Source organism: Camarhynchus parvulus, chromosome 11 (genome assembly GCF_901933205.1).
Source record: "Camarhynchus parvulus chromosome 11, STF_HiC, whole genome shotgun sequence".
Lineage (NCBI taxonomy): Eukaryota > Metazoa > Chordata > Aves > Passeriformes > Thraupidae > Camarhynchus > Camarhynchus parvulus.
Window position 1 is genome coordinate 13,977,335 of NC_044581.1, and position 72,089 is coordinate 14,049,423.

General features: G+C 41.0%; 1 protein-coding gene across 1 annotated transcript; it reads right to left on the reverse strand.

Annotated features, from left to right (window-relative positions):
- Positions 1-20,828: 20,828 nt before the first annotated feature.
- LOC115907786 (cytochrome b-c1 complex subunit Rieske, mitochondrial) lies at positions 20,829-23,844 on the reverse strand. The gene is made up of 2 exons (XM_030955911.1): positions 23,604-23,844; positions 20,829-21,613 (listed from the first exon to the last, which is right to left on the reverse strand). The coding sequence occupies exons 1-2, from the start codon at positions 23,812-23,814 to the stop codon at positions 21,003-21,005; spliced, it is 822 nt and encodes a 273-aa protein (XP_030811771.1). The 5' UTR covers positions 23,815-23,844; the 3' UTR covers positions 20,829-21,002.
- Positions 23,845-72,089: the final 48,245 nt, after the last annotated feature.

Consider the following 72,089-nt stretch of genomic DNA (forward strand, 5'->3'; position numbering starts at 1 on the left):
GTGTTTATTTTATGTATGGTTTTTACACTGTTATTAAAATGGAACATGTCAGATAAAGTTGCTTTCATTCTTTATGTCCCAAGTCCCTGCGTAGCTGTTTAAATTTGGTAGCGCTGCTCAATATTGCTGTTGATCAGGTGCTTTGGTGGACAGTAAACCAGTGCAGCCTTCTTTCCCAGGAAAGTTTTGTCCTGCTTTTGATCCCTTGTGTGATTTCTGTGGTGTTTAAGAAGTAGAGTTCATCATTGAACCATGGGAGGTTTTTTTGGGAAGTTTTTTGGAGGAGCTTGCTCATTTTTTATTACTGGTTTGCAAGAATCTGTAGGATTGTAACACATTTCAGGTCTCTAGAACTATAAAGGAAAAATCTGTGGAGTTGCTCAATAAACTCCAACACTTTTGAAGGCATTGGTTGATATATATAGACAGTGATGGGTTAAAGTTTTGGCTTTTTTGTAGAAAACTAGCACTGTGCAGCATTGTTAAAACAGGGGAAAGGGCTGTAGGAACTGCCAGACCCTTAGATCATGGCAGATACTTGTCAACAAGAATCAATGAGTGGGTGTTCTCATGAATCATCATCAGAAATAATCTTATTCGGCATTTTTGCAGATAATAATGAAGTAAATTAAAGTTTGCTGATAATTCAATTTGCACTGGCCCCAAGAGGGAAGGTACATATTGAGGACAGAGGATGCTGCTGGCTGGTCAGGCCAGCTCCCTTGGGCTTCAGCACAGCCCAATTCAACACTACACACCCAGGAAGAGGCAGAATGCTGGGCACACAGTAGGGGTTATATTCTGGAAAACTCTAACTCTGGAATGAGCTAAGGGGAATCTTCAGCTCCAGGAATCTGCCTGTAATGTGTTTAGAATGGTGGAGTGTGGAGCTGGCCCCCAACAGCCAGGATGGGGCAGCTGGGAGGTGCCAGGAGCCCCCCAGGTCTGGGGCCAGGGAGCTGATGGAGCCAGAGCCACCAGTCTGCCTTGCTGCTCCTTGAGGTTCCTCACATCCAAGGGTTGTGCTGCTCCAGGGCTTTCTAATCAGCTCCTGAGCAAATCCAAGAAGTATCTTGTTTTTCTTAGGGACAATCTAGCCCTAAGTTTTTATCAGAGATTAGCAATGGCTAGACTACTACTGCACTGATATTATTTCCAAAGGACTGAAAAGAAATAAAAATATATATTGCAGGAGCAGATGAAAGATGCCTAATGGGTAGAAAGGGCTGATTTCATTTAATCAGATATAGAATAAAGCTGGATTAATACTCTTGCAGTTGAATGTTGGGCACAGACTTCATTGGATTCCCTCCAGGCTTTTTGATTAGAGACTATCCACACTGGCAAATGCTGGGGTACTCTCAAAGGAGCAGTGCAACAGAATTCACATTTGAGGCTTCTGTAGCAAACCTAACTTTTAGCTGCCAATGTGTTAAATGCTTTATCTCATTCAGAGCCAAAATACTGACTGGATGTTACAGATGGTGATGTGCATGTTTTTGGAAAGATGATGAATGCCTCCAGCCCTAGCTACAAATGGCCAGCTAATTAAATAGTGTACAGTGAGTTTTTGATTGTGATAGAGTGGACATTTACAGAATTAGCTTTGGTGGATATTTTTATTCAAGAAACAATAGCCTTTAAGCATAGTGTTTATTCATCAGGGGAAATTTGCCTCTACCTACTGAACAACCACAGAATCTGTGCAGCACGTGAGTTGCCTTCATAATAGCAGTTAAATACTGAAGAGGAATTGTGTGTGATACCATCTGCCTGTGGAAAATGCAGAAATTCACTCTGAAGGTGAAAATCTTGGTGGGCCTCTGCATGTGGTTGCAAACTGGCAGCCCTTGTGCTTTGGCCAGGGAGACTCTGCACTAAGCCAGATCATTCTGCAGGTGATCAAACTTGTGGTAAAAAAGGGATGACTGTTCTTTGAGCAGGTGAAGTATCCAAATAGAAGAGGCAAAGGTCAGAGGAATAATTTCAAAATTTCCTTGCTTAGCAATACATATGTATTTGAAAAAAAAAAATCCATATATCCAACTCATCAGCCAGAGCCATAGGCCACAAGGTTAGAGTATAAACTGTCAATATTAACTGCTGCTAATGGAAATGCAGATTGCGGGAGCAATGAAGCACAAGATGCACAGGCAAGACATGGGACCAAAGGGAGTGACAGCAAAGCAAAGAAGAGATTGGTGTAGGGTCACAGTGCTGGCCAAAATGTGCCAGGGAAACAGGACTTGGATAAATTTACCTTTTTCTAGAAATTTGCTCTGAGGAAAGACCAGCTTTATGATTAGCTTTTTCTCATTGCTGAAACTGTCTGGTTTTGGATCCCTGTTGAGGCTAAACCAGCTGTGCAAATAGCAATGAATCAAAGAGTAACCAAACACCCTGTGCTGCATTAGAGCCAATCTGCAGATCTTCAGCCGTGTGTGTTCTGGTGAGCAACACAAACCTTCTTTCTGAAACACTCATTCTGAGAGAGGGCCCTGGGTTTTCATGTATCATTACAGACACTGAGGGCTTGTTTGCATTTGCTGAAAGAATATTTCATTACTCTGGTTGCTTTTCTTAATGAAAACAAATATTTTAAAACGGTTAATTTATGAGAATAAATAGTATTCAGTAGGTTCCTAAACTCCCCAAGGTAAATAATATAGGCATGGTAAAGGCCAGCTCTGTTATATTAATAATTGATGTTTGGCTTCCTCCTAGCTCAACTGTGATCTATTCATTCTGCTTTGTAAAAGTGCAATTAGAGCTGAATTACAGTAATCAATAGAGCAGTAGCATTTAGAACCAGGGTACTTAAACAGAGGGAAATTTTGCAGATGGGAAGTTTTTTGAGGTATATTGCATAAACTGCCTTCGTTGGATGGAATCTTAAATGATCACAAAGGAGATTAAGTTGTAATTGATGTAGATATTTCCAGAGGTTATCTTTTTAACCAAAACCAACCTCTAACAATCTGATTTAAATGATTTCCCTTCCTTTTACTTCTGTTGTGTCTCCCAGCCCATTCTCTCATGATGTGGCTGCTGCAGCTTTCCTGTGCTTGTCCAAAGAGCTGCACTGTTTGTGGGCAGCTGAGAGGAGAGACGTGATGGGGAGCAGGCTCTGCATTTGGGACAGTGCATGGCAGATGTGGGAGGCTCTACAATGAGCAGCGGTAATGGACAGCCAGAGGAGGAACACAGGAAAGCTCCCCCGTGCTAAAGCCACAGGAAATGCAGTGTTGGGAGGGAGGGGAGGTGGATGAGATGACCTCGACGATTCTGTGAGAAAGTTTTGCTTAATCACCCAAGAGTGTGAACTATTACAGAGAGAAGAGCTGACAGTAACCAACTTTAGAGTAGAAAGGAACCATAGAAGAGGAAAGGCCTTGGAAGTTCTGTGTTTGAGATAATGAAAGCAAGGATGTCTCTGTGCTGAGAGGAGAGGCTGCCACAAGCCTGGGGCACTGCCCTGTAAAGCTTGTGTACAAGCCCACACCAAAATCTTTGAGCATCCCTGTGACTTAGGAAGACTCTGCTTGGGACTTAGGGAGGATTTTGGTATCTCCAATAAAACCTGGATGAGGTTCTCCATGCTTTCTTTTCCTGCTCCCTTTCATGCCCATGTGTTAGCCAGGAACAGCCTTCCAGAGTTCAGGAAACCCTGTCTGGCCCTATTTTCTCTGTGGGGCTGCCAAGCATTGCTTGCTCTGGGTTTGTTTCTGTGTTTTGGGGTTCTGTTGGGTCAAATCATAACCTAATTCAAACGTACACAGTCATCTTCCCCCAGTATTTCATTTGCTCAAGGTTAAGGACTCTCTCTGATGGGATGTGCCAAAATCTGGCTGTTGTCCCCAAGGCTGGGGAGCAGCTGCTTGGGCAGGCACTGGGCACTCCTGTCCCTGCAGGAGCTGCTTGGGCAGGCACTGGGCACTCCTGTCCCTGCAGGAGCTGCTTGGGCAGGCACTGGGCACTCATATGCCTGCAGAGGAGCTGCTTGGGCAGGCACTGGGCACTCCTGTCCCTGCAGGAGCTGCTTGGGCAGGCACTGGGCACTCATATGCCTGCAGAGGAGCTGCTTGGGCAGGCACTGGGCACTCCTGTCCCTGCAGGAGCTGCTTGGGCAGGCACTGGGCACTCCTGTCCCTGAGAGGAGCTGCTTGGGCAGGCACTGGGCACTCCTGTCCCTGCAGAGGAGCTGCTTGGGCAGGCACTGGGCACTCCTGTCCCTGCAGGAGCTGCTTGGGCAGGCACTGGGCACTCCTGTCCCTGAGAGGAGCTGCTTGGGCAGGCACTGGGCACTCCTGTCCCTGCAGAGGAGCCCCCTGAGCTGCAGGGTGTGCTGAGCTGGTCTATGGTGGGACTCACTGTCAATGTGAAAGCAGATACTGGCTGATTATTGTTGTTAATAATCACCATTGTATTCTCCTTCTCTAGGGCATTGTGGTGTTTGAGGTGAAACTAGAGTGCTTTCAGTTCTTTAGGAAATGTGGAATGGCTCAATAAAGTATTCCCTGTTGTGACTTTTGGACTTTATGTAATGTCAATAAAGGGATAAAATGTGTTTAATTAAAAAGGGGCTGATTTTATTGAACAAATATGCCAAATAAAAACCAGAGTAGAAGCACTAACATGTTGGTCTAACTTCTCAAGCACAATTTTCAGTTTTCTATAGAAATCTAAAAATAAAGCATGTGTTAATGTATTTTTTAAAAATTAATTTAATTAATCTTTATTTTTCAGGTGGCAATAGCTTATTAAATGGGCACTACCAAATAGATAGGAGAAAGGTGCTATTTGAATTGATATGGAAGGGGATGCTTTCTTGGCTAGAGCTTTGCACTTTTGAACAAGGAAATTAAATAATTAAAGCTCTGCTGACTGCAATCTATATTCCTGGGAAGCATCTGCTTGTCAGTGTGTAATGCATGCACTGCTCTGCATGTGCATTATGTTTTAATAATGCCTCCATCTTCCTCATAAGGCATGTTGTCTTATAATGCAACCCTCTCCAATAACCCTGTCCTGGCAGCTGTCATGTGATCCTGATGGCTTTTGGTGAATAGACTATCCTGTAATTATTTTCCTCTCCTATTAAGCTTCACATTCTCTGTACGTAGAAATACACCTTTATATGGTAGTATAATGTGTATTGTTTCTTGATTTTATTTTTATAAGCATAATGAAATGATCTCCTTCCACATCCCAGACTAGCATAATGCTTCTGGATTTATTGCTGTACCAATTTATGTTGGCTCATCAGAAAGGTGCTTCCAGTGCATTAGCAAACCCCTGAAGTGCTTCTGGTAATAGGGAAAAGCACCTGGGTAGTTGTAAATATAGGAAAGAAGGTTTTCAGTTTGATAAAACCTAGAGCAGGAAATGCCACTTAGGCTAAGATCACAATGTGTTTAGCCAGGCTGTCCCACTGCCAACCTTCTCCACAGGGTGGCTGTTTGCAGGAGAATTGAGTTTCTCTCTGGCCCTGGGCTGCTGCCCTTGGCAGTGCTTCCCAAATGTAGGCAGCAGTGCCCTCATTTTCTCACTTTGTTTACCCTGCACTGAAACAATTTGTGGTAATGTGAAGAGGTGGGAGCTGCTGGGTATTAATGCTCCCCTGCAAACTGAGAATTGGACACTCAGCTTAAAGACATTTCCAGAGGCTACATCAATTTAGGCTTGGGAAGCCTTTAAGTTTTGTAGCTTAGCTGTGTAGCTGCATGTGCATCTGTCTGGGAGGAGAGGAAGCAAGCAAATCAACAAACAAGTCATTCCTCCCATAAATCTCTTCTGATTGAACCTGAGCACAGCACAGTGTGCTACAGAAGAATGAATAAACTGATGATAATAACAGAACCTGATTACACAGTGATGGGCAATAGCAGCAAATAGGCCTTATCTTGCACTGTGAAATAGAAACTCATGGCCAAACAAATAAGTCTGGATTCCCAGAGAGAGAGTTTTCAGCAATCCATGGGCAATGACCCTCAAAATTATGTATTCAAAAAAAAAGATTATTTTCAGAAGTGCAGCCTAGGCTTGCAGTGCAGCTGAGAAGAAGATATTTGTGTTGCTCAATTGTACATGCAGCCTATCATCAAATGTTCACCCCACTGAGGATGGGTGGTCACAACTGGGTGCTGGTCAGGACCCAGGCACACATCAGCATTTACACTTTCTGCTCCTGCTTGGGCCATCTACTCTTCCTTCTTCCTGTTCATTCAGACAAATAATGACTTTTTAGGAGTGAGATGAGAATTTTAAACCACTGAAAATGGACCAAGGGCTTAACCCTTTGAGCACTTACCTGAATCAGCTCTACTCCCACAGGTGTACTCCACTTGGAGTGCACTCTGCTGTAGTGTGGGGAGATGCAGAAGAAACTGGGTTTGCTTTTTCATGCAATCCCCCACATTTGAATGTGTTTGCACATTCTTCTAGCACTGGGAAGAAGAAATATTTGGTAAATGATATGTAGATATGGCTTTGAACAGCCTGATCTGGTGGAAACTGTCCCTCCCCACAGCAGAGGGGCTGGAACTAGCTGATCTTTAAGGTCCCTTCCAGTCCAAATCATTCTATGGTTTTATGAAATACTTGTTTATTATTGTAAAAGTACAAATATATGTGTCAAAACCCAAGGTAATGTAATTTGTGAGCTCCCTGTATACATTGCTTCAGCTTGAGTCCATGAAGAACTTGGGCAGCTGCTTCACTGCCAATAAAGTTTGGGTTATGTAGACTTGTTAGTTTACTGGGAGTTTGGATTTGGTGAGCTCTACTACTCTTGAGTTTAGAGTCTTAAGCCTTTGCTTCAAATTAAACATGTTTTTAGTTTTTTTCCTGAGAGAGAGGAATTATTATCTGCCACAAGACTGTCACACAGAGAAGTGAAATAAAATGGAGAGTTTAGCTGCTAAAAGGCTGGTGTAGGAGAAAATGGTGACAAATCTTGGGAGGATGATGAGAGTCTGGCTCCCTTCCTCCATGTGCTCCTGACTGGGGGCATTGGACCCTTGTGTCCCCACCTGGCACAAGAGCCTGCAGTGAGATCAGCTGGAAAATTATGGATGCACAAGGAAGGGAAACTTTCCTAGGCCTTATAACTACTAAGAATAAATCCAGCAACCATTTTTTCCTACATGAAAATAATTTCATAAATATAATCGAGTATTACTTTATTTTCTATAGAGGCTTCACTAGAAACTTTTCAGCTACAAAGCTGTGAAGTAACTAATTTTTCTAGATAAAAATATGGTGTCTCCATGACAGTTCAGCTTGGATGCTCCTTCTCCAGATTGTAGTACATGCTGAAAAACTGCCCTAAATAAGATTGTTCTTCACTGGCAGCAGCAGAACTGCAATAATTTATTCTAGCTGAGTATATTTTTCTTGAAAAGATTTTTAAAAAATGAAATAATTTTCAAGAATGTTTTACAACCTTATCAAAAGAAAACATCAAGAGCACTAATTCCAAAATTATGCTTGCATAAATGAGTGTGAAATGTTAGCATTGCAATGGATTTTGTATCCTTTAGAAGTAACATGAAATATTGCCAAGAAATAAAGTAAAATATGCATCCAACTGTATTGTTACAGCAAGAGTAATAATTGCTGATGGCTGTCAAAGGTACCTTTTGGCTCTAAAATCTCAAGTTGAATCTTTCTCCCTGTTAGGAGAATTAGCAAATAGTTGTTGCTGGACTGCCAGCTTATTTTATATTTATATATAACAAAGCTCATCAAAATCTCTGTCTCACTGAAGATTCTGCATTAGTTGCTGCTTGGCAATGCAGGCTTGTCTTTCTAGCCCCAGATTTAGGGTGGTGGTGTTGTTCCCCCAGTGCTGAAGGCTGAAGGGAGCACTTGCAGGGTCCGAGGTGTGTCTGAGTGTCTCAGTGGTGCATGCAGGTAAAACCTCACTAAAGGAAGGTCTTACAACACCATGGCTCAGCCCTGCTGCTTTGGCTGAGTAAAAGGGGCTATGGGAAAGGGACTCAGCTGAATTAGGGGTAAAAACCAAGTTCTACAACCATCGTGTATTCACATTTTGGTGTGTGGTGGTTGCTTGAATTATGTTTGTTATGATTTAAAGCTCTGTAACTGATAAAGACCTGACTTAGAGAAGCCTGTTTTTTGCAATAAAGCAGCTCTCCTTTGCACCTGCCTGGAGCCCTGTGTCATCTGGACCCTCCCCACATCCCAGGGGTGTCTCAGCAGGGCTGTGGAATGCTTCCCTGGGGCTGGGCACCCTGCAGCAGCCAAGGGCACAACGTGCTGAACCTCAAACCAGAGCCAGGCTGCTCTCCCAGTCACTGTACTTTGCACGGTGCAGTCTGGAGCACACCCTGGACATCCACTGAAGGGGAAAAAAGAGGGGAGTGGGCTTGTGAAACCCGGTGTAAAGCAGATCTAGCTTCTGTCCTGAGGTTTTCTGTCTCGTTCTTGTGGAGCTGCATTTTTTGCTTGTTTCTCATTTGTCAGAGCTTATCATTATCCTTCAGATTTCCTGTGTCAGTTTGTTTAGAACTGACTTCTTCCAAAAAAGTCCCCTCTGCCATTCATGCTGTATCACACGGGATACAAAATAGCTATGAAAGATAAATTTTGGGTTGATATGAACACGGAGTTACCAGTTTATTAAATACATCTTATTGTGTGTAACAGTAAATACATAAATTTAAGGCTTTTGAGATGCACACAAATATATGGAGTTAAAAAATTTAAAACATGATAAAATTCTAGGCAAGGACTACATATTTATCACAAAGCAATTAAATATCTTGGTTTGTTTATTCCAAAATTAACTTGGCACATTAATTTAACATGAAAAGAGTGATTTGATGAAATCCTCAGAGAATTACTATCTGCCCTTTGAATAAGTTATCTAAAATGCTATTTTATTATGCAAAGCTATGTAAAATAAATTGCATTCAAGCAGTGGTTCAGAAAGTAGCTTATCGTAGCCTCATGTTCATAAAGAAATGACATAAAAGATCTGGGGATCACTGCTTTTCTTTCAAAACGGGAAAAATTAAGCAGAGACAGTCTTTAATTTGAAAAGAGCTAATTTGACATGGAGATAATTATCTTGGTACTTTGAAATGTGATTAACTCTAATTATAGCCAGAAAAAACCCTCGAGGGAACAGTGAAAGCACAAAGCAGTGTGGAAGCAGCAGTGACCTCACGTGTGGGATTCATGTGATGGAGCAGGTCAGGCTCTGTTCAAGAGGGTACAAATCATCCTGTGCAACCATTTCCTCTCACAGAGATTCCTATTTGCACACACATTCACCCCTCAGCACCAGAGTAACATGGGCAATGTTTACATTAAAGGATGACTTCACTACCTGTGCGGACACAAACACACAAACTACAGCTGGCACATCACCTAATGTAAATCCAGGAGCTGTTTTGTCCATGGATAATCACACTGAACTTCCAGCAAGATCAGGAAATTGATTCCAATAAGGGGATTGCAGGAAAGCAACCCAGCAAGCTGTTTACTGATTTTTAATTTTTTCCCCAATTAATGGAAAGACTGTTCTCCCAATTTAATTTGGTAATTAATTTGAAACGTGAGAACTAGGAGTACTAAATAGATAATATTATTCTGCATGGCTGGAAATAATTTTCAGAGTTTGGCTTCCTTTTAACTGAACCTAAGGAATTGCTCCTCTCACTTCTGTTTCCTGACAGGGAAATCCATAAGGAAATCCTATATCATGCTGGGCTTTGGGTTTATGTTATTTTTAAGCCTTTCCCAGTATTTGCCATAAAAGAGATTTAAACCAGGGATGATTTGCCTCAGCTGAGGGGCAGATGCAAAAGCCCATGCAAAGAAGGGCTAACTAGCATGGATTATTTAGTACTCTCATACTGAAGGCAGGTCCTGATGAGGGAGAGAAGTCAGAAGTCTGGCTGTTGTTACCCACTTACACAAAGCTCAGAGATGTGTGGCTTTCCATTTCAGCAAATGCTTCTATACTCTTGTTTTATGGAAAACAGTAAACAGGTTTATGGGTTTGTAGTTAGTTTGTTATACCAAGCTCTGTATCTTTTCCCAGAGGATCTGGCCATTCTGTTTGTTATGGAATATTGGACAATAAGTGGATTATGATTTGTTGTGTTATTGACAGTTTAGCATTCCTTTCAGATGAGCTTTTGAGCAGGCAATGATGTGCTTTCTGTCACATTTCAGCCTATTATCTCAACATTGCCCACTGCAAATGGTTTCATTCAATAATTGAATACTTTAGTTTATTTTACCAGTATGGTTTATGTTTGGTGAGGGTTGTTTTTGTTGCTGTTGTTTTGGCTAAGGCTTTCTTTGGTTTGCTTCATGTACATAATTTATTGCATGATGTGTTTGCACATCATATGTAGAACGTGGCTTCTAGGCCCCAAGCCACTTGATTAGTTCTGTGCTCTTTTTCATTTTCTTTCTGCATGTAAGGAAAATAAATGACATTTTAGAACTGTAGTTTAGTTGTTTGCATGTGGTAACACCATGTGAAAAGCAAATGGATTCATTAGGTAGAGATTGTTGTCTGAGTTTCCTCCTTAATGTTACATAGTTTTACTGAACTGGGACACATCTCAAAACTGCTCCAGTTTATAGGACTCAGCTGATCATTTCAATCATACAGTCACACAGGGAAAAAATGGTTTGGGTTGGAAGGAACCTCAAAGATTGTCCAGCTCCAACCCCTTCCACGAGCAGGGACACCTTCCACTATCCCAGGGAGCTCCATCCAACCTGGCCTTGGACACTGCCAGGGCTGGGGCAGCCACAGCTGCTGTTCTACCACCCTCACAGGGCAGAACTTCAGTACTGTTTGCCTTATTTTTTTTTTCTTATCAGTTATATAAAAACCATCCTCTCTCATTTAGTTTAACTTTTAATCAAATAAATGCAAAAATCTTGTATTGCAGAAAAGTTGCTGCTGCAGTAACTGGGAATGCATTGCATGCTGTAAAAAGGGTAAAACAAAAGGTCTTTACTCCAACACTGGGGAAAATCTGAATATCTTGGATAGAAGAGGCACTGTCCAAATGAGCCTGGCATCTCTAGTATTAAAGCACAGGAAAGAAACTTGAGCAGCCTAAAAGCCAGCCTGGTACGCTCCTGCCCTTGGGCACAGCTCCTCTGGGCCGGGCAGAGTGCTCTTGAGAGTGCATAACAAATTTAAATTGTCACGTGCTCATAAAGCAATAGCCTTTCACCTTTTATTTTGTTCCACTCTGTGCAACTTTTACCTTCTGATTGATCCCACTGTGACAGCCTAAAGTTTCCCATTAAAGCCCACTGAAGTTTGGTGAAGGACACAAATTGCCCATCCCCACGACATTGCAGAACTGCAGGGAAATGTCTTTTTATTTTAATTACTGCCTAAAGATCCTTAGACAAGCTGATACATAATAATCACATTTGCTGGCTTTCCTGTTTTGTATTTAATATGATATAGGAAAAATTTATTGTAATTTTCAAGGGGGGTCTTAGCCAGAACTGTGGCCTCCCTTGGTGGCTCCTCTCCATCCTGAAATCCACCTGCTCATGCTCACCACCTCTAAAAATCACCCTCATAGCTACTGTTGGGTTCACCTTCTTGTGTTCCATATTATTACTACCTTCTTTTTTATGTCTTTATACTTTTTTCCCAGTTTCTGTCACATATTTGCAAGCACTGAGGTGGTGATCCCAGAGCTGAGTGTGTTGGCAGGGCTTGAGAGCAAATGCACCAGCCATGCACATAAACCATGATGCACCTACAAAAAAGTACTGATCCTCTTAGCTACATCCTCATAATTTATATTCTGTCTGTGAAGGAGGAGGATGTTGTGTTTCCAACCCACCTTTGTTATTTATTCTCTTCAGTAGGTCTAATATTTGCAGAAATGCTCAGATAGAGATAAATCTTTTCTAATTCCTTGGGATTTTATTATAACAGTTTTCATCATGATGAATTCTTTCAGTATTTAAGAAAATCAATTGTCAATTAACTTTTATGGGGAATTATGCATTGTGATTAGTCATCAGTTGGGCATTATGGTGTTATTTGACAACTGTTATGAAAACAGTAATTTGCTTTTATTATCTATCAAATAGCCAACACAAGTTTCAAAAATAGTATAAGCTTTGGAATTATAATTAGAGAATGCTTTATTTGGATTTTTTTTAATTACACAGTGTTACTGGTCAGAACTAATTATTTTATTTGAAGAAAATTTAATATATTATTTACAAAAAGCAGATAGCTTACCTTTTTTTTTATTTATTTCTGTAAATATTTGAAGAATTACAACTGCATTAACAAGATTGAAATAAGTAGATAATCATTCTAAGGTAAATAGGCTTGATTAAATAATGAATTGTTTAAAAAAAAAAGGGTTTTTGTTCAAAACAAAGGATGGATGCCTACGAATCTGAATTACCTGATGAAGTCTTGTTTCCCCTTGATTTGGAGGTTGGTGCTGCACTGCAGGAGTGGTCCAAAGTTTATTTAATCATTTCTGTAAGCAACATCTATAAAACATTGACCCAACTTAGTAAATTCTGTAATGAAATGGTGTGTAGCATTAGCAACAAATGTTTTCAAGTAAATGAGAGCATTATCTTCTTGTCAAAGAGCACAGGAAAAATGAATTGATGCAAACCCAAACAGGTTTATATGCTGCTCTTCCTCCTTAGCTGTTGAGTGCATCCAAGATCATCCTTACCTTGCCCAAAGATATTTATTGACCACAGCATTCATTACTGAATATCCAAGTACCAATAACCTAAAATATATGCCAGTTTTAAAAGTCTATATGTAAGTTTTAAATGTTTTTGCTCGTGAGGGATGTTCTCACTGGCCTTCTCCTGTCTCATTTGGAAGATGGAATGTCTGTTTGCTCTGGAGCTGGCTTGGCTCTAAGGGAGACATTACAGTGGCTCTTCAAACCTCTGGGTGCAGCTTATCGTGGAATTATTGTGGCTTCTGTTCAGTGGAGTATCTTTAGTGTAGGAGGTGTATGTGCAATCAGCCTGCATAAATCTTGCCTCCATAAACCTTTTTACACTGAAAGCTTTTCCACAGTAATAATAATAATAATAACAGCAGCATTACTGGTAACTGCCACCCACTGTGTAAAGGGTACTTCACCCAAAGAGTCCTAAATAAATCTGCAGCAATCTGATGCTTAACCATAGATATTGTAAAATGAAAGGCAGATTACTGGCACTGAGACGATTTCCAGTGCCACTGAGCTCCTTGAGAGAGCTGTGTGGGGTCATGACCGGCCCACCCTGCTTACAGCATCAACCACGAACAAATACTGTTGGAAAGAGAAAAAGAAACATGCAAGACTAGAGTTGTCTTTCATCTGGATTTCCAGTGCCAATTTCCAGCACTCTTCTGCTCCAGGCTTCTCTTGAACCAGAGACTGAGCAGGAAGCTTTGAGTTCAAAATCCACAGATTGACCTTTACTCCATGAAACTTCTGTTGCATTTGTATTTTTATGCCTTCCCCACATTCTGAAGCAATGATAGCATGTGGAATCCACATTTCCTTTCTTCTGCTTTGCTTTTATAGTTTGGTGATTTTTTTTTCTGCATGCTTTTTATCCCTTCTTTTATGACTTCTTCCTTTTATTTATTGTTGATTTGGGAGATCTAAATGGTGCATTGGGAAGACTGAAGACAGCTGAGTGCTACCACTGAATGTCCTTCACCTCATACCAGAACATTCTCCTCTGCTCCCTCAAATGTCTTTAAAAGATCAGTGTTTTGAGCAGTGTTAGGTTCCTGTGCAGTCACAGAGTTTTAAAATGCTTCCCCAGCATCTTCCCACCCACTTACTCTCCTTCTCTGTGAGGGAAGACTCATCCATTTACAATTTACCAGCTGAGAAAGGAGCTGGTGTTAAATACTGTGCTGGCAGAAGGTACAGTCTGCCTCTAACAGATGTCTTTAGATTTCTGTCAATTACTTGCTTTGCTGTAATGTTCTCTTCTGATTTGTACTGCATGAAACAGGAGTTTAAAGGAATTTAAATTCAGGTAGGTCACCAATCAAATGTGTTGGTGCAAGTCTGTCAGGAATCTACAGTTTATAGAACCTGTGCAGAGGTGCCCTTATATAACCTTAATCTGTTTTAAAGTTACCCATGCTGTTCTGCAAGGAATTGTATTCCAAGGATTGCCATTCCTTGCCATCCGTGTCCTTCTGCTGGGGTTAAAAATGGCCATGGGGGAGAGGACAGGACTTAGAGCTGTGTCCTGACAGGAGCTGTGTCATACCTGAATTGCCTTCCTCAGCTGAAAGGAAATCTGACTTGAAACCATCTGAAGGATGTGTACAAGTGTAACTGCTTGGTGGAATGAGCTGGATATATCAAAGATTAGTACATAACTCAAACAGAAGTAAATTGTGCTGCACATGAAGTTTCTGTGGTTACTCTGAAGGGCATTACTGGGGAGTCAGAGATTGGAGATGAGTGAGTGATGAGCTAATATCACTCTAAATAAAATATGAAACAAGAATAATGAAAACACTGAGCTGTATGTTCTCACAGAGTTGGAAGAGTTTTATCAAAAACTACAATTAGTTGTCAAAAACATCCCTAAGCCAAGACTTTCTTGTATCATTTAGACTTCAAAGCAGTGTGTCATTCAGAATACACACTGCAGTGCAACTGGGAGGCAGCTTAGAAGATAATGGGAATAGCACTTTGAGATCCTTAGATGAGAATTAAATGGGTTGCTAAAGATAACTTTCATCAGGGACTTCAGTATTATTTAATTGTTGTAATTTATGTCAAAATAGAAAGGAAGGATAAATGTAGATATTTCCAAAAGAGGCACAGAAACAAGAATTGTTTTGTAACTAAGTCCAAGGAATATAAGATAGAGACCAAATATGTGCAGTGTTTGGCTTTTTTTTTTTTTCCTCTGGTACTGATAAAGCTAATTACAAAAGAAAGTGGAGAAAACTGGTTTTGTATTGTCCAAACAAACCCATTTTAGGTAAAAAGCATTCCATTAAAGCCCACTTGGGTAGAAACAGTGAAAAAGCAACACACAAGAAGCTGCCAAAAATGTTAATAGATTATATCTCACCTGGGAGAAACATACTGCTGATAAGACTGCTGATGAATGAAAGACAGCTAAAAATCACAGAATGAGGCAATTTCTGCTGCCTCTGTGCTTTGTGGAAGGTAAATGGAAGGGAAAATGACTTTAACATCATGAACATGATGGGAAGAATGCAGTCACAGATCCAAGAGATTTTTCATAGGTTGCTGAATCTTCCCTGCCCAAAGGTAGAGACTGTGCCTCTGACCATTCTGTGCTCAGTGGGGCTTTGGAAATTGGGAAATTGTAATTCATTACTGTTCATGGGGCATTTATTTTGCCTCTAAAGATTGAAGCTTCACAGCCCTGTTCAGTTTAGTATCTAAATGAGGCATATTTAATCTACCATTGCACCTGTAGGATGTTTTGTCTCCTCCTGTGTGCTGTGCTTCGATTACAGCAGCTTCATTTCGTGCTGACTTTGAAGATATTTATGCTTCCTTTGTAGAAAAATGCTGGATTAATTAAGACAAACACTATTTCTAGGGGCTCTGGACATCAGGGCTGCCTAATACATAACCACAGGCTAGACCATGACTCCATGGTTTTATTGCAGTTCTTCCAGGTTTTCCTTTACCCACCCAAGTGCTCCATCCCTGGGTGTTTCCCTGGGGTTGTGAGTGCAGCTGACATGAAAAGGGCTCAGTGTGACTGCTCACAGCGCAGAGCCTGTGGAGCCCCTCCTGTCTCAGAGAAGCTGATGGATGTGATGCCTGCTGGCATAAGCAGAAGTGTGTTTGCCTGGGAAATGAAATGAAGGAAAAGGCAGAGAGGAGAAAAAATTTGGAAGACAAATAGTGGTGGAAATGCCAACCTTTACTGACCTCAGTGAAACAGCCCAGAGATGGCAAGAAATTCAGGGTGGAAAAGTTGATGATTTATAGACTGCTTGTAAGAATGGCTCATATCTACTGCTATGAATTCAAAGTAAGGACACATGATCTGTCAAAATACAAAGCTGTCCTCAAAAACAAATGTTTCTGAAAAATGATTGGCACAAGGCAAGGAGAGAAAAATGATCACCAACAACTCTTCTGAGTGTCACTGTGATAAGGCCCAAAAATTATTGGATGAATTCCAACCTTCCAAAAGCTGATATAGAAAACACCCTTGTAAATGTTGAATGATAAATTTTGAACAGCCTGACATATACTTACTTGCATGTACAATAAACATATATAAACATACAGGTAAGTTTTTTCTTTTCTGTTACCATAATGCAAGAATTTCTCTTTCAGATACACAATGTCAGATATGCCTTGGGAGAAAATACCAATGCTTTGTTTAGTTGGAAAAAACACAAATGCTTTGAAGCAGTTATTTTTCTTCCTAGTCTGTATCAAGTACAGTGGCTAGGAAAGAGATCTTTTTATTTTGCACTGTAATCTGAAGCAGAGGTATTAAAAGAACTGAAAATAAGAATAAATTGTGGCTTCTGCTTGTGGAAACATTATAGTCCAAGTAAAGCCATTTAAATCCAAGCATATCCAAGTGTGAAAAGAAAATCATATTGACCTATATATGCAGTCTTTAATCAGACAGTCAAAATTGATGTTATAGAGAAAAAATTCCTGCTAGGTCAGAAGTTTCATGCTACTCTAGGTACTTCAGTGGGAAATCTCAGCCACATCTTGCTGTGTGTGTTAAATTCTGGCTTGCACAATGTCTCAGTGTTCTTTGGACCTTTGGGGTATCTACAATCCCAGACAAACTGCTGGAAAAGCCACTGCAGCCCCTGGTATGTTACTGCTTAATTCAAAATTGCAGTTCAGTTGGATCTGAAAACAGTGGGGAAGCCCAGGTGTAGCCTGGCACAACTTGACAGGCTGTTGTGTAGAGGTGACATCCTGCAGGGGACAGTTCAGGCTGACATCTGAAATGCTTTGTCACACTTGTTGCAAGCCAGATGGAGACCTCCAATTTTGGGTTGGTTTTTTTCAGATAGCAATGTGGCCTAAATGGTGCTGTAGCCAGTCACCAGCTCTGTTTGAGTTATGCACAGGTAGGGTTACAAAATCATTCTCCTCCTTGTCTGACTGACAAAAAGCCCTGCTGCTGTTAACCTGTGAAATAAAACTTTCCTCTTAGATGCTTCTTGCTATTTCCTTAACTTCTACAAAGGTAGGCAAAGAAGGCAAATTTCTGTGCATGCCAAATCTACCCTCTCATGATATATATTCAAGCAGTTTATATTATGGTTTAAGTACTCCTTTTAACCATCAAATCCCCATACATATAAAATTTCCTGGACTTACTAGGAAATGATGCATTTCTCAGAAACTCTTTTAATCATCCTAGGGCTATGCAAACCAATAGAGTTTTTCAAGAAGCTGGCACTTTTTCTTTGTGATGGGAGCTAGAGGCTGGCATTATCTCAGAGGTCTTTTCCAACCTTGCTGATTCTCATTCTGTGTATTGCAATTACTTGTAGATTATATGATGACTCTGAGGAGTATTTGGGGTTCTCTTTCTGTGTTACATGGTGGGAGTGAACCAGCTCAGTCCAACACCACCATTAGATGCTTGCAGAAAGCTGTGCACAGAACATGCATGTTGGTGATTTTTAATGTAGAATTTTTGCTAAAGGTGATTTTTACTGTAGAATTTATTCTAAAGGTAACTCAAATACAGGCTGGTGCTAAGTCCAGAAGCAAGACTCTTTTTTCATTTGTAATGTTTACCTCCTGATCCACCTCTGCCTCCATGAGTGTAACTTCTGCTTGGTGTGGGAGAAGATGAAGTCATTGTACAGCTGCCAATTCTGACTGACTGACAAAAGACATGAGCCATCAGTACTCTGTTATGTTGTTAGAGGTGGAAGTCTTCTTCTGCTAGTTCTGTTACTTATAGGCAGAAAAGACACTCTCCTCCTTTCTCATGTTCCAAGCCCCTGTAAAAGTTGGGTAAAACCAACAAACATATGCATTTCAAATGTGCTTTAATTCCAGATTTGCTCATATTAAATTTCTAATATCATAGAGGGCAAAAGTGCATTTAGTAAACAATGTGGTGCGTTACATTTTGATTATGCATTGCTAGAACAAGGCAATGCCATAATTTATGTCTTGAGGTTATTAAAATGTTATAATGCTAAATAGTTAATGAAGAAAATCTATCACAGCTGTGACACAAAGGGGTTGCCAGTAGTGCTAGGACAAAAAATGCCAAGAGTTCTGTGTCTCTTTGAGCAAACCAAGTTATAATGTGTTGTTTCTCTTGGTGCTGCAGCATGTTGAACAATACAAGGACGACCCTAATGAGTCAGAAAAAAAGCCCAAATAGCTCAGTGACCTACCTCTGAGGCTATAAACTGACACTTTTTAAAAAAGAATTCAGCATAACACATGCATTCAGTGATATTTCCCTCAAATTTTTTCTCTTGCAACTTTCTTACAAGAGGAATGTTCTGTAACCAGTAATTTATTTCCTCCATTAATTTGTTCAGTCCCTCAGCTTCCCCTATTCCTGTATCAAGAATTCCATTCATTTTAACATTATAATTTATCCCCACAGATTTTAATCTTCAAAGTTATTTTAACATTTGATGCATTGACAATGTTATAAACCATCCATTCTTGTTTTCATGGGTATCCCAAATCCTTTTCTGCAGACCTGCTCCCTGGCTATTAGTTTTTATCACAGTACATGCTGACTTTGTAGGGTGTTACTTGTCCAGGTTATTTTTAATTCTAATCCTTTTTGCATCAAAGTTCCCAGCTGTACCCACTTCACCACCACATCACCACATCCAGCTTCACAGAGCTCATTCTCTGCCAGCTGATTAACAAGCAGTGGGCAGTGCTGGACTCACAGGGTCTCACTGAGCTCCTCACAGCAGGACTTGCTGCTCCAACAGGGAATTGCTGGTAGTTCATCCACCAGCACTGCTTTGGGAACAGCAGTTCTCTACAATACTCCAGTTTATACCAGGCTCCTTAATAGACATGAGAATGTCTTGGGAGATGGTGTGAAAATCTTATTTAAAACTGTGGTAGCTACTGCTAATTTTCCCCTGTTTCCAAGGCCTGTTATCTTACTATAGCAACAAATGGGATTGCATTGACTTGATTTGTTCCTGATAAATCCATGGAGACTATGACTTACCACCTTCTAGCATTCTAGCTGCTTACAAATAGGATTACAGCATTATGTATTTTAATAGGCACAAAATATAAATGAAGGCTTTAATAAATTGAAGCATTATTAATTTTAAAAGTGTAATATGAATACAGCTGTTTACCTAAGGGACCACGTTATGTATCACAACTTCTGTCCTTTTACAATTCCTACACAAATTTCCTGAACACAGTGAGCCTTGTTGAAGTGCTCAGGGTCCCCTTTTCCTCCTCTCATTGCCAACACTAGCAACAAATGATGGCAATGGGTGTGGGAATGAGCAAACTGCTCCTGGCTGTGCCACTGCTCCCAGCCCTGGACTGAGGAACACCTCAGTATTAGCAGGGTCTGGGGCTGAGATGGAAGTGGCTCCAAACCAACATTTCTCTTGACATTCACCCAGAGTTTATCAGTTAGGGCTGATAAACTGCCAGTTTAACTGAGTTTTGGACAACTTCTCAGTTACGGCTGATTTGCTAAGTTGCTAGATATGTGGAAAGTAAAAAATCTCCCTTTAAAACACAAACATCTAAGGCTGCGTAATGTTAAACAGAGCTGCTGGTTGACGTTTCTTAGTTATTGCCCTTGTTTCTCATGCCATGGCCCCCTCTAGAACCTGTCAGGTTCTGGGGATGCCTCTGAGTCAGAGGCAGAACTGGGAGTTAATGGAATGTTGCACTGCAGCTCCAAGTGTCCACTGTAACCACCCACCCACCCCTGGCTCCTTGGCAGTCAAGGGCTCCTCTGGGTGGGCTTTTTGGGATCCAAGTCAGAAGCTGTGTCTTTATGCCTTTAACTTCACCTGCCTGAACCTTTCTTTACTTGTCCCTTTGCTTCGGCTACAGGAGCTTTGTGCTGTCTGGATCCATTTGAAGAGAGGGAGAAAGCAATCTTGTCTTTTCTTTCATATGGCACAAAGAAAAAATATACTTTAGAATTAATATCTGCATGCACAAAGGATGTGAGTTGTTCACCAAACAGGCTGCATACAATGGTTTTCAATTTTTATTGACTGCTACTTGCATAGATTGTGACAGTCCCTGAAATGAATGACACCCCTATTTGTCAAAGTGGTGTCAGACAGAACTCTCCCTCACTATATCCACAGAACAGTATATCAGACCACATTGTAATCTCTGCTTAGTAATGTTTAATTCTAACAATCTGGGTTTTTTACTAGTTTATTGTGAGTAAGCTTTTATTATTTGCATCTTGAAAATTCTCTCAGACTTCTCTGTAGTTTCTGAGGATTTTAGTTTCTATTCTGCAACTGAGGGACTACATCAGTGCAGGACAGCAGTACTTCCAGACTAGTGGTAAAGAACGAGAAGGAAATACAAAGTATGGGATTGGTGTCTTTTTGCTTTGTCCTAGAAACAGTAAACTTTGTTTCTCCTCCTGTTCTGCATGCAATGAAACACCAGTTCTGTGCTGTATTGGCAGGACCAATGCAAGCTATAACATCTCTTTGTGGATTTGTAGCTCACTGCCTTGAATCAGCAGCCCTTCAGGAGGGCTTTGTGTTGTGGGTCTGCTCTAGCATCTCCTTGGCTGGACACACTACAAATGTGTACACAAAGAAATACACTTTATTTTAAGTCAGGAAAAAGTGCTCACTCCAAGTTTTTATTGAAATTGAACACAGTATTCAAGCATAGTTCTGGCTGAGAATCTAGACAGCTAATTTCTGGTTTTACAGTATGCTCACTGGTTTTACAGTATGGTGTACATTCCCAGGAGCATGGAAGTGAGCAAGCACTCGTCTCTCAGCCAACCACCACCGTGTCATCCCCAATGAACTGGTAAGTTGGGACCTCGAGGTTTAAGGGAGCGGGGCCTTTCCTGATCCTGCCAGAGGCGTCGTAGTGGGAGCCGTGGCAGGGGCAGTAGTAGCCGCCGAAATCGCCGGAGTTGGCGATGGGGACGCAGCCCAGGTGAGTGCACACCCCCACCAGGATCACCCACTCGGGCTTCTTCACTCTGTCTAGGTCGTGCTGCGGATCCCTCAGCTGGGACAGATCCACTCCAGCCTCCTGACTGATCTCTGCCTGGGTTCTGTGACGCACAAAAAGGGGCTTCCCTCTCCACTTGAAAGCCATGTTCTTGCCTTCTGGAATGTCAGACAGCTTGATCTCAATCTTGGACAAGGCCAGCACGTCAGCAGAGGCACTCAGGCTGGAAATGAACTGGGTGACGACATTCTTGGCAACGTAGGCGGTTGCTACACCTGTGGCTGCAGTCATCAGGTAGGAGAAGCCTTTCCTGGAGTCGCTGCTGCCCTGGGAGGAGGCGTTGGCATCCTGCACGTCCTGGCGGCGGTAGGCAGAGAAGTCAGGGACGGCCACATCGTTGTGGACACAGCGCACGCTGGCAGGGGCTGCACGGGAAAGGACAGCACGTGACACCACTGCAGGTAAAACACACTGCCATGCATTTGAAATGGTACCTTCTTAGTGGTGTTTTTGGAAAAACAGGTAAAAGTTATTCCAAAGTCTGGGTAGGAGTCCTTTAAGCACTTTAATTTTATGTTCTATGAAAGTGGTTTTCAGAGGGAATTTTTGGTACATCAACAGGTGATTTGTGAAACTGGTTTCCCTATTCTTTGAAAAACAAACCTGATCAGAGTGCAGAAAATCTGTGAGTAGTTCTGGGCTTCTGGGGAAAAAAAATGAACTGTTTTTTCAGTAAATTTCAAGAAAAAGCTCCAGTAGGATACCACGACTAGCTCAGAAAAGAGAGGTCTCTTTTCCATCCAAATGTTTCCTTGAAAAGAGCTGCTAAGAAGAAAATCTGATGTAGTGAAGTTTGCACACCTGCAACGTAACACTTTTGTGTTATTTTTTGTCTGAAGTAACTTCTACGCCTGTAATAATATTAAGTATGTGGTTAAGCATTTTTAAAATTAAAAATATCAGGCATCCTTTTTCATATTAAATTGTTATCTTAGCTAAAAGCCACAGTAAATAATTTCAAACCTTCAGTCCCCAAGCTCGCTTTTTAAAAGATTTAGGGATAAAGCTAACAATTATCCAATTTCAAGTGGGATTCCCCCATCAAACCTGTGTGCTCAAGTAACAGGATATTAAGGATAACTAAAAGGCCTCCCATGAGTTTGTCCAGCAAAAGAAATCTTGCTTCCTCCAATAAAAACCTATAAGCCAAAGAAAAGAACATGGCAAGGACAGAACACATTACTTACCAAAGTACAGCCTGTTACTTGAAGAGTATTATTAGGTCTTTATGTTTTCTAGCAGTTGGCACAAAGTTAACAGATGTCTCAAAGTACTTAACCTCTCAGGGATTTATATGCAGTACGATGAGCATGATACCTACATTTGTTTACAAGTAACTCAGCATTGAGAAGGTAATTGCTATAGGATTTTACCTACGAAGAAATTAAACTGAAAATCGGAATTCTGAGATAGTGCTCCATACTAAGTTATTTTGGTATCGACTTAAAACATTTAGTAACATGTGATATGACTAACATCTACAAAATTTGCTATACTCAGTGAAAAGCATGTTTGATGTTAATTAAATGTAGAGCACAGCTAAATATCAGCTATGTCAGTTCCAGATTTGTAGGATTTTCACCTGAACAAACCCTTTACAGCTGAGGGTCAGGTGAAGTACTCAGCTCTAATTGCTACTGAGCATCTTCAGCATGGCACTGCCCTCCCAGAATTAAACGTGTGCGCTCTGCAGCGGCTGAAGCAGCACGGCCCATCAGTGGCAGCTGCCGAGCCCTGTTCGGCAGGGACAGCCCAGCCCCGGGCCACAGGTCGGGTTCTATAGAGCACCTCGGTGTCACTCCCCGGCCGATGCTTTCCCGACCTGGGTAACACAAACGGTGTGCTCTCACTGCACCCCTCTGTTCTCGTGCCTGCAGTTAAAAGTCTCGTGCCTTCCCCAGCGACAGAATTTAGCTGCATTTCCTCAGCGGTAAAACGAAAATCACTGAGCTGTTTCCCTCAGCGGAGATATCCCGACCCGCCTGGACACAATCCCGTGCTGTCCCTGCTCGGGCAGAGGTGACAGATACACTGTGTCCCTCCTGTCCCTGCCTGTTCTGAGTCATTGAAAGGAGGCTGCCATTCAGGTGCCCTTGAGCAAGCTCCGTAGCTGTAAATGCGTGACAATTACAGCGGTGACAACAGAACCAAACATTTCCAAACCCCAACCGGACCGAGCCCCCGCAGTCCGCCCGCCTGCTCTCCTTCCCGGCTCTGCTCCCCCGCCCGCCGGGCCGAACCCAGCTCTCCCCCGCGGGCCGGGCCGGGCGGCGCCCGGGAGCGCTGGCAGTGCCCCCGCTGAGCCCCGGCTGAGCCCGTTCCCCCGGCCCGCCCCCGCTGCCCCCCGGCCCGCACCGTTCAGGCTGGCGCTGGCGACGAGACCCCCGCGGGCGGCGCGGCCGCTCAGGGACTCCCGGCAGAGCAGAGGCCGCTTCAGGTCCAGCGGCACCTTGTGTTCGCGGTGCGCGGCGGCCGGGACGAGCGGGCGGAGCGGGCCGGGCACGGCGTGCGCGGCGGCGGACACGAAGGGCGCCAGGGGCCCGGCACGGGCGGCCACGGACAGCATGGCGGCGTCCCCGCGGCGACCTTCCCCGCCGGCGCGCGCAGCGACGCGGCACGGCGCCGCGGTGACGTCATGCGCCGGCGCGCGGCGGTGACGTAGCCGCGGAGCCCTGAGGGGAGCGGGCGCGGCAAAGGGCTGCGGGGCTGCGGCTCCTTTGCCTCGCCTTGTTCCTTTCTTTTTTTTTTTTTTTTTTTTTTCCCCCTTTCCCTCACCTTTTACCCCTTCCCTTCCCTTTCTCCGCGGTGCAGTTCTCCCTCGGGCTGTTCCCTGGGGCCGTTGGAAAGGGCAGGCTGTGTGCTGCAGGCCCGTCCCGCGGTCCCTGCGGGGTTAAATCAGGGTGGGACAGTTCGGGCCAAGCTCCTGCGCCCCTCCTGCAGGACACGGCTGCTTCTAAACACAGCGGTGTGACCCCAAAACACCTTGGAGGGCTTCACGTGTTTTTTCATTGCTATTCTCAGGAGGTGATTTTTGAGCTGTGTAATAATACTTAGAAGAGATAATACTTCTTTGCTTCTAAGATAATACGTGCTCTTTATTATTCTGTTTCTTGTGCGCTGCATGATTTTTGCCCCTTTTTGTTTCTTCTTTTCGCTTTTCCTTAGCTTACTAATTTAATATTTTTTTCTTCTTTTGGTCTTTGGTAGCTCTGGACCAGTTTCAAGTTGGGAAAAAACTAAATTTTTTTTGCTTGTTGGTTGAGGGATAGATTTTACGTACAGTTTGAGAATGCAAAACGTGTTTGACAACAACCGAATCCTCTGGAGGGGCTGTTCTGGGGTGGGGGTTAATTGCAAGGGGACAGTAAATATTTCACATAAATACATCATATGGATATATCATTCTGGGCTAAAGGAGAGAACAACTCTTCCACTAATGACCAGAGCAAATAAATAAATATCTGTTGAGTTTTTTGTTGTTTTATTTTAGTTACGGATTTTTTTCCTCAAATCTATTTTGCTTTATTATAGCAGTCTTATGCTTGACTTGTTACAGCTTCCAGTGGTAAGATTTAGTTTGGTACCGGTGAACGCTGATGGATGCATACCTGCTCCAGTCAACCCTTTTAACCAGTTCAAGCTCCTGAAAATTCCCCAAAATGCAGGATAAACTTGACACAGAGATGTGTTGGAAGACATTTAGTCTGAACCATCCTCTAGAAATCTCACAACAATTTCCCAGCTACCCAGCCCAGTCCATTCCTGCAAGGCTGTGAAGCTTTAGTGGTTCATACTGGCTCTATGAAGAACTATTCTTTTGAAATTCAGATCTTCCTAATGATATTGCTACTAAATTATTTTATGATTATGCATTAAAACTTCCCCCATCTTTGTAGAATGGTTGTTTAAGGACTGGCCTTATTAAGATTTATTTAAAGAGTTGACTTTTTCATTTTCTTTTTAACTGTTAACTGTACTGAAATATGGTGGTTCTAATTAGGTGGGATGGATCATTCCAGTCCCAGTACTATTGATCTATAATTTATTTCTTTCCCAGCACATTTGTGACATCTAAGCCTCAGCAGATAATGATTTACCCAACTCAGTTCACTGTTCTGTTGGTAACTGTAGTCACTGGTGATGCACTAATTAAAGGACACCATAACAATATTCTGGAGCAAAGGTAATTTGTAGAAACTGGGGGGGCTAACACTCAATAGATAGGTGGGAATAAACAGTATTCAGGTTGAGAGGGTAAAAAACTGGGAAGGCCCTTTTAACAGCACAAGTTTTATAATCATCATTTAGGAGGAAAAGAGCTACGGAAGTATGATATTTTCAATTTTGAACAGATTATGGAATTATGATCGTAGAGTCAGGATGTGCTGAATTGGAAGGGACCCATCGGATCATTGAGTCCTGGCCCTGCACAGGACACCCCGAGAGTCCCACTGTGTGCCTGGGGGGTTCTCCAAGGGCTGGTTGGGCTCAGCCAGGCTTGGAGCTGTGCCAGTGCCCTGAGCAGCTGTTCCAGAGCCCAGCCACCCCCTGGCTGCCCAGCTTTTCCTGCTCTCCAACCCAAACCTCCCCAGGGTCAGCTCCCAGCCATTCCTCAAGTCTTGAGTCACGAGAGTGAAAAGAGCTGGTCCTGCCCTTCTGCTTCTCCCTGTGAGAGCTCCCACCAGAGACCTGATCCCAGCTGAACAGGTGCTGGTACAGCTAAAGGAGATATTTTGTGGTTCACATGAAAGTGAGGATTTAGGCTAATATTTATAAAAGGGTTTTTTAACTGGTGTGGGGTTTGGGGTTTTTTTTTTTTTTTTTGGTGGAGTTTTTTTAAGGATTCTGAGTTTTGGCAATGATGCCAGTTTTGAATTTGCTAACCCAGCTCAGCTATTTGGCAGATATGGCCTCATACTAAATGATACATTATTCTGATTGGGGGGCTGTTCTGAGAGATGTTTGGCAAAGTTTGCTTGCTACTTGTGGAACAAATTTTGACAAAATGAGGTACTGTGATGGAACAGTAGTTATAGGACAAGAAGAAATGGAAAATTGAAAGAGGGGGAATACAGGTTAGATACCAGGGAGAAATTCCGTACTGTGAGAGTGGTGAGACATCAAAACAGTTGTCCAGGGAGGCTGTGGATGCCTCAAGCCTTGAAATGTCCAAGGCCAGGTTGGAAGGAGTTGGAGCAGCCTGGTCTAGTGGGAGGTGTCCCTGACCATGGCAGATGGAGCAAGATGATCTTTAAGGTCCTTTCCAATTCATTAGCATTCGTTCTATGATTATTTGGGAAAGAACAGTTGTAAATTTTTTAAATACTTCAATCTGAATTCAAATTCCAGTGTGGTTAGAACACAAATAAAACATTAAAATATTACAGCAAAAAGGAACTACATTCTGTTATCAGAGTTCAAAAAAAGAATAATTTTAATTTTAAAATGACTAAGCAAATTCTGGTGTGTAGGTGTTTCTTTGAGAACTGTTGTTCAGCTTGTATTACTGAGCATCAATACTGAGCATTTGCCAGCCAAACATGAAAGTAAAATGCCAGCATGTCATTGTGTAACCCATCCAAACAGATCTCTGTGATTGTTTTTGTGCATTCATACAAGCATTAGCCTCATGTAAATTTATGCTGCTTAATGTTTCTGTCCTCCTAAAGTTAAAAGTTCATTTGCATCAATACAAAAGCTGTAAGATGTCAGGGCTGCAGCATTATGAAGTAGATGAAAAGTATTGTAATGCTTTTGGGTATGTGCAGTGCCTTTCTCCATGCAGAGTTCATTCTGTGTTTGTTTTCTTTAGAGATAAACTGCAGATCTTGGATGGCTTTTTGCTAAAATGTTGGTCACCCCAGGCAATTTGATTTCACCAGAAAGTTATCTTTGAGTTCTTTGCCATCTTGCATCATTTTTGTGCCCTGAAAACTCAGTGCTACTAAACTTGAGACTTCAGGGCTTACATTTGCTTCTTGGATCTGAATTGTTGATCATTTTTTTTTATCCCTGAATAAGCTTGTTCAGAAATAAAAAGCCAAGAAAACAAGCAAACCACCAAACTTTACCTGTGGAGCATTGTTAGTGCAGCAGTCATTCTGCATCAAGTGCTTAGATAAGTGCACCCTACTCTGAGAGCAGCTCCAAATGTCTGCAGTGGTTCCTTTGCAGAATTAATGTCCATTACAGTGATTTTGGTCTCGTGCTGTGGCACTGGGGAAGCTGTCATACACATTTGAAGATAGATTTGTGTATGCAATACAGTTTGTTTAAGGTTAATATTATGGAGCCCCTTTAATAGTTTGACTTTCCTTGAAGGTTCTTTCAAGTTGGTCTATCACTTTGAAAAGTCACAGGGTGTGATCTGAAGGAATATATATGAAATGTGAGGAATGAAAATGGACAGTAAAAATGAGGAGAAAAATATCTAGGAGTATTTGATTGGTCAAACATTTCTCTCCTGCTACTCAAATTAGTAGAAATCATGACACCTCAGTGCTACAGTCTAATCTAAATTCAGGTCTTTTTCAGTCAAGGAAGAAGTAAGTTCAAGTATCATGAGGGAAGAAGAGATGTGCTGTCAGCTTTTTACTGCTCTTTCTGTTAATGCAGGGCTGATCAGCAGGTGTTCACAGGCTCAGCAGCCATCTTATTCTAGATCTCTTACAGCCCTGCTCAATAAGGCCAAGATGAAATTGCCTGCAGCAGAAGGGCAATGGAATATCTGTTTCTGACAGACTTGCACTCAACATTTGGTGTATAAAATATTAAAATAAGGGATACATACAATGAAAGCATACTTCTCTACTCTGCACCAAAAAAAAAAAAAATCTCAAAGCAAGCACGTGAAGCCTTCCATTGGGCAGAAAGAATGAGATTTTCTGAGTCAGTTGTAGAGAGGGAAGAAAAAAAATCATTGAAGGAATTTAAATTAAAAGACCAAGCCTAAGATCTAAGATTACTTCAAAGATTTACATAATTGTGGGATGGACAAAAAGAGTCTTATATATGTGAAATTGATAGGAGCTGCTCACACAAATGAGAAATGGCACCAAAAGGTGTCTGACCAAGCAGAAGCCAAAGGCTAGATGAGAAGTGCCTGGGGCAGCATCAAAGGCTGCTCAGCAAGGCAGCAGCTAAAGCCTAAATGAAGTTGCCTGGAGCATCATCAAAATGTCAGTTTGAGGGAGAATATTTTCTCCCTTCCTCTTGTTTTCTCTCTTACCTTTCATGAAAAATCCCTGACATTTCTTGAAGGGCATGTGTTTGACTCCTGTCTGGCTTCCACTATTATATATTTGCTTTTTATGGCACCTGAAGATGGAAACAAAACTTTTTGGCTTCCTGACCATCTTTGACTAAAATCTGAAAGGCTGAACAAAGGAGAATCCTGGCTTATTGTGCTTTGTTTATGTATTTCTTGCAATTAATGCATTTGAAGAACTCCATCTTGTGTCTGGTGCCCAGCTGGCAATGTTTGTGGGGCTGGGAACAAGAAATTCACCCCAGAGCTGTGCACAGGAAGGGATGAGGAGTTAGTGCCACTTCCCAGTGTGCTGAATGTCACTGCCCTGCCTTTGGTTGGTGAAACCCCAGGTGTTGTTTAAAGCTTTAGCTGTACATGCTGTACAGCTCACTCTTCTGAGATTGATAGCAGGTCTCTCACAGTTGCACAGTTAAGCACAAAGCTTACAGAAATAGAATATTTATGATGTTTCAGAGGGCCATAAATTGTTTTTTCAGAATAACCATCTTCCTAGGATTACAAAGCAGAAGCAGGGAGGGGAATAGTAGCACCTGAGCTAAGCTTGCTGCTTGATGCAGGGCCAATCTCACCTGCTACTGTGTGTGCAGATATGCCCCTGTGAAACCTCAGTGAAGTGGCAGAATAAGGAGGTCAACACTTAAGAAGTGACAAAGGAAATCACTTTGTCTCAATTTTATGGTGTACAGTACAGATCTTGACCATTGTTATGCTCTCCTGTAAGCCTTTCTCTGATGCAAGGTTGCTGAACCTTGGCTTCAAACTGCCTTTACACCAGCATAAAGCAGATAATGGCAAAGGAAGAGCTTTTTTGTAATGCTTGGAGCTGTTGGCAATCCAGAGCCACGCCGTTAAGAGCTAATGCAATCTAAGTGTCCTCATGTCATAACTTTGTCCCTTTTCTCTCCCTCACAATTGCTGTGCAGAGGCTTTGCCTGGAGCCTTTTCCCAGCTGGATGCTGCTGTGGAATGGAGCTGGTTCTCCAGGAACCTGTGCCATGTTGCAGTGTGCATTCCTGCATCACTGACCTGCATTGCTGCAGGTCTGTGCTGCTGCAGGGGAAAGCAGCACTTTGAAACCACCCTGCTGACAACCAAGATCTGGGCCTGCTCTCCCACTGCAACTTGAGCTCTGGGTATAATATATATTACCCTTATCTGGTGATAAGGGTAACCTGTGCCTGCACTGAGCTAACTGCCCACTGTCTTCATTACCTAAATCATCTTAGTGCTAGTTTTAAGCACCTGCTTCATCTGTAGGTTGTGGAAACTTCCCTATAATGCAAAAGATTTTTTTAATCATCTAGTGTTTTTTTGTGCGTATGGTACCTTGATTTTCTGTCCTTTACATAGAAAGAATAAATAAAAGCCTTTTCCTCTCTTTTTGTGCTTAGTTATGAGAATAATTTTGCTACTGAGGCTGCTCCTAATGGCTCCCAGTGGAGTTACTCCAAGTTTTTAGATTGGTTATATTTCATATTTTCATACTTTTAGTGACCCTTGGTGCAAAAAGTAGACATATACTAATGAAATCTGCTGAGGCAGACTTACAAAGCATTCTTTACTGAGTGAAAAATCAGAATAAAATATGGAAAGAATTAGAAAACTTTTTTAAAGTTAGGGTGAAACTGAGTATTATGAAATACAAGAATGTTTAAAGATTCACGCCAAATGTTTCTATCACAAATTTCAGCTTTTTCATCACAAGTGATAGGAAAAGAAGGTCCAGCTATGTGTTGGGTGATCAAAGCATAATGGTGCGCTGTGTGTGTTAAATAGGTAGGGGGATACTGGGATTTTAACTTTGAGATTTTCAGCAGATACAGGAAATAGTAATTTTATCATACAGCGCCCCTGCCCATGGAAGTAGATAGTTCTTCCTGAGTCACTGAATGTGTAAATATTTTTCTCAATTTGACCAATTTACTCTTCCAAACAGTTTAGAAAGTATCTCTCTGTGGGTCAGTCTCAGGGATGTCAGATGATAATCTGGGTTGTTGCAAATTGCTGGGGAATGCTTGTTCAGTTAAATAAACAGCTAATCTGAACTGAGCAGTGCAGCCTAGAGCAAATACACTGATTTCAGTTCTTGAAACACATCCCTGTGTATTTAGCAAAGGAAGTCAATGTGAATAAAAATGCAGATTACGCTTCAAAGCTCATTCAGAAATAGCTAATTGCAGAGGGTTTATACTTTTCTTGAGCCAGCTATGTGGATTAGTTTAATGATATTGATGTGGGGTTGTCTGAGAAGAAAGGTGCAAAAAGGGTGATTTTTGCAGTGCTTATGTGAATGCCTGTTTATAATTTTGTCCCCTGCATTGCTGTCAGTGGTAACTCTTTGTGTCTTATTAAGCTATAAATTATTATCATTAAACAATAATATTAGCTAGAATATGGAGGCCTGGTACTGCCTTTCAATTCATTAGCTCATTTTTTTCATATACTGCTGCAGGCTCTTCATTTTTCTTTATTTTTTTCACTTTAGTTATTTCAGTAATGCTGAACAGTGGTGAAGTGTGTCATGGCATTGTGGTGAAGATGCATTTTGTGAAGGAATTTGAAATTTTCCCTTGTTTACTGAGGTCTGAAAAGACAGAAGAAAATACATTATAAAAGGGTCTTGTTTCCAGTGTCCTTCTCGAATTCTGTGTCATGTTTAAAAGAAATATATTGCTGCCTGTCCTTAAAATTAAAGAGCTTAAAGAGGTGCCAGAGGACCAGGTGATCGTTGGCAGGCAGTTTACAGCCCAGAATGGAAGCAGTGTAAGCTCAGAGCTCTCAGTTCCACTAATCCCAGGCAGATTGGTTCCTTTGCCATCATTAGTTTAAGTGGGGCACATACAAAATCTTTACAAAACTAACACAACTTTCTTTACTGTCAAGAATAACATGAAAAGAATGCCATGAAGGTAGTGTAGCAGGCCAAGCAGTAAGTTATTTGTAACCTAAATTTAAAAACAGAATATGTCAGAACTCAGAAGTTGTCTTGTGTTCTGTCTCAGCTCGCTTAATCTGTTGCCAGACACAGCAAAGAAAACTTGGGCCTCTAAAATACTGATTTGTATTTTCAGAATTTCACTCCAGGTACACTATAAAGCAGAAAAGTTTTTAAACGCATGAACGGGGTGATTCTGTTTGGTTCTTTAACACAACAACATAGGCTTCACTGAAATGCCTTTCTCAGGTTTGTCTGTGCAGGAAAATTGACCTCAGTGCTGGAATGCATCCCCAGAGTAAGGTACAGCTCCCAGTGGTCTCTTAGAGTGGATTTGTCTGCCACGCTGGGGACAGTTCTGACACTCAGTCTGCTGCTACAGGTTGACTTCTGTCCACAAGGTCACATCCATGAGGTAAGAACTGTGAGAAAAGAGGAGGTCAGTTCAGCTCTCAGAGCAGACTCCTTTGATAATAAAAGCCACTTTAGCCTGGAGTAATGAATAAATTAGTTATTTAAGAAACAAGACTGCTGGCACAAAGTCAGCGTTGGTTCATAAAGCAATGAGGGCCCATGAGTGACATTTTCTAAGAAAAGGGCTTGCCTGTTATGGCATGAACAGTTAAAACAGGCAGAACATGAGTCTGAGTGCAACAGAAGGGATGCTGAGAAACTGGAATAAAACCATGGATCCTGTAGAACATACTAACCAGGTTGCATAGGAAAATGCTTATGGCACCAAAGGGACTGAAAGGAAAATAAAGCAATGTATTCTGATTACACTGTTGAAATCAGTAAAATCACCCTGGTTCCACAACAGCCTTGTCCTTTGTTCGAAGAAACAAACCCCCATTACTTCATTTCTAAAAGTTTAGTAAAGAAGGAAATAATGGACAGGGGAGAACTTCCAAATCTTAGAATTCCAGGGGTGTGATCTGAAGCAGATCTTGGGGAAATGGAAGTGATGAGAATGTGTTTGTGCTCAGCAGCATATCCCAGGATTAAAAGTGGCTGCATTTCTAGGGTTGATGCTGTTCTTCAAAGTGAAAGATGATTATTGAGAAAAGTTTCTGTGTGGTTTGCGGACTCTTTTCTTGGGTGTCTGACACAAGGCATTTTTTATTTGTTACAATAACTTTTATTTATTTGTAGAAACAGATGAACTGTCTCTATACTGAATTTATTCTCTGGCAGAAGCTTCAGCACAGTGTAGTAGTTACACTATCATGTCCAAATTTACTTTCCCAAACAGAGAATGAATAGACAAAAATAATGTTAGAGTTCAAAGCTATTTTTGCACTTTATATAAAACATAGGGAATACTAGATCACTGATTCACATTTTCAAGGCAGTTCTGGACTGGCTTTTTTCAATACTCTGCTTCATAGCAGAACAGGTTATAAATCATTTTATGGATGTTTATGCGCTCTCCCTTGTGCTCCATGTAATAAATATGCAGGACTGAGAAGCTGAGATTTTTTTCAAGAGATTTTATGTGTGGTTTTTTTCATATTTGTTAAATTAAAGGGTGGGAAATTAAAAAGGATGAATTTACTTGCAGTTCTGTAGGTGATCAATTTATTTGCTGGATTTAGGATCCTGTACTTCTATGAATGTATTAACTCTGAGGGGATGGACAGCTGAATTGGGATTAACTGGAGTTTTAGTATTTTGGAGAGCAGGCTGTGGTCTCTGTTTTCATGTTCATCTCTGTGTAACCTTGGGGATAGTTCTTTCTCTTTTATGTTTACTTCTCTTTTTTCCCCTTCTTTCTAATTTTTTAAAAATTTTAAGTGGGATTTTTGTTTTGTGTATTGAAATAAAAACTGAAGACCTCAACAGGAAAATTTAGCCTTCCATCTCCCTGTGCTTTAATTTCCTAGGAGAACTTCTGCTGGAAAAGTATGACCTGGTATAAATTCATTCTACAGAGCACTCAGGTCTTTAAGATGCTTCTTAGTTTGTTTTTTGGGGTTTTTTTTGGTTAATGCTGATTAATAATTGATCTCTCTTATCTACCATGACTTCCCTTTCCAGGAGGCAAAAAGTGATTTGACATATTACTTTTTAAAAAAGCTTAAATTAATGAACACAGTAAATGTAGGCACACTGGTAAGCAGCATCCTGACCTAAAGAAGCAATTAAAAATAAATCATCCATCTCTAAGAAAGATAAAAATAATACTTGGTAAGAGTTGTTTCCGCAGCTTGAAAGCAAGAATAAATTTCTTAAAGCAAAATGAATGCTATAAGCACTTATTTTTGTGGGTAGAAAGAAGAGCCTAAAAATACTTAATACACCAAAAAAACAAGAGCAAAGGCTGAAGTAGCATAATCCTTTCATCTTCAAAATATGGAAATGGGAAGGAATAGAGAAGGGAAATAGATCTTTAAATATTGAAATTCATTCTCTTAAAGGAATTGCTCTGAACAGCACATTGACAGTGCTGGTGCTGGCAGGAAAATCTGCCTGTGGGAGCACAGAATGAAAACTGCCCAGCTGGGCTGTGGAAATCACTTTTCCTTGACAAGTGCCCATCAGATTTACACAGCAGCATACAAACAGGGTGTGGGCGTCCTGTGCCCTTCCAGCACAGGGGCAGCCAGATCTTGACTCTCATGGCTGAGCTGAAATCTGTATTCCCTTCCTATTGCAGCTGCTGGGTCACCACAGTGCATGATTTTAGGGCCAGACCCAGCTCTCACTGAAGTCTGCTTTTTGCTTTAGTAGCAAGTGAATTGGGGCAGCCATAGTTACATATGATCCCTGTCAAAAATGTATCTGTCTCAGTTACTAGTGATGTCCTTTCGGGTTGTAAAATAATTTGGGGCTGTCGTGGAGCCTATAAATAGCAGATTGCATTGCCATGGCAATTCTTTTTTTATGCCTAAAGGAACGGTGTCAGCCTCAGAGCCACAGCCAGCTTGGAAATGAAGTGGCACCTGAGCTGGTCAGGAGGAAAGGAACAGGCTGTTTGTTGGAAGCACTAAAGGATGGAGTTCAAGGCAGCAGGTCAAGGATGAAATCCTGGCACTGTTGAGTTCAATGAGCTGTGTGGTGACTTAATTGGAGGCAGAATTTCACTTGAGATTTCCCTGAATAAGGGAAATTCTTTGAACATTTGACGTGTGTCCACCCTCTTGTCATCTTTCCCTCATTCTTCTCCCTCCTCTTGGCATTTCAATATTAGAAATTGTTGGATAATTTATCAGTTCCTTTTGAAGCATGAGAAAACCTGGCAGAGGGTCCAGAGTTGAAAGTAACTCATCCTACCGGAGTTTGAGATCCGTGCTAATCATGAGTTTTGAGTAGAGGTGATTTCCCCTTCAAATGGCTGCTCAGAGTCCTCCTGTGGCTGCATGGGCAGGGCAAGCCCACGAGCCTGGGGACAAAGGGCAGCAAGGGCAGAGTCAGCCAGGGCAATCCAGTGACTCCAACGAGCTGTGTGGGAACTCAGCCTCTCTTTGATTGCAATATCACCTCTAAAAATGCCACAGAAACTGAGGTGAGCATGTACTTGATACAAAGACCCCATCCCTTGCAAGGGAGTTCTGACAAGTAGCAGAGAACAATATATGACTTCAGGGAATTATTTTCATTTTCCAGTTCCCCGTGGATTTGCTTGAATGGCTACAGAATTACAGATTGAAGTTTAGTCAAAGACAACTGTCAGTTACATTGTCTCAATATTCATATTGAAGATTTTAAGTGGCTCACAAAATGCTTTTTACATTTTTAAATTACTTCATGAGTATGGATCAATCAGCAAAATATAGCAGTAATGAGTTCCTTTTAATAGCAAAGAGCTTGCTAATTACCATGCTGATTATATGAACCAAGTTTTTAGCCAACAAAAAAGCTCCTGCAGGCAATGTCCTTCCACCTGCTGAGGGGCTGGCAATTCTCATTAAAAAATAAGAGGAAATAATTATTCTTTTTAGTCTGTTTCAAATCTTAGGCAAAAAAAAAGTGTGCTCACTCACTTTCTATGCGTGACATCATCTGAAATTAGTAGATGCTTTCACGGGTATGTGAAAAGAAAAATTTAAAAATAGCTGCCCACAAAACCCATCCTTTTCCAATTCCAAAGGAGGGCCTTCCAGGGCTGAGGATTCATCTGGGGCTGCCTGTGAGCAGGTGTCCCTTTGGGCAGGATGTGGGTTTGGTTCCTGCCAGCACCAGGGATGAATTCTGGGCATGGGGAGCTGCCAGCCCTGCCCAGGCTGCCCAGGGGCTCTGGGGGGTGGCAGCAGCTCAGCCTCGCAGCCCCAGGGCTCCCCACACTCTCACAAGATGAATTCTCTTGGAGGCAGCACTAGCTGGGCTGAAATCAAACTCCAAATGAGCTTTTGAGATGAGCTCTGGGTTCTCGACTATTGCAGAGCCAGGGATGGGCTGTGGGTCATGGAGTTAGGATGGAGTTTGGGAAATCTGTGGGTACGAGGGCAGCTTGGGTAAATTACTTTGTGTCTCATCTGGAATGTTCCTTGTTAATACAGGAAAAATCATGAGGTGCTTAGTGGCTGGGGCTGAGCAAGGTAATCAGGCAGGCTTTAGGCAGAAAGGAGCACAGGAAAGCAAGTCTGAAGGCTTTCTTCTTATTTTTGTCCTGTATTCTAAAATTCCTTATTTTTCAAAGGAAAAAATTAATTCTAGCAGATGCTTAAACCTTTCTTACTTTAATTTGGAAGAAGAGAGAGGGAGCTGTGAAATGTCCCTTGGGACTCCTGCCCGATCTAGACCTGGGAGTCCATGCATCCATGGCACTAATGCAGCCCTGTTACCTCCTGAAATAATTCCTCCCTCTTGGATTTATGGCTACCACAGATTAGATTGTTAATGCTATGCAAATAGTACTAGTCAAAAGGTTCATTTCCACAGTTTATTTCTCTTTCTATGGAACTTCTAATGCAGTGAACCTTATTTTTGAATCAAGGTGGGTTTATTTGGTTGTGGTTTAGATGGAAAAGGTTTATAAAACATAATTCAGATTCTGTAAGCAAGGATGTTGGAGATGGTGCTGAACATTTAGCAATAACAGCTGGCACAAATCCTAATTTCATCTTGGAAAATCACAGGTGACAATGTTACTGAACATTCACCATCTCATTTTAAATCCGGGCGTGTGCTCAGCCTTGCTTCTTGAGGATAATTGTATCAGAAACTGAAATCCTTCCTTGTGCTCCAAGCAGAGTCCAGGGTGTGTACAATTCTTGCTCCTAAAAATATCATATTGATAGCTTAACCTTGGGTGGGAAACAACATGGATTGCTTTTTCCACAGATTTTGTTTTCTTCTGTGGGTGAAGGAAGAAATTCACTTTTAGCTCCTAGAAAAACAGTATTTTTGTCAGTGGTATAATTCTCTCAAACATATATGAAGGTCTTCTACCTTACTTTTCTCCGTAGAAAAATAGATTGTTACCTTTTTCTATTGGAACACTGAAGAAATATTAAATTTTAAAAAGAAAAAAAATAAAGATATGGATATTTCATTTTATTGACACAAAATTGTTTATTTGAATGTCAATCACTGACTATTACTATTCTTTCACAGAGAAGAACATTTAAGACTTATGTTATTGTGCATTTTATTTAATTTATTTTGCCTGCAGGTACTAATTTAATTCATTTTCATTGATTTGAGGAATGCATTTGAGCTGAAATAGTGTGCCTAAAGGCATCAGCAAGTGATAGAATAGGACTGTACTTGTAGTTCAGAAGGAAAAGATAAAAGGAAAAGAAACTTATTTCTGAGGAGAATTAAAAGGGAGGGGAGAAAAGCCCTTTTTAATAATGGTTCATTTTCTTCCTTTTTAGTACAAAGTGATAAAAGGAAATAAATTCATGTTCCAAGCCTCAGACAAAGTGTAAGGTCATTTATGAGGATGTTATCTTCAAGGGTGAGGAAAAGTTTGTCAGAAGTTGTTAGTGTTGAAAGTACGGGAAGTGGATTAAAACATCACTAGGCAAAATCAGATTGTCAAGATGACAGAATAAACCTGTACACCTATTTTCCAATTTTCATCTCCACATGAAAACACAGCATGATCATGAGTTTCAGTGAAAAGAAACAGAATATATTGGTCAGCAGCCTGGTAGGAGGGGAATCATGGTTTTAGAAAGCAGATAAAACAGAAACATATCCCTAAATTAGTGTTCTTTGTAGCAAGAACTGGTTTTTGAACAACATATGTGCAATATTTACTCAGGAAAACCTCTTTTCCAAAGACATGTGTCTGCCCTGGGAATTGGAGGAGAGTTTCAAGGCTGTTGTGCTGGTTCTGCTGGGGAAATTCAGTGAAGAAAGGGGGCCAGGGAGCAGCCTGGAAGGGAGAGGCTTCCATGAACAAACTGAGGCTTCCGTGAACAAACTGAGGCTTCCATGAACAAAGTGTCCCTTTGCTTTTGGGGACTCGAGGAACAGGCTGTGAAGGAGAGAGGTGCAGGTATCCCTGTGGATCTGCAGAAAGGGATGAGCTGGGATTGAGGGGGAGATGGGAACAGGGGCCACGCTTGTAGTGCAGGGTGAGAACTGATGTGTGGGTGTGATCAGGAGCAAGGATGCTGGAAGGGATCAGCACAACTGCTTTGGAGGAGCTGAAATGGGGAATCCCTCACCAGAATTGTCCCAAGTGCTGCTAGGAACAGAATGGTATTGCCACTGCAATGTTTGTATCAACTATTTCATCCAAAGGGGGATGGAACCTTCAGCTCCGTGTGGAGCTTTATCCCTCTGGTTAAGGGCAGTTTGGCTATTTCAGATTTATTATGAAAAAGTGGAATGATTTTGCTCCTGTTGCTCTCTTGTTTCTTGCACTGACTGTAGGTATCTGACTATTGGCTGTACCTTGTTTTACTGTGCAGGTAGAAGAAAATTTCATTCTTTGCCTCAAACAGAGAGGAGAGTTCTTAGGCATCAGCCTGGTTTACCAAACAGTTCTTAGGCCTGGTCTACCAAATATTGCCATGAGCTGTGTGAGTCTGCTGATGCCAGTTGTGTCAACTCAGCAGAAAAGCATGAAGATTAGAAGCATGTTAAAAAAAAACCAAAAAAAACCAAAAAATTATCTTTTCACCAAAAAATAGAAATGTTTGCATTTTGTAGGATGACAAGTTCATTACTGTGGACAAATTAGGATCACTTTTTATTTTCTGGGTAACTATGCATCTTCTACTTGGCTTTGGGAATGCACTCCTCAGCAGATCTGTCTGAAATCATGGCACAGTTCTTCAGTTACTCAATAATGTAAATCCATTCAAAAAGTTGTCTTGGCTCCAAGCATGGCTGGATTTTTACCTACCTGCTGCAATTCCATTTGATTTGCATTTTTAGCGTTCCATTCTTCCTCAAGAGCTGTTTCCTGATTTCATTGAGGAAAGAAAGGAGCGATGTAAAATTTGAGAAATAAGAATCTTAATGGGTGTATATCATAGTTGAAATACATCTGAATTATTGTTTTTTTTCCTTTTGTCACTAATAATGCTTAATATCAAATTCTATAGAGTCATATGATTCATACTGTTTTCATTTTCACTCCTGTGAGAGAGAAGTATTTTCCTCTACAGAGTTCTCCTTCTTTTTATCTCCAAATTTGTCTGCTTTGAATGAACCTCTAACAGAAAAAACTGTTTAAAGCATCAACTCTTCATTCATGCATGGTCCCTACTGCATATACTCAGCATAATTAAGATTTTATTTATTTATTTTTAAAATTTGCAGCAGTCTTTTGAAATAGTTTTCCTCTTTTTCTGGATGAAATGTGTGGTAAAATATTACCTACAGCTTCCCTCTTTCTCCAGATGTCCTGTTTTGTTTTTTCTGTTTGGTTTGGGGTTTTTGTTGTTGTTGTTATGGGATTCGTTTGGGTTTGTTGTTGGGTTTTGCTGTTAAGTGGCCTGTGTCAGTTAGTCCATAATTTCAAAATATTTGTATTAAAGGGTCTCTTTTACACTTCTTTCTCTCTTTGGTGAGTTTATGCAAGGTTGCTCCACAATATCCTGAACTGATTCCCTTCTTCCTTTGGGAAGAGGGTTGGATTCTCCCTGAGAGAGGAGAGAGCACTGCTGATAAAATACACTGCTCTGAGGTGTCCGGCTCTGGAATTCTCTCTCCTTTGTTGCCTTGGTCAAAGAACATCTAAAACCAATCTGGATCATCTCTTGTGGTATATTTTGGTGCATTATGCTTCTGTGCATGGAAAAAAGAAGAAATTTAATTTGGATTTTATGAGTTGTGAGTTTTGATTGAGCTTTCAATGGCTGTGGGGGTGTATGTATTGATCTCCAAGTGAATAATAAAACGTGATCATTTTCTATCCACTATGTGCCCAATGCATTGCTCTTCTCCTTTCGTGAGTTAAGGAATTACTTTTTTAACAGAATATTTGGAAGGAATTGACACTATAGTTTTCCCACCTTGAAAATCGTGGAGATAAATTTATTCAGATGAAATTTCCTCTTGTGCTCAGTGGTCTTGGTGGAACCTTTGCAGTTGGCTCTGTGATCAGCTCTGTGTCAGGTTTGGGCACAAAGCTGCTGTGCTGGGGGCCTGCAGGAGCTCAGGAGGTGCACTGAAAGGCTCCAGGGAATCAGAGGAGCTCCAGTAGTTCTGTGTTTCCCTTTCAGAACGTGTTCTCTGTGTTTGTCACAAGGAACATCCTCAACTGAATGGTGGAACTTTGTACAGCTTATGAAACATCCCAGGTTTTTGTTGTGCTTTGTAATAACTTGCTGTTTTCTCCTTCTGATACCACAAATGTTTGTAGAGACCCACTTTGACAGGTAATAATGGATTTAAATAGTCAACATCAAATACAAAAGGTTTATGAATACTAAGGAAAACATCTTGAAAAAAGGTGAGCAGTGTTTGCAAGGGTGAGATAGTCTGCATGTTTCCATGTCTCTCAGTAGAATCACATCTTTACTTTCAATTTCATCTTTAATGTAACACTAAATGTAACATTGTTCTGTAAATATTGTTGCTACTGACAAGAACATCAATTCATGTTATTCATAAAGAGACTTTCAGTATTTGAGCAATGAATAGCAAGCAGGAGGAACAATTGTTTGCATTTTTATTTCTTAATACACATCCCTCTGCTAAAAAAGGGAAGCAGACTCAATTTTACACTTATCAAACACATACTGCTTTTGGGAAAAGAGCTGATTTTTAGCAAAAAAGATATTCAAGTGATGGGAGATAAATTTATTAAAGTATATTTATTTCCTTTACATATTACAAGTTGTTTGCCAAATAAACGTGATTGGGGCACTGAGATATTTTTGCAGGTGTTATAAAATTAGTGGCTGTGACAGGCTGATTTTGACAGGCACTGCACTGAGCAGTTTTTGCTCACAGTAATTGGTGTAGGGGATGTGGATGGGGACATTTCTGTGGACAGAACCCCAGTCAGGATGAATTGCCCTGAGTAAGGCAGCAGTGAGTGAGATGCTCTGGCAGGAGCCAGGGGTCCAGCCCTGCTCCTTTCCCAGCTCTTACTGCACTGAACCTCTTGGACCACAGGAACACTTCAGTCACTGCAAGGGGCTGCACAGGCCTCTGCTGAGCTGGATACTACTCAGTGTGGTCCTCCCTAGGAGCAAATAACAATTCCTGAATAAACATCTGAGTAAATAACAATTCCAGGAACACTTTGGGGTCCGTGGAGTGGTGTTGACACTGTTAAAGAGCCCCAAAGGATGGGGTTGGGGTGGGGAAGAAATCAGGAGAACAGATCCCTTGGGGTGTGCTCAGTGGCTGTGGGAGAGCCCTGTGGAAGAAGGTGCAGCAGATAAATGTGTATTTCCCTTGTCCAGCAGATAAATGTGTATTTCCCTTTTCCAAACCAGCGGCACTCTGCCACTGTCTGCCCAGGTCCAAGCAGAGCTGCCTCTCTCAGAGATGGGAAACGCTTTCCTAAAAGGTCAGTGCAGAAATGCCAGGGAAAAGCTATTAAAATCCTCAGTGTGCAGTGAGCTGATGATCTCAGGGCTGCAAGAGAAGTTACTGAATACTTCCCACTTTCTAATCATTGCAATTTCAGGTGCTTGGCACGTCTGAGGATTTAAGCTAAAATCAGGAAAAAAATTGAGTCATTCTGACAGTGCAACTTGACAAATTGCCAAGGATGTCTAAGCAAGAGTCACAGCTGCATTAAACAGCTTAGTGTTCTGTTATCTTCTGCTTTTTCAGCTGCAGAAATTGCTTTGCCATGTAAAGCAGAGACCACCAAACCCAGAAATCTTTACGAGTCATGTGTATGTGCCAAGAGACACTGGGAGGGGAGCAATGAGCCATGAAAAACCCTCTGCTCCTGCCATGGTAGCTCTGAAATATGCAGAAAAACATTTTGTTTCTGGTCTTTTAAAAATTATTATTACTCCTTTATGTTTATTTTTAAGCTCTGTTCCATTTCTAATGCCCAGAAATGCCTTCCCTTAAAGGGATACAATTTGAATTAATTTTTGCATTTGCGTGCACACACATACATGTAATTTTCATTCATTAAGTGAAGGAAAAAGAGGTGTTCTGTTACAAAATTCAGTTTAATCTGGTCCATGTTTTGTGATGAATAATAGTGGTCCTGACAATGCTGCATAAATACTCTGTGGCATGACTGCAGCAGAGACACTGTGGATCTGCTGTTACCTATTGTTTTTTTATGGAGTGGTGGATTTAAAGGGATGGGAGGGGAGCAGGTCTCTCCATTTTTGTTCTATGTGTGTAAATCCATAATAATTATTTTCTCAGCTGCCCTTTAAATAACAAAAAATACTCAGCCATGGATTTTGCCATTTACAGCAGCTGTCAGAATGGATTTCCTACATGTTTGGTGTGTGCATCAGGACAAATTTATCAGTTTCCTTAATGATACTTGGGTTTAGCTGCTTATCAGAGGCATAGTCCAAGTGTGATTAGATTTACTCATTAGGTCTTCACAATAAAAAATGATGTTCCAGCACCTGGACTACAATGTGCTTTTCACTGTGTCTTTGTGAAATTCACTCTGAGTGATGAACAGCACAGAGAAGGGAAAACAAGAACCTGCTTCCTGGAAACAAACATTCCTGAAATGGAAGGATTATTAATTTGAGATGTTACAGATTGGAGGGGATAAACTATATTAACTAAGTGCTTTCCTTTTTATTTTCTGTTCAACTCTGCTATAAAAATAACCTTTTTTTTGGCATTTTGGATATACAGAGATGGAAGACCCTGTTGAAAATAAGTTCACAAAATTTCTGCTTAATGATATTCAATGAAGCCTCAGGGCATTTTGAGAGTTGCCATCAGGAGGACATACAGTTTGTCATTTTTATTAGGGGTTTGCATCACTGACAAGAAAAGTTGTTCTCCCTCTCTTATTTTTGTGTGAGTATGTGAGGTTACTGGTCATGGGCAGTTTTAAGTCCTTCTAAATATGCATTTCCTTTAATTCATTAAGAGACTTTCATGTTCCAACATATCCATTACAATGACAAACTGACACTGTAAAATTAAAAAGCCTGCAATTACTCACTTGGTTTGTATTTTAATCAAAGCTATTGTAATATGACCCCAGGGAGCCATAAATGGCCAAACAAAGGGGTTGGGATTTATATGGGACTTGTGTATACAGAATATCTAAGTGGAAGGAGCTAGTGAAGAGCAAAGTGCTGGATTTCTTCCATGCAAGAAGGATAGCTACAAGTGCAGTTTGACCAGAGCATAAAACAAGTCTTTGGCCAGCTCAGGATTAGAGAGGTCCAAACTAACACAGCTTCTCCTTTGTTTGGGCTTTTGGCACTGAGACCATCTGACAAAGCCATGGTGGGCCCAGACATTACTTTTATCAATCACTGCATGAAGAACTTGAGGAAATAAAGGAATACAGAAAATGGGTTTTGCATGCATTGTGGCTGCTGGGAAGGCAGCAATGGTATCACTGGCTTCTCTTTGGAAGTGCACTTGTGTGTGTGGGTGCTTATTGGGGTGTAGGCAGGAGAGGAGGGAACTGTGCTGCTCCTTCTTTGTGCTTTGTGCTTTCAAGAGGAATTTTCTCATTTGGTGTGAAACAAGCAGGATTGATAGTACCTCTCAGGCTGCAGAGGTCAGACATAACCAGTGAGGGGCAGCGGGTGCAGCCAGGGTGAAACTTGTCCATGCAGGGCTGGAAGGAGCTGTGCTCTCCCTGCTCTCAGTGGAACTGCACGCCCAGTCCTTGCTCAACTCAAGGATTTTGGGTGCTCTTCCCTGGGAAGAAACAGGGACAGCTCATGTGGCACAAAGCAATTCTCTCATAATTTTTATAGGAAGTTTTATGCTTTTCTGTATTGCCTACAAAATTTATACAAGACTATAATTTTGAAGGAAGTTAAGTGAATAAAACTGCTCTGAAGCTGGAATGGCAGCTGCGCCTTAGAACTTCTTTTTTTTTTCTGTCTCCAGGGCTCACATGGAAACTACTGCAGATTTAATGAGTATTTGTCACTTGCATAGCAAAGATATGAACAGACATTCTCATTTTGGACCCAAATCTGTCTTTAAAAAAGATGGAATAGAAAGTTCCGTAATAAAGGCAGCATCTTGCAGTGGCTCTTTCTGCACAGAGTTCCCCTGAGGATGTGATTGAGATGACCTAAGGTCACCAGCATCCACAGTAACTAACCAGGCTCTCTTTGCAGATTTGTGAGCAGCTGGGATTTCTATGTCCTCCTCAGAGAATTTGCAAAACCTCCATAGGTTAAGACTGAGAGGTTCACTTTAGAGTTTAGCAGAAGAAATATGCACAGTTAACCACTGCTTCTCTTTTCTTCTCAGCCTGTCAGCTGGAGCATTGACCACCTTGTCAATATTTAAGGGATCATGAGAGGAAGGGGCTCCATCTATTCCTTGAGCAGTTGCAGGTACAAAGTTGAATCTGTCTGAACTAGTGAGTATCTCACAGACTATTTCTTGTTAAGCTGATCATAGCCTTTGCTCATGCCAGCAAATCAGAGTTTTGTTTTGCTCATGTTCAGGCCATTTTTGGTTTGCCAGCACAAAGCTCTTCTCACTCGTGTGTCAGAGGAAGAAGCAAGTAACTATGATGGAGGAAAAGTAACCCAGCACATAATCCAGGTACTTCATATTGTGACACTTAAAATGTGTGACACTGATTTCAGAGTGTCAATTCACCCAAAGGCAAGAGTGGAGATGTTTTTCTAATTAAGCCAGGCTCCCTAACTCCTAACAAGGAACTACCATGGCCCGGTGGAGAGGCTTTCCTCCCTTTGTGGGCAGGCAGTGGTGGTGCTCTGGGCGCAGATATTTCACCATCTGCCATCTTCATCCCAAGGCCTCATTTGCACTAGATGGCACTGTAATAACACTTGTTACTCCACCCCATTTATTTCAAGATAAACCCCACAACACCACCAGCCAGGGCAGTTATCTTGGGGTGCAGCAGTGAGTGTTTTCCTTCTTTAGCTCCCTTTGAATATCACTGGTTTGTTGGCAAGGGAATGCTGTTACACACGTGGATCTGCTGTTAGTGAGTCTGGGTGTCCAGAACCACTCTGAGCACAGCCACACCTCTGGTGAGCCTGCCCAGACTGGCTTCCAGGTTGCACTTTGAATCCTCATTGGATTGTACAGTGCTCTTTCAAAGCCCTCTTGTTCTGTCACTGCTATGGTAGTTCAGAGTTGATAATGTAATGCTGAGAGAGCTTCAGCATTTAAATTTTTTTTCAAATATATTTTTTCTCTGCCAGAACTTCCTACCCTCCATGTGTAAATTCTTACAATCAGCAGATCCTTTATGTCTGAGTAGCCTTTCAACTATTCACCTCAAGTGCATTTCACGCCATTTTTTTTTAAGCCTTAAAAGCCTAACTTTAACTTAGGTTAAAAGTCTTTGCACCTGTGTCTCATAATAAAACTTTTCAATTTTGTCTGCTTGCTCAGCCACCCCTTCTAATTTCTAAATGAGTTTTACATCTCTCTGGCATTAGCAGCGGGTTTTGGTCTGATTAAGTCTTGCATTTCTGTGATGATTCTCATCCAAGTAGATCCCCTAGTGCTTTATAAACTTTATTAACTGGTGGAACATACTACCTATCCTTTGCCCTTGATCAAATTAATAAACCTTTAGAGTGAAAGACAGTAAATGATTTTGCTGAAGGTGGAAGGTGATGATGGAAAGCATGTGATATTATATACAAACTACTCCAGGCTTCAGGATTCTTTCATCTGAACAAGAAAAGTGAAATGACTTATCAGTGTCTTAGAGATTTCAGCAGTGTCAAAATGATTATGTGAATTAATTCAGGCTCTGTGGTTTTGACTTCAAAGCCCAAACACAGAGCTCATGCTGTCACCTAAAAAAGAATATCTGCTGTTCTAGATGTTACTTGTTGTGAACAGTGATGGTGTGTGTAGTCTTGGCTCTTTCCTGCAAAGAGGAACAGCCTCCAAACCCCATCCAGGAGTGTTTGCAAGAACTATTTCCCTGTGAGGATGTTGCTGGAGCTGACTGTTATGAGAGGCAGTGACTGATGTATTGTAAATAAATGAATGTTCAGTACAACAGTTCTCCAACATTCCTGAGCAAGGCAGGTACTGAAATAGGGAACTGCAGAGCTCCTACAATTCCTGCTGTAGGATGTGGCAGGTGGAAGGGTGGAGCTGCCCTTCAGTCTCAGTCCTAGCAGGATACCCCAGGTGTAACTTTCTGCTTCCTAACACTTGCAGAGCCTTTCAAAGCTCTTAGTGAACAGGAGCTGTGATTGCAAGTGAAAGAACACAGCAAAATGTATCTGTGGGCAAAGCTGTGCTCCAGAACAGAATCTAAGGTCAGCTGCCAAAATGGGATTTTTGTTTACTGCATTTGCTGGGTGTTGTGCTTAAAAAGAAGCAAGGAGATTAAGGCAGTTCTGTACATTAATTTACAGAGCTGTATTATACATGGTTTCCAAAATGGAGATGAATGTTTCATGGTAGTCACTGTGAAATATTTAAACTTTGGATTCTCAAAATCTGGTGTCATCTTCAAAGACTCTTTGAAAGTTCTGCCTCTGGCCCCAGGCCTGGCACACCCTGATAGTTTTCTGTTGGCATCTGTGGAATTCTGCATTCAACTTCAGTGCAGGATATGGATTTTTATCTCTTTCAATTTATCTATTCTTAGCATTTCCTGAATGTTACCCAGCAGTGTCTTTTAATGCAAGACACTCTGTGATTCAGAGGTATTGCAATAAGCATTTTCCTCCCTTTCATCTCTAAGGTTTTCTGACTTTATCCCAGTGCTGAACCAACAAAATGTTGTTTTCACTGCAACTGAAATTCAGTCTTTGGTTAAGTTATACAAAAACCTGTTTCATTTAAGTAGCAGCTTTAGGTCCTGGTTTATGATGAATCCAAAGCTGTGCTCAAACATAAGTGAGGAATGTGACATTAAATAATACAATAATTCATTTTATCTGGACGTTTTCACTTTGGATGAATAACTAAATATTAAAAGTCATTAAATATAATTTTATATCATTACTTTGTGCATGTGGCACAGCAAATCTTGCTGTCAATTTTAGCCCTATGGTCTGGCTTATTTTTCATGTGAACTTGATACAAAGTCTAGAAAGGATATGATGAAAAATGCAACATTTAAAGAACCTGAAAATCTCTTAAATTTATCTATTTACACTCTGAATTTCCTTGAAAAATCATGGCATTTTCTGACATTTTAGAAAATATCTTGATCTTTTTTTATTAAGTGGAATAAACTTTATGGCATTTGATTATAACATGCTCCAGTGTTTAACACTATCCCTGATTCTTCATTGTATTTTAATCACTTTTTGCAAGGATTAGGAAGGTTTTACCTGTAGTAATTAAAGCTGACTTGCAGAAGCCCTGCTGATGGAAGTATTAATGTCTGATTTTATGGGCCTGCAGTGCACAGAACACACTAATGGGAACCAAGTGATTTAAATCTGAATGGTGGACACTGAAGGACCCCAGCTAATTAATAGGCTTGTGAATGAAGCTCTTGAGAAAGCCCACCAAGAACTAATGGGCTACCTTACAGCTCCACTCATAGCACTGTGATTATATATTGAACTGCACTCTAAATCAATTAAATGTTCTTGCTTTGCACCACATTATTACGTTTATGTGGTCTGATTGCTTCAGCTTTACATCCACACTGTTGCCAGTTCTGCACAAAGGACAGATTGCATTTTAAAACTAAAATTTTCTTTTTTTTCTTTAATATATCTATGAAAAAACCCAACACTGTGTTGAAAGCTGTCTGAACTGCACATAAATACAGATGGGTGGGCTGGGCCTTGAAAATAGGAATGGACCAACAAAAAAGTTAACAAACCTCTTGAAAAAAACTGGAATTTGGACCTTCTAAAACATTTTATCAAGATATATTTGTTGTCTTGAATCTAAACGTTCAGGGCAGCTCTGAACTTCAGAGACATCCAACACAAACTTTACACTTGGAAGTGCTCTTGTGTGGAGACACCTCCTAGGGAAGTGGAGGAGAAAAATACTTTGAATGTGGATGATTCAGATGAAAATGCAATTTCATGGTGTCAACTGGAACGTGCACAGCATAAGAGCTGCCCCCAGCAGAACTGTGGGGTCACCTCTGATAAATCACAGCCCAGCATGTTTGGTAAATGCTGTATTTACCAAATGTTATATACCTATATTACCAGTAATATAGGAATATGTGGCTGAAGGCAGTACTGCCCCCCTAGAAGTGTTAAAAATACCCAGCTGCATGAGATATACACATTTATATATCACCCTGTTGCCTGTCTCTTTTGGGATTCAGGGAGCTTGGAGCAGATCAAGAGGCAAAATCTGCTTTGCACCACTTTCCTTCTCTAAGTCTTGGGATCCTTGTACACAGCAGGAATTGGAGCCGCTGGTTGAACCTTTCTCCTTGGGGTGGTGTCACAGACATTTCTTTTATGAAAAATCTTCTCTTAAGATTTTCCTGCTGAAGCTGAGAAGTTCAGCAACCAGACATAAACAATAGGTTATCTGCTGCTGTGGAATGTGGCAGGTCTGCCTGGATTAGCCCAGTTTGGATGTTTGGAGTTGGTGGCCAATGCAAGAGGGTGCTCTCTTGGAGACAGTCCGAGAGAGCGAAGTTTGTTATCATTCTTTACTTTTCTTAGGTAGCTAGCAGCTTCTGGAAAACTCTCCCTTTCCTTTTCTTTTTAGTATAGTTCTAATGTAGTATGTATATATCATAAAATAATAAATCAAGCCTTCTGATCATGGAGCCCATCTCGTCTCTTCCTTCACCCCAAAAACCCTTGTGACAACCGTCAACAGGGTGGCCATGGGGTGACTGTGCAGTTCCATGGTCTGCTGTCCTCCCAAGAGGTGTTCTGCTTTCCCTGGCACCCCAATTTCCCAGGACTATCATGGCCTGTGCAATGTGCAGATTTGGGTGTTTCCTGTGTCAATGAGCACAGGTATGGCATTCACATGCTCTGAAAAAATCCCTTCTCCTGGGATTTTTCTCCTGGAAAGCTGAGAGGCCTCAGAGAAAAGGAAAACAATTCTTATGTCATTTGCTTCTTCTGTGTTTTGCTCATTTGGAATGTGTTTGGAGATTGTTTACCCAAAAGTGATTGCCTGATTGGACTCTGGTGTGAGTTGTTTTGGCCAACTGGGGCCAAGCTGTGTCAGAACTCTGGACAGAGTCACAAGTTTTCATTATTATCTTTTTAGCATTCAGTATCTTTTCTGTATTCTTTAGTATAGTTTAGTATAGTATTCTTTAATATAATATAGTATAATAAAGTAATAAATTAGCCTTCTGAGAACATGGAGTCAGATGCATCATTCCTGCCTTCATCGGGGCACCTTGCATTTTACAATACACAGGCCAGTATTTCTATTATTACTATGTTTTTATTTGTTAGCACTTCTTTTCTTACATAATTCTTAAAAATGTCATCCTGGCTCTCAGCTCTGAGTTTGTTTTTTTTTTTTTTCCTCTGAACTGAAATAATTTGTGTTTTACAGCTTGAGTTTAATTTAAATATAATACAATAAGGTGAATTTATTTCTTCCTTTTTTGTTCTCCCTACAGTCAAATGGCAATGAATACTACTAATAATCAGAAATCTACAAAGAAATATCAAATTTCTTTAATGCTTGGAAATCTCATTTTTGTGAAGGAAAAATAAATAGGTGAATATTTCCTATGTTGTAATAATATACAATATAAATTGCCATCTAGAATAAAAAAAAACTACAATAACAAACTACAAATATTGCATGCATAACAAAAATGTGCCATATTATTAAAAAAATACATGTTGCTAAATTTTAGGTGTAGTTTGTTAGATATTACATAATCTCTGAAGCATTTTGAAACAATTAAAGGAAAGGATTGGTTTCTGTGTGTTCAGATCCACTTGACCAGCCCCGGAGCAGTTCAGAGCTGTCCAAGCAGTTCTGTGGGGCTGAGTGTGCTGAAGGTGATGGATTAATGGAATTATTAATTTGGTTCTACTCACAACCCCTGAAGCAGTGTCCCTTGAATTTGGGTTTTGATGTTTTTCTTTCTCTGGGGTGTGATGCCACACTTTGCCTGTGAGGTCTTCGTAGGGAGCTGGCAACACACTTGGATTTTTAGACCTTATTAATAGAGATCATTAATAATATTTTTCTTCCATTTTTGGTTCAATGAAACCCTTTTATGGTAAACAAAATTAAGCTTTATTTACTTCTTTGGTTACCCAAAAAGACCCAACACCCTTGTGGTGATGAAAATCTATCCTCTGGTGCTTCTGCTCTCCCTTGGCCACAGCGCCACATCTCACAGCACCTTTCCCTCCTCTGGGCTCCCTGCCCTGGGATTCCTCTGCCTGATTTTAGTCTGTAGAAACCTGTGAAACTTAACTTAGATCATGACCTATCTTGCAAAATTGCATGGTCCTAAAATAGACACAGAACTCAGCCTTGCTCCTCTGCTTTGGTAAGCCTCACACTTGTGCTCTGGTCTCCTGTTATGTGCAGCTGTCCTGACGGAGGAGACACTCAGGGAAATGTGGAGAGATGGAGGGGCTGGGGACACCCACAGAGCACCTGCTTGCCTCAGGCAAAAGTCATTTTCTCATCAGTGTGCTTGGAGACTTGCAGCCAAGATTGCTGTGTGTGAGCCTGCCCTGGGGTGGGTGAGCAGAGCTGAGCCCAGGCTGCACCTCCCAGGTGTGCTCTGGCACCTGACATGGACAGCACTGAGTTCTGGCTGGTCACTCAGAGGGAGAAAGGGAGTGCTGCCTTGATAATGCAGGGGCAAGATATTTGTATGAGTCTGTGCAGTCATTTACTTAAACTCTCTAACTTTGTATGATTTACAAGAATTCTCTAAGTTAATTTCCAGAGAAAGAAATTTTCTGTGGCTTGCTGTGAGCATGAGCTTGCTTTACTTTTCATACAGATTGTCCCTCTAACAATGGTTACATCACCTGCCCTCCTGTCTGGTAAAATGGTTTGCTGGCAATTCCCTGCCTTGGAGACATGTCACACAAGCTCAAAATCTTAAATTTGTGAAACAGTAATTAGAGAGAGGGCTCTTAGGAGCATAGAATTACTATAGCCCATTTTAGATTGCATTTACCATGGTGTTAATGCAGATATTTATGTGAGTTTCAGTGCATTTTCAAACTGCTCTTTTCCTGATGAAATACACTATTTTCTGATCCTGGTGTCACAAAACTGCTGGAAGATTCATCCTGGATGCCTGGAGGGAGTTTGGAATGTGAGTGGAAGACTTCTGTCCACTCTTTGGGATTTTCTCTTGTGACAGTGTCTAAATGCATCTGTGGCAGTTTGAGTTAATTGATGTGGGAGGAAGAGGTGGAAACAGGTAAATGCAAATTGACAAGCTGCCTTTTCTTCAGAACAAACTTTGGGAAAAAAAAATCCAGGAAACTGAAAATAGTGCAGTTGTATTTTCCTACTTATATGCAATGCTTAACAAACACAACTGGAATTTTAAGGAAACTGAAATTGTGCTAGATGTGTGACACAGTAAATTTGACCAGCTGTAGCTGAGTTGGCCATGTGTGAACACCAATTAGTGTGGTACATGGTAAAATAATTAGGAGTATCAAGAGGAAATCAAGAAAAAGGGAAAGGTAAGCTGAATATCAGGTAGTTTGTTATTCTCAGGGGCTTTTAAAATAGACTGCAGAAGCCATAAGGAGGGGTCTGTGTAAGAAACAATTTCATTTTGAAAAGGCTTGGGCTGGCTCATTTGTATCTCCAAGCTCTGTGGTTGTGTGCTCAGTGAAGCATCTCTGGATAGCCCCGACAGCTGGTGTGTGTGGGAGATGTTGACTTCTCTGCTAATGATCCAAAGCAAACAAAATAAATATTGGTTATTGTGTGCTGCCCCACAGAAGCTGTCCTGCTCCAGCCTCACAGCAGCCCTGCTCAGCTCTGCTTTGTGCAGCAGCTCTCTGGTGTCCCAGACTCTCTCCTCACCCCTGCCCAGCAACAGCCAGATTCTTACAGATGGCATTGGAATCTGCATGAGGAATCCTCAGAAGTTCATGTGTGAAGGGTGTATTTATGCTTCATTTACTAAGTAACATGCAGTGAATTTAAAGAGGACAGTAGTCCTTATTTCCCTTCCCTGGTTCCCTGCCTAGTGGTATTGTAATAATAGTGAAGGAGGAGGTGGATGTCAGAAAAGAGAAATGTTATTGCAGAAGCATGAGGAATATCTATGCCCTATAAAAGCCATTGGCATGGCAGGCCTTGTGTGGCTGTGGCTAGATAAGAAATCCCTTTTCCAGCTGGTTGGTCTGTGCAAAAAGGACTTAAGCCCCCAAAAAGTTTTGGGGTGATAGATGAAATGACAGCAAAATGAGTTTTGAAAATGAAAGTAGTATGTGAAATTGTGCAAAGGAACTTTAATGTCAGCAGGATTCTCTTCAAGGTAAAACTCAAATGCACAGAAATAACTTCACTGTACTCTGATTGGGAGAGCAGTTGGGCATCTGAGGGCTCAGGACTGTGTCCCATGCTCTTGATTTCCAGGTCAAATAAGTGCATGATATCAAACTTTATATTCTACCCAGGCACCAGTTCCAAACTCTCGGAATTTTTGTTACCAGGAATTAGGACATGGAAATATTTGCCAGTGCTTGATTGCTGCCCCTAGACAATACATCAGTACATTCTTGTAATAAAATTCACAACTGCCTTTACATCACTATTCATCTGAGTGATGCACAATTGTAACAGCATTTGGAGTCTGTCCAAGGAAAAACGTCTCTTAGATTTGCAAGGCAAAAAGGTTTTGTTAGAATAATTTCTTTTTTGGCTTTTTGTTTTTAAAGTTCTGTGGTGTCCACCTCCTTCTGTAGATGTCTGAATACAGTTAAAGTAAGAATTATAAAAGTAGCAGGATTACTATTATTGGTTAAATCTCCTCATTTGAATTTGCATATTTCCAGAGAATCCTTATGCTAAAATATAGAGAAATTAATTTCCCCATAAAATGTAAACCATATCTTTTTTTTTAACCCAAAATCTGTCAGAGCTTGTTTCCAGTATGCTAATCACAATATTCCTGATACATTTTATAAGAACAAGAGAATTTAATGTTATTTAAGTATGCTTGTCAAAACAGTGCCATCGTCTATGACTTTGATTTCTTGTTCCCTAACTTACTTATCTGGGCATATGTTGTTTTATTCATTTAAACTTCTTTTTTACTCCAGCATTATTAACAGGCTTTTCCTTGGAAATTTTCATATTGTGGGTATGAACAGTGGTCAAATTAAAACACTAAGCATGTGAGATTTTTTTTGGTGTAGGTGTATAAGCAGTTCCACCACACTTCTATAATTAATCTTTGAAAACAAAAAAAAACATTTCCCCCCCAGAAAAACCCAGAACACAAAAAACCTCAAGAGATGATTGTGGGGGGATAGAATGTAAGAAAATAAAGATAGTGCAGAAGGTAAATCGCACCCCTGAAGAGTTGCAGCTGTACTAATCACCAAAGATTAGGAACAGGCCTGCCCTTAACAGGGCACAGCTGTGTCCAATGAGGATGAGTGCTGTAAAAGAAGGGGTTAGCTGGGTGAGGAGAGTTGTTGTTGGAGTTTGTTGGCTGTGATGTGATGAATAAGGAGTCAGTACTGTGAGGAGATGCCCGTGAGAAATCACCAAGAAGGTATGGAACTTTTGCAATAAGGTGATAACAGATGATGGAGTCAATAAAATGGCAGCCTAACATGTCATGAAGCATGAACAAGGAATGGCAGGTCAGTGATGTGTTCAACACTCCTGTCTGAATGGATGATTCATCCAAGCCCACTTTGATCTATGGCACATCCTGGGCAGGAGGAGAGGCCAAGTCATTCTATTCTTGTCACACAGAATATGCTTCATGTTCTCTTGACACTGGGAAAGGGTAGCAAGAAATATTAGATAAATCCAACTCCAGTGTGTAGTCCTGGGATGATATCTTAGACATGGCTGGCATGCATGCTGAGATTTCAGTACAGTAATAATATTAAAGATGCTTAAATACTGTATCTGAGATCAGTATCTGATACAGGTGGGTGGGAAGAGTTCGCAGTCTCCTTCCTCTTCTGTTTTTGTTTTTTTTTCCTGGGCCACTAGAAGACAAGATGATGTTTCTAGAAAGATAGTCTGGAGAAGGGAATGAAACCAATCTTATTTAAGAACATTAAAGTGACTAATTTTGGTAACTTTGAACAATTTAATCTTTTGCAAAACCATATTACTTATAAACTAATTTATATGTCAAAGTGTAATTTGCTTTGGCTCAATGCTAGATATGTTTTTCATCTCTGTGGCTAGGGATGAAATATTTTCTTCAAGCAGTTGAGAAGGGATAGGGTTCTGTGGTGGGTACTTTTGTAGCCACTTCAGAATCTTTCTTTTGAGATTTTATGATGCCTTATATTTCCTTAGTGGGGGCCTTAACCTTTTTGTTGCTTCTGGTATTACTTAGTGGCATACAAGGCTCTGGAGTACCCAATAAATAATTGCCAGCAGACACGTAGCACGGAAAGGGCTGCATTTAACAGAGTGGGATTCTGGCTTCAGCAGCTCTGGGTAGTGTGGGATGCCCTGGAAGCAGCCTGAGGAGATTTGCAGTAGTAGAACTGCCCTCTTATGAACTGGAATGTCAGAGACCAAATGGTCCCACTGTGGAACTTGGAGCTCTGTTGTCAGAGTGGTGTGTTGGGTACTGCTCTGTGCTAAGGGAAACTCACTTGAGTGTCAGGAAAGTCACCTGTCCCTTCTGAGTCCACAATTGTTACAGCAGATTTGTTGGAACTGGAATTGTTTATAGTGAATTTTCAGCGCCCTCAGAAAAGGCTGTGTAGGATTTGGTAGAGAGCTCCTGTTTTAAGCATTAGTTGAAATAATTAATGGCATTAAGATGTCCGTGATATTTTTTACACTTCAGTTAATAAGAACAGACATGTTGTCTCAAATGTCAATAAATTACCAGTGATGTTTTCTTCTCATTTACTGATAAGCTATTGTGATTTCAGTCTGCTTGGTGAGAGCAGCATACCAGAATTGGATAACAACAGTTTTTCTCTCTGATGAAGTTAAGTTTGCCATGTCTGTACTACTTTATAATGTGTGTCTTATTGTGCAGTGCCTTAAAAATCAAGCTTTTCCCAAGGTCTTTTTTGAGATCTTAGTCATATACAGAATTTAACTCAAATACATCAGCTTTTGGATGAATAAGCAAGTTCTTCATTACCATTAATCATTACCATTTAATCAGGTTGTATTTGCATGAGATTGATTTCTTCATTGAGTTTTGATGGTGCGATGAGGTCCCCATTGTGTTCCTGTATTTTGCCAGAGTTGTGCTGCAATAATTGAGTTTGGGAGGGGCAGAGGGTCCAGCAGGGATCCCAGGTGGCCCCAGCAGCCTGGCACTGTGACACTGCAGTGGCCCCAGCAGCCTGGCACTGTGACACTGCCACTGCCCAACAGCAGCTGCTGGCGGGGAGAGCAGAGCTCTGGAAAGGAGGGGGTTAACATTTCCTGTGGCTTGCTAAAGGTGCATTGGACTCTGCCCCTGTGCATCCAAATTTGAGGTTAATGATAGGAAAATAATACATAAACCAGGAGACCATATCACTAAATGAAGAAGAAATTTTTGCTATTCTCTTTTCTTGCATCTTTACCTAATTTTTTTCACTGTGCTGATGATGAACAAGCCACTTAGCTGTTATTTCTTCCTCTTGAAAAATTTGATGAATTTTTAATATGTCATTGATATTTGACCCTTTTAAAAAGTACCTGCTTCAGAAATATATTTGTTTATCTAGGGCTCAGCCAAAGAAGCTGTGTTTGAAAAGAAAGAAAACAAATTAGATAACCTTCTCACTATATTTAATATGTTGAAATGGAACAATCCTTCCAAGAAAGTTTGCTGGTTTTGCCATAAATGCCTTGTTTATAACTGTGAAGATGGCTTGTATATAATTTTTATGTGTAAAGACATTGTAAAGGTACATAAACTTGGAATTACTCTAAAAGATGCCCGTGGTGTATGAATTATACAGTAGGCTTTTCCCACCTATAAAAGATCTTTTCTGAGTATCACCCTTTGCTCTAATGCTCTGTTGCATGGAAATAAACACAGTGTTATTGCATTTCAGAATTTCTCATTAATATATTCATGAGTCTTTTAAAGGTGTTTAGCTGCCTTATTAATCTTGAAATGTCTTTTTCTTTCAGGATACTTTTCCGTGAACTTTTGTTAACTCCAGCTGAAAAAACCCCCATATTTTTACTGGTAGAATAGTTTCAAATGATATTAAGATTGCCACATTTGGTGCGTTCTGCAGGGAACGTGTATTGCCAAAATCCCTCTGGCTGGGTGTAGGTTGATCCATTTCTGTTGTCACCTCCAGGGTTCTGATTCTGTAAAAACCTATCAGTGCACACTTTCAGAAACCCCAGGGTTCAGGGCCAGCCTTTGCATCAGTCTGTTCCTGATAGGGTGTCAGGGGGCACAGGCAGCAGCGTGGTATCTCAACGCCCTCACGGGTACAACAATCTGTTTTGTTTGACACAAAATCTGCTGTATAATCCTGCAGAAATACTGGTTTCTCCAGCCAGTGGAGTTTTCAGAAGTGACAAGTATTTGCCAGTCTTATTTTGCTTTTTTGTTGGTCACACTGCACCACTTTTCAGAATGATTCCAAGTTTTAAGAAATTATCCAAATTAAGTCTACACTCGCTGTTTTTCTATGCATGATGCAAGTTTGTCAGCATGGGTTTTCACCAAGTGGTTTCTTTCACTGTTTGTTTTCCTCTGTTCCTCTTGAGGTTTTATATGCTTATTATTGTTTAAGAAGGACTTATGTTTATCTGCCTTTGGCATCTTGATGTTTGTTCCATTTCCCAGAGAACTGATGAATATGGAACACACAGAGGTTCTGTAACAGTGTTTTCTTCACCAGATCGTTGAGAGTTTATTCCTGTATTTGGTTCTTTCTTTTCCTAGTCTATTTTAAAAGCCTGTAATTAATCTTCTGGCTACCTAGTTTCCCATACACTGCAGTGAGCAGCATTATCTCACTCAGACACTTGTTTCACTGGAAGTTTGAGTAAATTGAAAGCACGAATGTACTGATAGCAGCCAACTCACACAGGTAATGAATGTGCTGAAATGGGGTGACAAAGGAGCAAGCCCAGATGAAGAAGCAGAATCCATCCCTAGATTTGCATGCTTGGAGGTCAGTCTGGGGCTACATTCCCTCTCTAAATGTCTTCACCAACTCTTTCACATGAAGTTAACCAAGGCTAATCAGCCAGTTTGATCAGCAGATACACCACAGTTACCAGTATATATACCATATAATGTAAACAAAATGTGCTTTTGTTCAATGAAGAAAACCCACTGATGAGGCTTCTGTGCTGGATAGCTCTGTGATCAACACTGAGGCAAAGAAACCATTTATTCTCTGCTATCTCCTCATTTTCTAGCATTGCCATTTATTTGCTGATATTCCATCAGTTTGTGATGAGAGATCTCACCGAAATATTTAATCAGTTATGTAATTCTTTACATTCTTTACATTTTATGTATTCTACATACATCAAATATTTGTACTATAAAATAATTACAACTGAACTGAGGAGGATTAGTCATCGCTTTCTTGGCTGACATTGATTTAAAAAGCCTGCTTTCTTCTGATTTGGAAAAAAGGCTCAATCTTGATTATTTCTTTGTCAGCCTGTGAACAAGCTTCTAAAATGCCATTAATTGTGTTCAGAAATGTGTAACATTGTTCCTAGGTTCTGTGAGACCAATTCAGTCTTACAGCTGAGACCTGGAACATGGTTTCCTCCATGAGTAATTCATTTCAGGACAACGAATCCCCAGGATAGGCTTAAAAAATAATGTTAAAAAAATCCTATAGCAAAGCAAGTGTGAATTGGACTCACATTACATCTGCATGATCAAAACAGTCCATTAAACTTTAATCTTCTTCTGAGACTAACTCAGGCTAATACTTAACTGACAGATACCAAGACTTTCATTTTTATATTCAATTCAGTTGTATAACTTCATATTAGCTGAAAGACTGATATGGCATTCTTTTTATCAGCACCGCCTTCACACAGCATGGCAATGTGGAAATAGCTTGAAGCTGTTAAAACACTTTCCTCTCAGTTTTCTCGATCTCTATCTGCTGTTACCTTCTGAATTTTGTGCAACCTGTGAAGGATGATAGATGAATACTAAGCTGTCACTTGGATGACTGCAGCAACTGGTGATCAGAATGCTTAAATTTAAATTTTTTATAATTCCATTAATAGTTTCAATCAAAGGAGGAGTAGCTGTAAGAATTATAAACCCTTCCTGACCTCATTATAGTTGTTAGTTAACTCCTGTCTTTCAGGCTAGCTGCAGTCTGTGTGCTGGACACTTGCATCAGAGTATGTTTTAAAGTCTGTGCATGAGGCCATGTAGCTGAATAAATGGCTGAGATTTATGACAGAACATAAAATCTGAATTGACACTTGGAAACGCAATACTTAAGATTTCCTGGATGAACAGTCACATTTTGTAATTTAAAAAACTGTCCCAGACTTTTCAGTAGCAGTGTGTAGTTTAATCCTTGTTGTATCTCACTGAATGTCGTGCAGTAGCAGCTTGTTCATGGTCTGCTGCTGATGGCTCTGCTCTGTTCAAGTACAGGAGGTGATGCCTGCACCTCTGAATTTATATTGTGGCCCTTTCCAGTGATGGCACTGACCCCTTTGTAAGGCACCAGTTTGAAGGATGATATCCATTTTTGTCTGGATTTGGAGCTGTGGCCAGGTGCTGGGATGCTCTGTGACGCCCAGGCCGTGCACAGAGGGATTGCTCTTTTCCCTGAATCACATGAACTTGTAGCAAAGGGGACTCTGGAAAATGTGTTTTTACGGGAGAAGAGTGTGAAAATTTCTACTCTAGCCTTCCTCCTGAATATGCAAATAGACATGTTATAATATTCTTGTTTTGAATATGTATAGCATGTGCTCAGTATTAATCTGTCTTTTGCAGATGAGCAAGAGCTGAGTATTCTGAAAATGATTCTAACCTTTGCTAGATGGCAATATACCCTTTGGTGAAATAGCAGCTGCCAGGTATGAGAATTGGGAATTTACCCATTCCCTCAGGGATCTACTTTGAACAGCAGCCATTTGTTCTGCTTTGTCAACAAGATAGCAATGAGATCAGCTTGGGACTGAGGTCTGACTCCTCCTTTGGTTGCTTCCTTCTGACCTGCTTAGGTAGACACAGGAGTCTGAAATTTTTCTCTATTCATGGCACTACTTTCAGCAGTTTTGTGACAATGTGCCTGTGGGGGAGTTTCTGGTATCTTGGTGCCTTAGTGATGCAATTTTTCACTTGCTGTTCACTGAGAGTCAGGCAGGTAAATGGTAAGAGGTTGGTGAGTTTAGAGGCACTTGTTCAGTAGGAAAGAGCTGGTGGCAGCACTAAATATGCCATTAATATGAACATGATAAGCTCTGGTGCTCTCAGTGCCATGATTTAAAAGGTGGGACTTGGTTAGTCCACAGAGAACCATGACCAAAAATCATTGCTGGGGCTGGGACCTCCCTCTCCTGAGCTGTGCTGGGTGGGGTGGTGCAGCTTAGCTCTGCAGAGTCCTGCTCTGGAGCAAGATGCAAACTTCTCTCTTGGGGAAGAAGTGCTCTCAGCCCTTGCTTTCAGCTGCCAGGCGTGGTGTCCATGCCACCCTCCTGCTGAAGAGCTGCTGGCTGCTCTGTCCTCACATGGTGGCAGATACAGGACTTGAATCTTTTCAGCAGACCTTGCACTCATTAGCAGGTTTTAACAGCCAGCTACTGGCATCCCCTCCTCAGAGTGAAATGTCATCTTCTATTCCCTTGGTGGGACTCAGCTGTCTCTCACAGTCAGGGTCAGTTTTAGGCTAATTTCTTAAAGAACACGAAAGGCAGGGGTGTGGGCTGGGGTTGTTGGGTTTGTTGTTTGTTTTGGTTGGGTTGGATTTTGGGGGTGCTGGTGGTTTTTGGCTTTTTTTTTTTGTTGTTGTAGTGGTTTGTATGCATTTGTGAAGTGTCCAGCATGAGCATAAATGGAACTGATAGTGTGTACCATCTGTGACTATTTACAAGAGTATTCATCAAACCTGAACTAAAGACAAACTAACAAATGTAAGTATTTGAAAATAACGCCCTTCATATGGCCATGATTTGAAGTGAAAGTAGAAGCTCTACTCCCACCAGGATCAATCATATAGAGCTTGTTCCTGTGCCAAATCTGGGTGCAAATTTTACCTCTAACTCACTTGCTGGTTATGCATATCTAGCTGGACACCTGCACTTCTTCTTCTTCTTCCCCAGCTCTATTCAGAGATGAAAAGCCTTTCAGCAGCAAAAAAGCATTTCAGAAAGTGGCTGAAAGCAGTGGAAAAATACTGAAGTGTGTCTGGGTTTATATAATTTGAGGGTGAGTGAAGTTACATGACAGAGCTTAAGATGGTCTAGCAGCTGTACCAAGACTGGAAGAAAAAAGCTGTTCCTTTCTGTTCTTCTGTCTGCCATGGTCTCATTCCTAGTCTTAACTGACTAGCCCAGCAAGTATAAAGTCAAATAATATTTGCTAAATTCAGTCCCAATGGTCACAAGAAATAGTGCAAAAGAGAATGACCTTGGGCCTGTCTGGCCAAGGGATGAAGTAACAAGGGAGTCACTGCTCCTTGTCTCTCTTTGGGTTTGCCATTACATTTATTCTGGGTTGTACAAATGAGCAGATTCAAACACTGTTGTGTTTTTATGGTTTGTTTTTTAAATAAGTCCTGAAGCTCAGGGGATGGAACCTGGTATTGGCTTCCCCTGGGTTTGCATCGAAGTTCTCATCTCCTAAAGCTCCTGTCTCTGTGGTTGACAGCCAGCTATCAGAAACCTTGCAGCCTTTGTTGAAGCCCTTGATGTCAAGGTTTCCTTTAAGTTTGCATTAATATTAAGTAAATCAGCCAGCCAGGCAGTTCAGACACCAAATTCCAGATCTTTCCCTCATTGTCCGGAGTTTAGAGCTGTGTTTACCTTGGGCTCTCAGCACTGGATCAAGGATTTCTCACTTGGCTGAATACCCAGGCTGCCACTGGAATTCTGTAGAATTCTGGAAACCTGCATCTCTTCCATGGAAAATCCCAGCTTTCAGTCTCACAGAGTTTTTCCTTTATTTCTGGAGCTGAGCCTTGTTTGTGACCATCCAATGTTTTTTCTTTGTTGGGGCTGTTACTCTCTTAGCTGGCTGATTTGTGAGCTAACCTCAGCATTAAGCTTCAGCCTGGAGACATTGAGACTTCTTTTTCAAAATTAGAATCTGAGATAGTTCTTAACACTTCTGCAGGCAAGAACTAAAACAAATCTAATACTTAGCAATAAGGTAGCAAATTATTAAATCTTCATTCAAAGTCCCTATTTGGAGTTGTTTTTGAAACAAAAAAAAAGCTTTTACAATTTCATTTCAAAACAGTAAAGAATTGATACCTAGGGTTTTGTATTTTAGTAGGAAAAGTAAATAAAACTTGATACAAAATTTCTATTTAATTCAGTTTAAATTTATTGTAAAGGAAAGACAGCTAATATATCTTTTTGGGGCAAGAAAAGAGAAGAAATTAATTTTTCTTTGTGAACATGAGCTTTCAGTGGTTAGAAGCAGTGAGTGCAGACAATACATTTTATTCTTGTCACTTGAAAGCAAAAAGCAAACCCAATTAAGGGGACATTTCATCTGCTCTGGTAAGGAATCTGAATATCATAGATGCAGCTGCTGGTGCACTCTCTTGTGATAAGCTCAGTGTAGCAGAAATGGAAAGAATCAGTATCCACATGAATGAGGGAGAGGTTGATTCTTGGCTGTGTGATCCATTTTAATGAACACCACACTTTCCATTTGCTCTCCTTTCACACCAAACAATGGAGCTCCCCTGAAGCACCTGCAAGGTAATACATGGTCTCCCACTGCAAATAACAGAGTTCACCAGTAGTCCAAAGCATTTCTGTCAATAAATCTATTAAGATTTACATGAAGGACATCACGTGTTGGACGAACTGAAGGGACAGGGAGAAAAGGGGATAGTTTGGGGTTTAATAGAGGAAGATGGTTGCTCTCAAAAATTAATGATCCAGATCACTTCAATATAAAGTTTGGTGGGGTTTTTCTCCTCTCTCACAACAAGTGTTGTGTAGGCTTATATAGCATAGCTTCTACATATTTACAGATGTTAATGATCATAACCTTCCTACTAAAAATGAGACTTTTTTTCTTCTGATGTAAACTAGTTAACCCTGTACTGTAGCTAATGTCTAAATTTCTTCTTTTTTGGGAGAAAATGTTAGAAATGCTGCCCTATATTCTTCTGTAATTAATTTTTTTCAAAGGGGTGTTTGGAATGAAATAAATTTTTTTTCTCTCTCTCGTATCAGAAATAAATATGGGAATTACTTGAATGAATAAAATAGGTGAAAGATATAACCTGCCAGTGTTTTTTTAGTAAAAGTATTAAATATTGATTATGTTACTGTATGATTGCCAAAATGAGAATCTTCATACTGGCACTTGTAGCAACTACTAAATGTCATTGATTTGAACCTCTTTTTACCTATAGGGTTTCATAATTCAACATTTGTCAATATCAAATCAATCCAGTGCAAATTGCAGGCACTCTGTGACTCCCAAAAAAGAGAAAAGACCAGTAGACTTTTTACAATAAGAGCAAAGCTTCAAACTTTCAGTCCCGCTCACCTACACAATATTTTAAATTAGGGAGTAGAATGTGATGACTTTTAAAAATTGCCTTTAAAATTTGTAAATGTAATAATTTGTGGTGTTTATGAGAAGAAGAAATAATAGGACCCACTAGAACACAGTCACAGAGACTACTAATAATAATAATAAATAGTGTGGGCAGGAACAGTGGCATAGTTATTATTGTATTATTTTCTCTTGATGAAAAGCCTCTATCAGGGACTCCAAGTGCCCCGTGCAGTCTTTCTAGCTTTAGTGTTTTTAAATGTGCACTAGAACTGGATGGACACAATCCAATTACTTTCACTTAAGATTTAGCTCATTTTGAACCAGGTTTATAGAAGTGCTTGGCTGGGACTGTAACCCACTTTTAGCAGGATCTGACTTAGGGAGAAACTCCTGCTTTCTTTCCTTGCTTTTGGGCAAGAACCATATGGCAGCAGTTTGCAATATACTTGTATTCTCCAAGAGTCTCTGTCATCTCAAACTCTGTCATGAGAACACCCTGTCATATTTGTGCAATGTGTGTTGGATGGTGCTCTGAAAACAATAGATATAACAGCACTTTCCAAAATTATGCAGAAATCAGGGATCTTCCCAAGGGTCACCTAAGTGATAAAACCAAATTTCAATTCAGTCTCTAATTAAGGAAGACTCTAAGTTCCAAAGAAGCTGTTTCCTTCACGCTGTCCAGATAAAGCGGAAATGTTTTTGCAGGTGAAATAGCATCACGATAAGATTTTCTCTTCCCTTATAGCTTGAAATCTGAGAGGAGTAGTAATTGTTACCAGAAAAGGCTGCATTTCTCTTTCTGAGTGATGCAGAGTCCAGACTTCATGGATTGATCTGGAATGGGGAATAACTGCATTCCAGAGTGCCTCAGGCTTCTAGTTTGTAACCATGGGGTTTAGGATATAATTTATTGGCTGCCAGCTTCTCACAGTTCATTGTTTACAGACAGTAACTCATGAAGACGTGGTAGTTCTTTCTCCCCCTGGTGCCCAGCCACATGGCTGTGAGTCTGCTGCAGTGTTTGAGTTAACAGATCTGGGTAATTTAGCTCAGATCTTGTGTTCAGTCCTTGCTGCCAGCAATCTACTCCAAAAATAATGTTTTAATCCTTTTATATTTGTTGTGTTTAAAAATGTGGCCTACCTGGAATATGAGGCTGCCTTGCTGGCAGTGGCACAGTTACACCCAGTCGTTTTTGCCTTTTTCTGTCAGCACTGCAGCGCCTGGATTCCACAGGCACAGTAAGGGAGCTGCTCTTGCTTGGCTTGGCCTGTCCTGCTCCCTCTGATGAACCTCTGGAGACTGACTGTCAGCAGTGTGGGGTGTGCCAGGGACTGCCAGTGCTGTCAGGCACCTGCACCATTCCCTGCCTGCCTCCCGTGTCTGGGAACCCACCTGAAATGGATTTTTGTCTGTGCCACCGCCTCATGTCCCAGCACACAGAAGGTTAAGATCAACACTGACTGTGTGTCTCTTGTAGGAGGTGCTCAGTAATCCTTCCTCATCCCAGCTCAGAGGGACAGAGTTCTGTGGACCTGTTCCCCACAGGAAGTGGAGTTAATCATGCCAAATTTAACATGGAGGAAATCCAGAGAGAGATTGGGCATGCAAAGAATTCAATCTCAGGTCTTTCAAGATTAGGAGTTTCACCGACCATAATTATGTCTCAGATTTCAGTAGATAACTGTCTTGGCAAAGTGACCACTCTCATGGCTTGCCATGAATCCAAAATATTTCAGCATGTAAAATGCTATGAAGTATTTTCTTTGTCATAATTAAACGGCTTGAAAGCAATTCTTTCATTATAATAGCCTCTTTTTTTCAGTAATGATTCAAGAGCAATATTTTCCCCTGATCAAATACCAATTTTTCTAGAAAGTGTTTTTGTGATTGCTGTTAGTATCTGAAGATAATATTGGAGCAAACAATTCAGTGTACTCTATGTAAAGCTCTGTATTAATCTTTATGTAAGTAATTGTAAACCAAATTGTGCATACAAGGATTTTTAAGTGGAAGAATTGTAAGGAATCTGCTTCACACTTGCTTTGTGGTTCACATTTCTGTCGCCTCCTATTACTTTAAATGTTGGACTTTTTTATTTTGCATGCTGTTTTTGTAGCTATGACTTTATAATGCTTATGGATCACGGCTCTGGTTGTGTTTAAAAGAACTACTGCATACAACAGGGGGTTGATCAGGTGGCACTTTTGGCTTCCATCAGTGCTTCTGCTGGGGAGGGCAGCTGCTTGGCCATTCTAATGGAAGGCCAGTGGCATTGTCTTTATCTTGATGGAGCAGCCAAGTCTGGCAGCATTTAGATGAGGATTGTTAGCTTTTGGATTGAATTGCTAGCCCATTCTTTCCAGGCAATTCATAGATGTGTCTGGGAAAAAAGCGGTGAGAAGGATGGATTTCTTCTGATCTTGGCTTGGGGATTTTCTTATGGGTTTTTAAAATAATTTGGATATTGCTGTAATAGAATGATGCAGTGGGCTCTGGACAATAACGGTGAAGGCAGCACTGAAGTGTAACAGCAAAAAGTGTTTATTTCCCTGAAGCTTTTCAAGCTGTTTGTTTAACTAATTAAAGAGAGCAGACTCCCATGCTACCACTTAGATTTACCACCTTGTTTTCCCTCTGAGAGCCTTGGCAAAGGCGGAAACTTTCTGCCTAATGCTCGTGCAGTGTGTGCTGGAATGTGCCACTGTCTGCAGGGACATCTTTACACGAAAACCCAAAAGTGCAGCTGAGTCCAAAGTTCTCTACACTAAGTTGGTGGACTTGAGGGTTCTTTTCAGTGATGGCGTTGGGTTTGGTGCTGGGTCAGACTGGATGTCACTGTGCAGGTAAGATTTGGCATGGTGGTCTGCATGGTCAAATACTCTCTTCCTATTCTTGAATAATAGGTCTTGATCTGCTTCAGACATCTCCAATCCTCCACAATGTTGGAACCTTCAAAGCACGGCATTAAAATGACTTTTGTAATGCCCTTAAAGCTTTCTCTGGATGTGATAGCAACAATTTTGACTTGGGTGCTTTATGTACAGGATCCTTGCAGCTGACAGCCCTTCCCACCTGCCCTGGTTTGTGTGCTGGGTTGGGGTCTGCCTTGGAGCCCTAGTTGTGGCAGCTGGCAGGATGCAGTGCTACATGAAGAGCTGGCCAGTGTCTGTCCCTTATGCTCCAAAGCCATCTGAACCTCAAGAAATGCTAAATTTTCTCATGATGATCTCAGGGATGTTATATATTACCTTCTTACCAAGCTAGTTAAACAAATATATGATACCTTTACTTACAGTGCAGATGCTTTCAGCAGAAAAGTACCAGTTTTTCCAAAATTTTTCATGGCATAACTGCTTCCCCTGATGTACATGCAGGCCTTTCTTGCACCAATAAAAAGGGATTTTGAGCTCTAGATCTCTGAAACAGCAGCCACATCCAGTTGCTAATTAGATAAGTGCCAGATGTTGGCGCCCTTCCTCTCATCTGTCTCATGCACATCTCATCATTTTTAGGTCCCTCCTTGTTATACATACAGAGCAGGAGCTATAGCACAGACCCTCACACGTTCTCCTTTGCTGATCTCGGCTTCTGGCTCTCACTGGGGTGTCAGACAATCTCTGCAAGAAGGCAAAATGGCATTTTTCATTAAGACCTGCAGAGAGGGCTGCAGCCCTAGTCCAGATGTGTTTCTGCTGATGGCAAGGGCTGGTGTCCAGTGTGGCCCTGCAAGGATTCCTCAGTGTTTGGAGCAGAGAGGTTCCCACTTCTCCAGAGCTCTGTCAGAGCTACCTGGGCCAGGGCCCCAGGGAGAGTGCAAGCCACCAGACAGGGACAAAAACTGCCTTAAGCTGTCATTCTATCCTCCTAAATGTCAGCTGGATTTATGAAGGGAATGAGCTGGACCCCTGGGAGCCTGGCTTCCCCTTGGGCTGCATCACAGGTGCTCTGAAGGTAAGAGACATTGCAGGGAGAGAAAAGGTGCCTGAGTGCAGAGCTGGTGAGCTGCTGTTTGCATTCCTCCCTTGTTTGGCTGTTCTGCTAATTAACAGGATTATTTGCCTGTACAGTTACAGTAACTTATTGTGTAAATGGGAGGAAAGTGGAATGGACATCTCCAACTTGCACGTGTGCTAAATGCATTTGGAAACTGTCCTAACATCAGACCCTGGAGTTAACTCACTCTTGAGATGAATAGAGGAATTCACACATCAGATATGCTAAAGGAGTGGCTTAGCCAGGACCAACATCTCTCATTTTTTTACATTTATCTTACCAGTTATCAAGGTTGAAATTAACTCTCCTAATTTTTAAAGGTGAGTTCTATTATGTAGAGTTGGCCTTGGCCAGGAAAGAAAGAAAAATATATCAAATTAGTGAGTCTGCCTCCACAGCCAAAGTTAAGCTAAAGAAGCAAAACAATATGATGAAATTGCTTCCTTTTAATAATTTTTGCTGCATAATTGTCAACATTTTTAAACTATAAATCATTAAGTTTTCTAAAACTGGTGCATTTTTGCCTTATTTTCCTCCTTGTAGATGCAGATTTTGGAGGTGAAGTCAAGAGGGAGGCCTGTGCCTGCTGCTGGGTTTATTTACTCTTTGCTGTAGTTATTTCCACCTGCCATCACCATATTTTCAATCTCTGTGAGCATGTGGCATGTTAACAGAAGTTAGCTAAATTTAGCAGTTGCCTTTGTGAAATTAGCCCTTCCCCTGATTTTTAATATCATGGCTGATCACATAGCAAAGTGCCAGGCAGTGAAGGAAAGGGAGAGCAGGACTGGTTGTTGCCGAAATGTGAGGAGCTGCATTAATTTCCCTTCACTGTGCCAGTGCTGAGCTCCAGGGGAGTGGGGCTGGTTTGTGTGAGCAGCCCCTCCCTCCGTGGCCTTTCCCTGCCCATTTCCATCTCCAGCACAGTTCCAGCCCTGCCTGCTGCTCACTCAGCTTGGTCCTTGCTGCCTGGCAGCTCTGAGGCTTTTCCTTCAGTTGTTCTGGCTGGGTTTGGGGTTTTTTTTCCTGTTGTGTTGTCATCTGAATGGAAGTGAAAAACTCTCTTGGGGTGAGGTTTTTTCCACATGAAGAAAAAAGAGCATTTACCTTGAGATTTACTTAGATGCAGGAAGAATACCTAGCTGGTCAAAGGAGTGCTGGTTAGAGTCAATTATTGACCTGCTTTGATCAAAGTGATCTGAGAACTTTGTAATGTCTAGAAACATTGTACTCTGTCCTCACAGGACAGGGATCTTTCTTATGAAAAATCACATTTGCTTTGGAAAACTAATTCTTTCATAGATTGTATCTGCTGTGATAAATTGGATTTAATGATCAGCAGGGGTTGCACAGATTAAATTTGGTTATAGTAAAAGGATTAATGCATCAAATTTACTTCTTAAGGGACTATTTGACTCCTCTGTGCAATGAGCAAAGGAAACTTTGCAATCCTGTGCTGAGATACAGATTGTGCAGATTCAGTGCCTGTGTTTAATCGTGGTTTGTTTAGTCTATGATTTGCCATTCAGTTGTACCAAAAATCAAATTCAATTTTGATTTTTGTTTTTTTTGTCTCCCCATCCCAAACTCATAATCCTGCAGAACAGTGGTATTTCACATTTCTGTAGTTCTTAGTTTTACTGTAGCCCAGGGTGTGAGGTGGCTGATGCTGGAAGGAATACAAGGTCTGTCCAGAAATGCAGTGACATTACAGAGCCTTCTGAGATGGGCAGCAGTGCAGTGTCCAGTGAGGGAGAAGTGGAGAAAACATTTGGAAATCAGAGCAATAGGTAGGCCAGAATTTGGATAGAACAGTAACATCGTGTGCCAGGCACTGGAGAGGGAGGATTGCTTAGGCTCAGGTTCCCATCCAGAGGTTGTCTTTTCAGTATGCTGCAGGAGCATGTCTGCTACCAGAAACATTTAATTTAGACCAAATTCCAGCAAATAGAAGAGTCTGAGAAAGTGCCTGGTATCATTATTACACTGCACTTGACGATGAAAACCAGTTAATGTTCACCCTTCTCTCTCCCAGGGGCAAAATTCAACCTTGAACACTCAATATTTGAGCCCCGTGTCTCAGAGGCAGCAGCTCCTTTGAGATCTTCCATAAAACACCAACTCCCCCAGTCCTGCTGCCTTGCCATGCCCAGCAGGATGGCAGGGCACAGGGAAATTGGCTGCACCTTAACAGTGATGTCTATTTCTTGTGCAATATTAAATTTGTGTTAGAGTGCATGACATCTGACCTCAAGAGAGTGGTGGTGTGAGATGAAGTTCTATTTTATTTGTGTACTGAAGTGCAGTTTACAGTACCAGGATCAGCTTTTAGAGAGTTTCCTTTTACAAAGAGCTGGAACAATGGCTTGGGCTAAAGATAGATCATGGGCATTGCCAAGACCTAAAAAGGGATTATAATATAATGTTCATTAGTAGACTAAATCAATCCAATTCTGTAAAAAGGAGGAAAATCCTTGCATGTCACTTCAAGTGATGGTAGAGATTTTGACAGGATTTTTCCTTGCCAAAATGTAAATTCTTGTAATTTACTTGATGCAAATTCTTGTGCAAAAGAATGTGTTTTTCTTTTCAGTTGTAGTCACAACATGAAATACATGTGTTGAGAAATTAAGCTGAAACATAGAAAATGTAAGACTAAATTAAAAATTTCATGCACTGTGTAAGAGTATGCATGTGTCTATAGACAGGCACCTATATATGCATGCACTTCTGATGAATAAGCTTTGAGTCTTTCTAAACAATAATCAATTTCTCTTTGTCCTTTATGAGATCAATAATATGAGTAACACACTAAGAATTTTCTAGACTCACACAGTCTGTTTCTATAGAAAATGCTTTCTTTGAGTCTGTATCCAAGGGATCACCACCCTGGCATAGAGGAGAAAAATAATACAGAGCTCTTGCAGGCAGAGACAAATAGTTTTCTACCTCAGTACACATCCCTGCCTCTAAAAATGTGCTGCAGCAAGGAAATCCATTTACAGTTTTTCTTTTACATAACAGTTGCAGTGCCCTTAAGAGCCCCTGGTTGCTTCCATATTCTCCCCTCCTGTTGTCCTGCAGTATAGCTGCAATGAAAAGCCTGTTTATGGAGAGCTGGGGCTCTGCAGAGTGACTCTCAGCAAACCTTACAGGTCAAAAGCATGTGTTTGTCATCTTTGGAAGGATTCTCAGATAATAATGTGGAGGTTCTTACTTCTTTCAGTACAAGAGTTATTAATCTGAGTGCAGGTGGCTTTTACAGCATCAGTCTTGCTGTAACCACACAGATGAAGGCAAAACAAGTGATTGGGGATGGATTTAACTTGTAATTGCCATATCCCTGCTTGGCACAGGCTGTGTGTGGGGAGCTGCTCATCCCTGTGCTCAGTGCCCTCCCTGCTGAGGGATGGGCAGCACCCTCTGCACAGCTGGGATGATTTCCTGGGCTGTGCTAGCTCAGCTCCTGTGACTCCTTCCCATTCAATCCCTTTTTTTTTTCCTGTGTGTCCAGTGACCAGGCTTTTGCATACAACAACAACCTCATATCCTGTGCTTGGAGACCTTCTCTCTGTTCAGATCTGCCATTTCCTCACCAGAGCTGTGCCTGCCCCTTTTGTTGAGATCCACACTTGGTCCCCCCTGTTCAGCAGGCTGGGGGACTCCATGAGGTTTTTTCCTTATTCTGCTCTGATCCTACACCAAATAGAAGCTTGTTTAATATCTCCTGCATCTTAACCCATGTTCCACTGACAGACCTGTTGATGCAGTTTCCCCTTGTGTCTTTTCCACCATGATCAGTCATTTGATTTTCCCTAAGCAATTTCAAATGCTGTTGTCTCTGCTAATATTTTTTTGGATCACCTTCCCCAAAGGAAATCACAAAACCTATTAAATTGTCTTTTGTCATCAGTAATTTTGTTTGTGCTACTGAGCTCAACATGATCTCAAAGCAGAGAACTGGACTCAAGCATCAGACAGGCAAAGGAAACTCTCAGATAATAGAGAATATTTGGCCTGACAACTGGTCAGCAAAACCAGATATGGTGGTTGTAGCATATTGTAAACTGAGTATGGGAAATATGTGGACAAAATGCAGTGCTGTTAAAAAAATGGAGAAAAAAAAATAAGCTAATTTTGGTTTGGGATGTCTCAAATGGAAGTTTGCATCTAACATGAGGGAGAGACATTGCTTTCTTTTTCCTGGGATTTTTGAGCCTTCAGCTGGGACATGGATGCAATCCTGAGTTTCACCTTTTAAGACTGACATACAAAAATGAGACAAATATGGAAGGAAAAAAATAGAAATGAGAAGTTCAACAGATCTAACCTCTGAGGGAAGGTCGTGGAAATTAGATTATTTTGCTCTAGGAAAAAAAAGGCTGAAGAAAACCATAGTAACAAATATCTAATCTGTAAAAGATGCTACAAAGGACTGATTTCTTTGTTTCTGTATTCTCTGAGGCTAGAACAAGAAGTAATCAGCTTTAATTGTAGGAAAGAAGATACAACAGAGGTGTTTAAAAATCCCAAGCTTTGCCACTGTAAAAAGAGTGGAGCAGGAGAAACGGGCACCAGAGTGTGTGGAAGGGCATCCTTAGAGAGTTGTTCTTAAGAAACTATTAAGAAAACATCTGTCAGGGGTTGTCTTGAGTATTCTTGATTTTCAATAGCACAGGAGATGGAGCAGATGATTTATGGAGATTTTTGTCAGACTATTTGTATGTTCCTGCCATAGACTGTAGCCTCTCATTTTTACTGTATTTTGATTGCTATAATACAAAATTGAAATAGTTCAACAGAACTCTTCCACGAGCTGTAATAAGATCTCACAATGAGAAATGGGGTGGATATTGCAGGAAATTCATTTTATGTGCCATAGAGCAGGTGTTGTACATCTTAGAACAGGAGCTATTGTGTCTGGTCATAATGGCATTATGAGTTTGGGAGTGCTCCCAAAGTGGTATTTTCCACACTTGCTGGTTTGTCAGGCTACTGCTTTTTTTTTTTTTTTTTTCTTTTTTTTTTCTTCCTTAGAAGTCCAGCCTGAATATATTTTTGCCATTTCAGCTTGCTCTGTCTACTCCAGAAAGGGAGAGAGGCAGAGGAGACAAAACTAGCAGCAAAACAACCCCCAATTCAGTTTTAAATACAAAAACCTGACATTCAAAGACATTTCCAACCCTTTTTTGAGGTCAAAGACTCCTGTTAGATTATCTCAATTATCTCATTTGGCCTTGGCTTGTTTTAATTTATGAGCAGTATCAATACTGGTGCCAAAATGGTTTCTGGTGATGACACAGACACGTGTTTGTA

Bases quoted from the DNA above. Each gene is read 5' to 3' on its own strand.
- LOC115907786 (XM_030955911.1), bottom strand. From the start codon at position 23,814: ATGCTGTCCGTGGCCGCCCGTGCCGGGCCCCTGGCGCCCTTCGTGTCC. The intron at 21,614-23,603 runs GTGCGGGCCGGG...TTTCCCGTGCAG, and splicing joins CGCCAGCGCCAGCCTGAACG to CCCCTGCCAGCGTGCGCTGT.